The sequence below is a fragment of the Papaver somniferum genome, chromosome 3 (assembly GCF_003573695.1).
Source record: "Papaver somniferum cultivar HN1 chromosome 3, ASM357369v1, whole genome shotgun sequence".
Classification (NCBI taxonomy): Eukaryota; Viridiplantae; Streptophyta; class Magnoliopsida; order Ranunculales; family Papaveraceae; genus Papaver; species Papaver somniferum.
In genome coordinates this window covers 95,982,201-96,054,289 of record NC_039360.1, presented here as the reverse complement: position 1 = coordinate 96,054,289, position 72,089 = coordinate 95,982,201, and the positions used below count along the sequence as shown (strand labels likewise).

Below are 72,089 nucleotides of genomic sequence, written 5' to 3'. Positions count from 1 at the left end.
CACAAGTTTTATACTTGTGAGGTGAATAATAATCTAGGCCGCTCTTCGGGAAGCGTAAGTCCGGATTTTGAGGTTAGCTAGACTTTGTCTATTGCTATCGATTTCCATTCTCACCTTGATCTACATCTATGATCAAAAACGAAATCACACATATAGGCTTATCTTTGGGAGGCAGATTGGTTCAAAGTCTTCAATTGAGTTGAAGAAACTCTGAGGTTGTAAAGAACGTCAACTAAGGGAATCAAATGCACGGAGTCCTGGTGGGATTCAAGAGGCTTAAGGAGCGCGACTGTAACTGAATTGTTGTTAGGGTTTAAATCGGTATCAACTACATTACAATCCGAAGTTAATTGGTAGTAGGCTACTGTCTGTAGCGGTTTGATACAGTTTGGTGTTCAAACTGGACTAGGTCCCGGGATTTTTCTGCATTTGTCATTTCCTCGTTAACAATTGTTTTGGTGTCTGCATTATTTCGTGTCCGGATTATACTGTTTATCTTTATAATTGAAATATCACAGATTTTATGTAAATCAATCAAAGTAGATACATCCATCCTTGTTTGTTGGATACGACTTGATTGATTCTTGGATATTGATCTTTGAAATCATCCAAAAACTCTCACACGTAAATCAGGTTCACGGACTAGTCTCTATAAACTTTCTGATTGTGAGAGAAAGAGATAAAACTCTAAATATTATTCGTTGATTGAGATTCATTAAGTTGAACTCTCGGAATTGTATTTAAGTTTGTTCATACATGTTGCCTAAGAAAAAGTTGGTGGTGTACCCCCGCGTTTTCAGAAAGAGCCAATGCTTTCTAAAAAAACAAATCAAGATTAAGTTAGTATAATATATTATTCAAAACTTATATCATGAAATATTTTTGCACATACTCACTCTTCTGAAAAAGTACATTTCGGACTCTTCACCTTCACCTTTCCAATTTCCCCTTAAAAATTCAAATTTTAGGTAGATCTCCTCGAATGTTTCGTTTATTTGGTTCATTGATATTTCATTTTTATTACCATCTATGGCCACAAAGACCATAAATACACGGTTCCATTGAGAATTATTATTTTCGTCCACGTTAATGCCTTAATATTCGCCATGCTTTCTGACCGTGAGCGACGTTCTAATGATTGCAACATCTTCGGTAGTGTAGCGAGTAATGATAAGTGCATATTTTACATATATTTAGTGTTAATTTGATACTAGTAATTGTTTGTATTTTTGCAAATTATTGTACATTACGCTTGTTTTCTCTTATTTGTGTTTTATTAGGCAAATCATCTGAAAGAAGTGAATTGACACTTAATTGTGCAATAAAAGAAGCTAGATACAAGTGAAGAAGGGCCAAAGACTAGTGGAACTCGTTTAAATGGAGGATTTCTAGCCATCATTTTGTAGAGGACAGGAAGATGAAGTCAACGACGAAAGAACGAAGTCTTTCTGAGTTCGTATGAAGAAGTTACGAACAAAACAAGAACTTGGAAGATTATAAGGGTAATATGGTCATTTTAAAGGGAAGTGCTATTAAAATCCCATTGTACGTTAAGGGGAAGTCATCCTGTTAAGGGGTGACTGTTTCAAAGGCACTGCTAAAGGAAGTCATATCATTTACTGAGGGGAAGTTAGAATTCAAATAGTGTTAAGGACACCAGGCCATTCAGTTTAGGGATGCCACCATCATCTTCTTTCCCTCAACAGAACACGATGAGTTTGCCAGCCAATCTCATGTTTCCGTACTGAAGATTAACAGGGAAGTGGTCATCGATGGAGTTGATCAGAGACTAAAGGATATGGGTTCGGAGTTCGAGAAGATCATTGGGTTGCTGTTAGATGAGATGGGTCGATGACTGATTCTCGAGTTGCCTGTGATGATAAACTTGAGGTTGCTATTGCTTCCAACCACGACACTTGAGCTCGAAACAGAATGCTGTCTTGCTGTAGAAGCTCATGGTGATTGAGATGAAACAGAAAGGATGGGGCTTGTGCCGGTGCTGGCCTTTGTTCGTGATGATTCTGATGTTGTTGGGAATGAGTTGATGGTGCTGTAAAGAGATGAAAGAGTAGTTGTTTCCATTGGTAGTGGTAAGAAGGAGTTGTTGATGGAGTTTGAGCATCACCGGAGATTGAAGAACAGAGAAGCAGTGATGCTCGGGCTTTGCTGTGATGGATAAGAGATGAGCAGAAGATGATAACTCATTGGCAGTGATCATCATAATGGTAACGAGAAGGCGATGCTGCTCCCATTCACGATGAAATAAGGTCAAGATGGATCAGAACTCGAGCTGGAATTCAAATCAGTTATGACTCGGGTTTTGCTGCTGCCGTTGGCAATAAAAAAATGAAGAAGCGGGACATCAGTGTTGTTGTTCATGATAAGTTGATCAGAAAGAATTGGTTGCTAGAGCTTGGAAGATTTGGACCTCGAGCTGGACAAGGAACAGATAAGCACGGACCTGAGGAGTTTGATATGTTGTTAGCAAGATATTCGACCTAGAATACAGGATGGAACTGATGTTGCTGCCGTGATTATTGTGGACTCTGTAGGATATTTCCGCGTCCAAGATAAACAAGGAATCATCGATACGCGTTTTTGGAGGTTGGATAATCTTTGGAAGTAAAGACTTGAGCGACAATTCAGTCAGAGAATGGTTTTGGATTGATACTACAGCTGCAAAACAGCCACCGAGTGATGCTTTTACCGTTGAATTTCAATATGAATGGTGAAGATTAAAGCGTGTTTGATTGTTCGTGGCGGTTTAGAATTGTTGTGTGGTTATCAGATTCGAATTTTCAGGGTTCGATTGCTATAAATAGAGGTCCAAATTGCAACCAAAAGATATCTCCTCACCCTCACTTTCACGCCCACAAACTGCTCGATAAAATTCTCCAGAGAAGAAAAGAAGCATAAAGACTTCACATATGCACTAGTAGCAGAAAGGTTATAGCAACAAGGAGACAGTGGTTGATCTCCTGCAACAGAGGCAGTAGTAGCTAAAGTTTTCTTGCAACAAGGCGACAGTGGCTGATCTCCTGCAACAGAAGCAGAAGTAGCTAGAGTTCTTCTACAACTACAGTTTGCTTTTTATAAACTCCATTATGTCTAGCTAATTTACTTATTTGATTGAGGATGAATTCTAAGTACTATATATGATTTGATTTAGTATATGAATCTGTTCTGATTTCTTCGTATGATTATTGTTTGTGTTTATCATTAAAAATGAATATGATTGATTGATAGATTGTTTAGGTGGCCAACTGAATATATTTTTTAACTCAATCTAAAGCTAATAAGGTTTAGGATATCCGTAATTGTTGAATAATTTCTTACACAAGTAGAGAACGTGAGACCTTGCGGATGGATTCCGTAAAGCAATCGCGTGTAAACACAACACTAGAAAGTAGACCGAGCGTACTGAGTCTAACTACTAGGATTAAACCTAAATTCACAGACCATAAAGCATTCGACTGAATTACATCTTGTAAGCGTACCTCAAGGTGGTTCAGACGGATAGACTCTGGCGACTAAGTGTACCTGTTGTCTAGTGGCTTAAGGGATTTTGGAGATAGCTAAGCGTATATGTTATCTTACGGTTAGTAATAATTTATGATTAATGATGAATGGATGAATATACTACTTTGATGAATATTTAGTTACGAAGAAGGATTCCTCGATCATCTCACTCCATTTTGCTTGCAATCTTAATTACTTCTCATTGCTTTATTATTTATTTATCTTTTGAATCTAAAACAAAAAACCCCATTCGTGACATTTTTGACAAATAAACTCCCTGCTCTTCGTGGGAACGATCCTTGCTTCCATTATATTACCAACTAATTGTATGGAAATAAGATTATTAATTTGTTGAGCTTACGACACCCATCAAATTTTGGCGCCGCTACCGGGGAGCAGTCGGTAGCTTTAGTTGTTTCTTTTAGTTTTGTTTTTGTTTCTTTTTTTTTTGTTTCTTTTAGATTTTCTTTTTAGTTTTTAACTTTGTTTTCTAGATTTTTGTTTTAGGTACTTAATCTCCGGCATCAAAGGATTGGGATTACCCCAGCTGCGGAATTCAAACTCGAAAGGGAACGGTACTAAAAGCACGTCCAAAGTTGCAACAAGAACCTTCTGCAGTAAAGATGGTTAATACAGACGACGGGGGAAATCCTCCACCACCTCCACCCGTGGAGAGGAAGTTAGGAGAGTTGACATCTCCATGCTTAGATTCGCAACCACTGTGCATTACAATCACTAACCCAATGGAGCTGAAGTCGAATCTACTTCATCATATACCAAATTTCAAGGGACATCCAGGTGAAAATCCAAATCGACACCTTCAACAGTTCCAGAACACAATGACAAGTCTGAGGCATGCAACCGCAGACAGAGATATGGCTATGCTACAAGCCTTCCCGTTCTCATTGACAGACTTAGCAGAAGAATGGTTGTATTGTCTTCATCCAGGGAGTGTTACAACATGGAATGAGATGAAAAAGTTATTTCTGGAGAAATATTTACCTGCTTCGAAAGCAGCATCCGTTCGTAAGGAGATTAGTGGCATTCTACAGATGTCTGGGGAGTCTCTATATGAATACTGGGAGAGGTATAAGAAGTTGTTGGCAAGTTTCCCACACTATAATATATCCTCAATACTTATCATTCAATACTTCTACGAAGGATTACTTCCAGAACAGAGGAATTTGATTGATGCGGCTGCCGGTGGTTCACTTACTGAGAAGACAATCTCGTAGGCAACCAGTTTGATTGAGAGTATGGCTTCCAATGCTCAACAATTCTACACCAGAAACACTCTAATGTCAGAAGAGTTAGAGAGATAGGAGAGTCTGCACAGTCAGAGCAACGGATGAACAACATAGAGAAGGTAGTACAACGAATGGCGGAAGCGATTATTCCTACTTATGAAGAAGAGTCTGAACAGGTGAATGTTATGTTCCCTAATCAGAGGCCAAAGTATGATCCCTACTCTAATACTTATAATCCAGGTTGGAAAGATCATCCAAATTTTAGTTATGCAAATCAGCAAGCTGCAGCTCCTAATCCGTATGGGCGACAAAACGGTTTTCAACAACCACAGTTCCGACCACAACCTCCACCTCAACAGCAAACTCAGAATTCTAGTTTAGAGGAGATGATGAAAATGATGATGCAAAAGCAATATGAAAATGCTCAGCGTCAAGATACAATTCTGCAGAAGCAAGATATGGATATAAAGGACTTGCAAACTCAAATTGGACAATTGGCTACAGACATGAATGAAATAAAAGCACAAAATTCGGCAAAGTTGCCATCACAGCCTTTCGTGAATCCAAGAGCGAACGTTAATGCTGTAACTCTAAGAAGTGGGAAGCAAACAGAAGAGCCAAAACAACAAGAAAAGTTTAGTCACGACTTGGAAGAGGAAGTAGAAGTGGAAACCGTCCAAGGAAAAGCCAACCTCAACTGGCCAACCTAAGGACAAAGTTCATACCTTTACCACACCACCTCCTTTTCCTAGTCGTTTTTCCAAGTCAAAGAAGCAAGCTCTAGACAAGGAGATTATGGATATTTTCAGCAAGGTGCATATCAACATTCCATTTATTGAGGCCATCAGAACGGTACCCAGGTATGCCAAGGTTCTGAAGGATTTGTGCACAAGGAAGGAGAGGTTAATTGCTAACGAGATCACTCAGGTGGGAGAAAGTGCTTCAGCTATGTTGTTGAAGAAGATGCCTGCAAAGTGTAAAGATCCTGGTGGTTTTACAGTGCCAATTACTATTGGTGAAAAACGGTTTGAGCGTGCTTTGCTTGATTTGGGAGCTTCCATAAGTGTGATGTCAGCCGATGTTTATGATTCATTGAATCTTGGGCCTTTAAAGGAGACAGGGATTATCATTCAATTGGCTAATAAGTCTAACATATATCCTAAGGGACTCGTGGAAGACGTGTTGGTGCAAGTGAATGAACTAATCTTTCCGGTTGATTTCTTTGTTGTGGATATGCAAAATGGGGACAATTGTTCGTCTACTTCATTACTTCTTGGGAGACCATTTATGAAGACTGCTAAGACGAAGATTGATTGTGATACTGGGACACTCACTATGGAGTTTGACAAAGAGGTTATACGCTTCAATATTTTTGAAGCCATGCGTTATCCAAGTGATATCCATTCCGCATTTTCTGTTGATGTTATTGGTTCATTAGCACAACAGATGTTTGATTTGCACAACGAAGATGAACTTGAATCTGTGCTACAAAAAGCATAGATATGGACGTCCATGGCATGCCTAACTTGGATGTTGATATTCCCAAAGAGTTTGTTGAAACATGTGGTGCTTTAACGGCATCACAAGAAGTTACCAGAGGTAATATTTCATATATCTCCTTACCTGTAACTGATGAAGTTCCTTTACCTTCTGTTGTGCAGGCACCTAAATTAGAGCTGAAACCTCTACCAGATCACTTAAAGTACGCTTACTTGGGTGATGGGGAAGAGCTTCCAGTCATTATTGCAAAGAATCTCACAGCAGTACAGGAAGAACGCCTTCTTCGGGTTCTGAAAGAGCACAAAACGGCTATTGGTTGGACAATTGCTGATATCAAAGGAATTAGTCCAGCCATGTGCATGCATAGAATCCTAATGGAAGATGATGTAAAGCCAGTACGTGATGCTCAGCGTAGGCTTAACCCCCCAATGATGGAGGTCGTGAAGAAAGAGATCCTCAAATTACTAAGTGTGGGGTGATTTACCCAATTTCTGACAGCAAATGGGTTAGTCCGGTGCAAGTGGTGCCTAAGAAATCAGGTGTCACTGTTGTTAGAAATCAAGATGATGAACTTATTCCAACAAGAGTTCAAACAGGATGGCGAGTGTGCATAGACTACAGAAAGCTCAATTCGGCTACACGCAAGGATCACTTTCCTTTGCCTTTCATTGATCAGATGTTAGAGAGGTTAGCGGGACATTCTCATTATTGCTTTTTGGATGGTTATTCGGGCTACAATCAAATTGTTATTGCACCGGAGGATCAAGAGAAGACTACCTTTACTTGTCCTTTCGGTACATTTGCATACAGAAGAATGCCATTTGGTCTTTGCAATGCGCCTGCCACTTTTCAAAGATGTATGGTTAGTATATTTTCTGATTACGTGGAAAACATCATTGAGGTGTTTATGGACGACTTTAGTGTTTATGGCGATTCATTTGATATTTGTTTAAATAATCTTGAACTTGTGCTTAAAAGATGCATAGACACTAATTTGGTTTTAAACTGGGAGAAATGCCACTTTATGGTAAACCATGGAATTGTACTTGGCCACATCGTTTCCTCTCAAGGGCTCGAGGTAGACAAGGCAAAGATAGACTTGATTAGGAACTTACAATACCCCACTTCGGTGAGGGAAATTCGCTCGTTTCTTGGTCATGCAGGTTTTTATAGGAGGTTTATCAAAGATTTCTCCAAAATCTCAATGCCGATGTGCAAATTGTTGCAAAAGGAGGTTGCCTTTAACTTCAACCAGGAGTGCAAGGATTCCTTTAATAAATTGAAGGAATTGTTGACTACTGCACCAATTATTAAGTCACCTGACTGGAGTTTGCCGTTCGAGTTAATGTGTGATGCAAGTGATTATGCAGTCGGAGCTGTTTTGGGTCAGAAAGTAGACAAGAGGTCACATGTGATTTATTATGCATCAAGGACCCTAAACGATGCTCAAATCAACTATTCTACTACTGAGAAGGAGTTGTTGGCTATAGTATTTGCATTAGAAAAATTTAGAGCTTATTTGGTGGGTACCAATGTGATTGTATATTCTGATCATGCAGCACTACGGTACCTATTAAAAAAGAAGGAGGCCAAGCCAAGACTCATACGTTGGATTCTTTTGCTGCAAGAATTCAATATGGAAATCAGAGATAAGAAAGGTGTTGAGAATACAGTTGCCGATCATCTTAGTAGACTTGTTGTTTCCGAAGAAGCACTTCCTTTACAAGATCGTTTTCCAGACGAACAACTTTTCTCAATTGAAGAATCAACACCTTGGTATGCTGATATAGTAAACTATTTGGTTACAAGGCAAGTACCTAGTACGATGTCTAACTTTCAAAAGTTAAAGCTTAAGAAAATAGCCAAGCAGTATGTGTGGGATGAGCCCTACTTGTGGAAATATGGTGCTGATCAGATTATTCGCAGGTGCGTACCTAACTCTGAATTTCAATCTATTTTATCTTTTTGTCATTCTTATGCTTGTGGTGGTCACTTTGGTGCAAAACGTACCGCTCTCAAAGTCCTTGAGAGTGGCTTTTATTGGCCTACCCTATTTGAGGATGCATATGCTTTTTGCAAATCTTGTGATAGATGTCAACGAACATGCAATCTAGGTGCTCGAAATCAAATGCCCCTCAATCCTATTCTCACTATCGAGATTTTTGATGTGTGGGGCATTGATTTTATGGGTCCTTTTGTTAATTCGAATGGAAAATTTTATATACTTCTTGCTGTGGATTATGTTTCTAAATGGGTGGAAGCAAAAGCCACCCCTACTAATGATTCTCAAGTTGTATGTGAGTTTGTGAAGGAATATATTTTCTCTATACATGGTACACCAAGAGTGGTTATCAGTGATGGAGGCTCGCACTTCAAGAAATCCTTTCACGCTCTCCTCAAGAAGTACAACATTACACACAAGATTGGTACGCCGTATCACCCACAAACTAATGGGCAAGCTGAAATTTCAAATCGTGAGATTAAGTCCATCCTTGAGAAAACCGTTAACACCACACGAAAGGATTGGAGTTTTAGACTAAACGATGCATTATGGGCGTATAGAACAACATACAAGACACCGATTGGTATGTCTCTGATAGACACATTTTTGTGTCTAATTTGTCCTCAATGTCAGTATTGTTGGAACTCTATTTTTGTACTAATATTGTGTTTTTATGTATTTTTAGGAAATAAACATTTTTGGAAAATTCGGCTCGAAAAGTTGATTTTGGCACCCGGAGGACACGTGTTATTCGGACTCCGAAGTTTGGATAAGGGGTAACCTAATTACTAAGGGGCACCCCCAGGTCACCCCCAAGGCATCTGCTATTCGCACCCCAGTCCAGGATAAGGGGCACCTTCTTCAACAATTCAAATTCTCAAAATTGGCGGGAAAAAATTGTCTTGAACTGCCGTGACTAGGGTTGATGATTCTAAGGTGTTCCAGTGAGATTCAATGGCCCAAATTAAATGGGTTTGTTCCTAGGTCCTAGACATAGCTGGTATGGGTGTTGGATTCGGTCAAATTTGGTTAGATAATCGGTGGGAATCAAAACAGGGAAGATATTCTCAAATAGGGAAGATATTCTATTAATTGTTGGATGGAAGAGACGTGCATGGGTTAACTCTATTGGCTGGAAACTTCTCCTACAACTCAGAGATGATGCGTGAAAGAGATAAACCAGGAAACAATCCGTAACGAATCAGAGAAATAAAGAAAAAAAATATCGGAAAATATTCTTTTATGGCCGGATATTCTTGGAGTTATTACAAGGATTGGAGTGACCGTTGTGTATAAATAGGTCCCTAGTGTCGAGAAGAAGGGGCTGTCGAGAGTTTGGGGAGGTTTGGAGGCGAGCAGAGAGGCGCAAGAGGAGTTGCAGAGAAGTTACCTGCTGCTGCTGCTGCTGCCATTAACACGCCTGAAAAACACGAAGAACGGACTCACAGCATCAGTCGTTTATCAACAGAAACATCGACTGTCCCTTGCGGGTCGTAGTTCTTCAACGACAACAGCACCTCAGCTCTGTCGTTGATTTTGGACGCCTCTTGTGGGTCGCAGAGTTCTGTTTTACATCAATTTCTTGTACTTCTCTTCATTGTAAAACACTTTTGAGCATCAATGAAATATTTTGAGAGGTTTTTCACCATGATGAGCTAAACCCCAACACTGGGGTGATGGAGGAAGCCTTATTTCACACTTGGGTAATTATATTTAATTCTTCTCATGACTTTTGCACTAATTTTAATTGAAATTATGATTTGAAAAAATTAGTTGTCATTTGATTTGATGCGGCATGCTTAGCTTAGATGATTTGATGCCTCATGCTTAACATTTACAACTAATATTTGGAGAATTTATCTTGGCAAAAATAAGAGTCAATATATTTTATATATTTACTGAGCTATAATTGTTAAAAGAATCATTATTTGAACCTTAATAAATGAATTCGGTGGAATCCTAAACCCCAGTACCTCTTGCACCATTGTTAATATTTTTGTGTATATAATTTTTATTAAATCTAAAAAAATCTGCTTTCACAAGTCTGAAAAGAACCCTATTTTATAACCACTATTACTACAACCCCAGAAAATAAATAATCAGTCTCCGTATCGATTGGTTTATGGAAAAGCGTGCCCTCTCCCAGTTGAACTTGAGCACAGGGCTTTATGGGCATTAAATATGTGCCACATGGAGTATGACAAAGCGGGGAAACAAAGGCAACTACAAATCAATGATCTAGAGGAGATACGTAACGATGCTTACGAGAGTGCTCGTATATACAAGGAAAAGACTAAGCTTTTCCATGTCAAGATGATTTCTCGAAAGAATTTTGTTGTGGGACAAAAAGTTCTTTTATTTAATTCTCGTCTTCATTTATTTCCTGGTAAGCTAAGGTCCCCATGGATTGGACCTTTTATTGTTAGTAATGTTTTTCCTCATGGTGCAGTTGAGATTACTAGTAGTAAAACCGGGATAACATCCAAGGTCAACGGCCATAGATTGAAGCCATATTAAGAAAACTTCTCTACTGAGAAGGTGGACGCAATTAGACTTCAAGATTTACTCCCTCTGGAGGAGTAGTAAGGAGACTTCCCAGTCGGGCTGACGACTTTAAACTAAGCGCTAATGGGAGGCAACCCATAGGTTTTGTATCTTAAACCCTTTTATTCTTTGTTTTTATTATTTTCATATCATATTTTCATCCCCATGTTTAATTTCATTGAATCCGGAATCTATCTTAGAAGAGAATTATGACGAATACCTTTTCGTCAGAAATATTCAGACTGCGCGTAGTTCAGTCCAGAGACCATAACTGTCAGACTGTTTATCGAAACACTGTGCCCTTTTGACACTTTGTAGAAAACACTTATATGAACAACTTTTGTGAAACGTAGTTTTTCCAAATTCCTCATCAATTTGCACAGTTTTTTCGTTTTATCTGCTGCAGAATTTTCGGTTTTACACATTGAGGACAGTGTGAAGTTTAAGTGTGGGGGAGTATTTTGCATATAGATTTTTCATTTTTTTTTTTGCATAAAACTTTCAACTTGTAGAGATTTTAGAGTCACTAGCATACTTCTAGGTATGTTTACATAGAGAATTCTGACCGACATAACTGAATTTGGAAGTGTTAGGGAACTACGTTCGGATTTCTTACGAATTGGAGTGTTAAATAATGGATTTAATCATGCCGGTGATGCAAATGAGGTGTAGGGAGAAATGCATTATTAGAATTGCTGATCAATAATTAGTGGAGACTACCCATTTTCATATCAACCGAGGCACCAGACCAGATTTCTTTTTTATAAATGACTAAAGAGCTTTCTTCTGAGTGTGTGTCACCGCACGTTAATTCCGGGTAGAATGGTGAGATACCCAACCTCCCACCAATAGAATCACTACTTTTGATCTCTTGAGTGCTAATTTTTTCAATCATGAGGGTGACGTCTATAGATGAAAACCACCTTCTTGTAGTTTGATTTGCAGTTAGCACCATTCTCTCTCGCCAAGGACAGCTCCATAGAAACACACCATCATCATCAACAAGTGGAGCGACATCAGAATCTACAAGGGAAGTTGAAGACGTTTGAGGTTTACAAGCAACAATTCAAGGAAGAGCAAAAATTTCATATCCAAGTAAAAACAACATATAATGAGCGGACTTTTATATACATGTTGAAGACTTATTACAAGAGCAAAGAAAATCAAAAGATGAGAATTATTGAAGTTTATGATACAAAGACATTACAAGTTGTGAAGATCAAAGTGGTAACATACTTCTCACATGGCCATGTTAATTGTATTTCATATTTATTGTTTTAGTTGCAATCTCTTCTCAAAAAAATAAAATAAAATAAAAATAATAAAAATAATAATAATACAAAGAGATTTGCATTTAGGTTGTTATTTCATCAATAAGGACATGTGGAAGAAAAACATATAAAGAAGTTTCAAACAACAAGGAAATTGAGGAAAAAAGTTACAAATTGTCAAAGTTCTGCGAAGTTCAAGAGTTTATCAGCAACAGTTGAAGCCGAAGACGAAGACCGAGAAGATGAAGAAGACGAGCTGAAGACTACGTTTCTATTGGATGCTGTGAGAGTGATGCTTTCGACACTGCCGATCGGATGTGAAGGTGGTAAGTACTCCCATCCTTGCTATAGTGGTTGATTTCCTTTCTTAGAGAACATCAGAAAATATTTTTATTTCCCTCGATCTTGTGGGGTCTCCAGAAATAATTCGGAAGGTTTCCTTCCCACTATTCAACGTGTGTAGGATTCTCTCTTCATTCCTACCTGCACACATGTGAGACCCATAAAAAGCTATCTTATTGAGTGCAATTATCATAAAATCCTTTTAAGTGAGGCAGAAGTCGAGGCGAAATGCTTATTGATCGCTCTCAAACACGCATTCTCTCATTATGGTGTGGTTATTTATCACTCAAGATTTAAGAATGAATATGTCCTTTGGTATTTCTAACTTCTTATTACTAGCATGCAGAAACTTTATGTCCTCATAGCTCTTTGGATGCTTGGGACGCTGGAGCGCTTAGAAGTTGGAGTAGGTTTTGTGGGTATACCTCTCATAAGCCCTCACAAGACTATAACTCGTCCACTATGGACACCTAGGGGTTTAAAGGCTTGTTTCACATGCTAAGTGTAACCGTATCCTCGGCGAAATGGAGTTGTTGTATTTTGTTTTAAGTTAGGTAGTTTGCTCGAGGACTAGCAAAAGCCAAGTGTGGGGGAATTTGATAAGTCCATATTTTACATATATTTAGTGTTAATTCCATGCTAGTAATTGTTTGTATTCTTGCAAATTATTGTACATTACACTTGTTTTCTCTTATTTGTGTTTTATTAGGTTAATCATCTGAAAGAAGTGAATTGACACTTAATTGTGCAATAAAAGAAGCTAGCTACAAGTGAAGAAGGGCCAAAGACTAGTGGAACTCGTTCAAATGGAGGATTTCTAGCCATCATTTTGTAGAAGACAGGAAGATGAAGTCAACGACGAAAGAACGAAGTCTTTCTGAGTTCGTATGAAGAAGTTACGAACAAAACAAGAACTCGGAAGATTATAAGGGTAATATGGTCATTTTAAAGGGCAGTGCTATTAACATCCCATTGTACGTTAAGGGGCAGTCATCCTGTTAAGGGGTGACTGTTTCAAAGGAACTGCTAAAGGAAGTCATGTCATTTACTGATGGTAAGTTAGAATTCAAATAGTGTTAAGGACACCAGGCCATTCAGTTCAGGGATGCCACCATCATCTTCTTTCCCTCAACAGAACACGATGAGTTTTCCGGCCAATCTCATGTTGTCGTACTGAAGATTAACAGGGAAGTGGTGATCGATGGAGTTGATCAGAGACTAAAGGATATGGGTTCGGAGTTCGAGAAGATCATTGGGTTGCTGTTAGATGAGATGGGTCGATGACTGATTCTCGAGTTGCCTGTGATGATAAACTTGAGGTTGCTGTTGCTGCCAACCATGACACTTGAGCTCGAAACAGAACGCTGTCTTGATGTAGAAGCTCATGGTGATTGAGATGAAACAGAAAGGATGGGGCTTGTGCCGGTGCTGGCCTTTGTTCGTGATGATTCTGATGCTGCTGGGAATGAGTTGATGGTGCTGTGAAGAGATGAAAGAGTAGTTGTTGCCATTGGCAGTGGTAAGAAGAAGTTGTTGATAGAGTTTGAGAATCACCGGCGATTGAAAAACAGAGAAGCAGTGATGCTTGGGCTTTGGTGTGACAGATAAGAGATGAGCATAAGATGATAACTTATTGGAAGTGATCATCATAATGGTGATGAGAAGGCGATGCTGCTCCCATTAACGATGAAATAAGGTCAAGATGGAGCAGAACTCGAGCTGGGATTCAAATCAGTTATGACTCAGGTTTTGCTGCTGCCGTTGGCAATAAAGAAATGAAGAAGCGGGACATCGGTGTTGTTGTTCATGATAAGTTGATCAGAAAGAATTGGTTGCTCGAGCTTGGAAGATTTGGACCTCGAGCTGGACAAGGAACAGATAAGCACGAACCTGAGGAGTTTGATATGTTGTTAGCAAGATATTCGACCAAGAATACAGGATGGAACTGATGCTGCTGCCGTGATTATTGTGGACTCTGTAGGATATTTCTGCGTCCAAGATAAACAAGGAATCATCGATACGCGTTTGTGGAGGTTGGATAATCTTTGGAAGTCAAGACTTGAGCGACAATTCAGTCAGAGAATGGTTTTGGATTGATACTGCAGCTGCAAAACAGCCGCCGAGTGATGCTTTTACCGTTGAATTTCAAGATGAATGGTGAAGATTAAAGCGCGTTTGATTGTTCGTGGCGGTTTAGAATTGTTGTGTGGTTATCAGATTCGAATTTTCAGGGTTCGATTGCTATAAATAGAGGTCCAAATTGCAACCAAAAGATATCTCCTCACCCTCACTTTCACGCCCACAAACTGCTCGATAAAATTCTCCAGAGAAGAACAGAAGCATAAAGACTTCACATATGCACTAGTAGCAGAAAGGTTATAGCAACAAGGAGATAGTGGCTGATCTCCTGCAACAGAGGCAGTAGTAGCTAAAGTTTTCTTGCAACAAGGCGACAGTGGCTGATCTCCTGCAACAGAAGCAGCAGTATCTAGAGTTCTTCTACAACTACAGTTTGCTTTCTATAAACTCCATTATGTCTAGCTAATTTACTTATTTGATTGAGGATGAATTCTAAGTACTATATATGATTTGATTTAGTATATGAATTTGTTCTGATTTCTTCATATGATTATTGTTTGTGTTTATTATTAAAAATGAATATGATTGATTGATAGATTGTTTAGGTGGCCAACTGAATATATTTGTTAACTCAATTTAATGCTAATAAAGGTTAAGATATCCGTAATTGTTGAATAATTTCTTACACAAGTAGAGAACGTGAGACCTTGCGGAGGGATTCCGTAAAGCAATCGCGTGTAAACACAACACTAGAAAGTAGACCGAGCGTACTGAGTCTAACTACTAGGATTAAACCTAAATTCACAGACCATAAAACATTCGTCTAAATTACATCTTGTAAGCGTACCTCAAGGTGGTTCAGACAGATAGACTCTGGCGACTAAGCGTACCTGTTGTCTAGTGGCTTAAGGGATTTTGGAGATAGCTAAGCGTATATGTTATCTTACGGTTAGTAATAATTTATGATTAATGATGAATGGATGAATATACTACTTTGATGAATATTTAGTTACGAAGAAGGATTCCTCGATCATCTCACTCCATTTTGCTTGCAATCTTAATTACTTCTCATTGCTTTATTATTTATTTAGCTTTTGAATCTAAAACAAAAACCCCCACTTGTGACATTTTTAACAACTAAACTCCCTGCTCTTCGTGGGAACGATCCTTGCTTCCATTATATTACCAGCTAATTGTGTGGAAATAACATTATTAATTTTTTGAGCTTACGACACCCATCAAGTAACCACGTTCCATCTTTTCTGTTGCAACAATTTGGGAGTTTGAAGAAATTTGAGCGTTTGTGCTCAATTTCTTTGTTGGAGAAGGGTTATTTTATAGCAGAGAATGACCCAACGGCTAGTTTTTTGCCGTTTCTCGAAAAATTCAATGCAATAACTTAATATAATCCCAGATTTACGTCCAGGATTTATAGAAGAGACCAGGCCGTATAAGCATTTACGGTTGGGACGTGTATAAAATGACTGGGAAAATTCATATTTACGGCTTGGTAAGGTTAAAACTTATCTGTAAATGCTTATACAACTCGTTTTCTTCTATGTATCATGTCCGTAAATCTGGGATTGCATATGAATTGACTTGTAAAGTTCATACTTACGGCTTGGTAAAAGTTAAAAACCAGTTGATTGAGCTTTTATGGCCTAGTCTTTCTATGTATCATGGCCGTAGACCTTGGATTCATTGAGTTTTTCGAGGAACGGCTAGTTTTTTTGTTAAACCTAGCTGTTGGGTCATTGTTTGCTATAAAATGACCCTTCTCCAACAAAGAAATTGTGCAAAAACTCTCAAATTTCTTCTTTTCCCTATAATTTTCTCTAACAAAAAAGAAGAAACATGGTTACTCGCTACACTACCGAGGAGGATGTTGCAATCGTTAGAGCGTGGCTGACGGTAGCGAAGCATTACTAAGATGTAAAAATTTACCCATATGAATCTTCCGATTCTTTTTGAAACCGTGTGTGCATTGTTTTTGTGGCGTTAGACGGAAATCATAGTGGAAGATCGTTGAGACTCGTTAAGAAAATATTCGAGAAGCTCTTTCCACAATCAGAAGCTTTCAAAGAGGAAATGAAAATCTGAAAGGAAAAAAATCTCAATATGCCACATGCTCAAAGAGTAAGTTTATCAATAATTCGTCCATCAAAAATTATTTTTGAGAATACTAACTTATAATTGATATGTTTTCCAGTTGGAGATGGCCGAAACCGATTATGAGGATATCCATGGTAAGAAGTTTGACCTTAATGGTTGCTATCATGTCTTAGAAGAAAGTACTTGATTTTGATCACTATTATTAAAACCCATGTTTGCAATGTAATGATCTATCCTCTAATTTTTATACTATGAAAATGTATGCCTTTTCGTTTCAATGAAGTGTTATGAAGTATGTATATATGCCTTTTTACTTTTCCCGGTTCCTAAAAATGATACAATTATATAAGAATAAAGAAACAATTGACTTTCACTCAGATGTTTACAGTTATGAAACAATAAAAGACCCGATTGTGAATAACATTAACGGTTGGAAGGTGCTTTTAAACCCAAGCGCCTAAAATGTACACGGATAGAAAAACTACAAGATTTAACCGCTAAAAGCTCATATGGCCTGGAAACTAGTGTCACGGCTGGGATACTACGGTTACGGTGAGGAATTCCTAGCCGAGCACAAGGAAAATTTTCAGTTTTCTACAAATACAGAACAACTAACGGGTAGGAAAGTCCCAACACCTCACAGCTGGGAGTTCTTAGAGTCCCAATCGTAACTAACCTTTCACGGCTAGGTCGACAAGAACTCCTAGCAGTAATCAACCCAGAAGCATATTTCCTAAACCCTAAATTCATCAATCTTACTTATTAAACCAATCTAAAGGTAAAATAAATTGTGGGTTTTTTGATTCTTAACATTCTGGAGGATTTACTGGTGTTTGGACATAATTTGTGGTTCAACACCTTCATAAACATTAGAATCATAACCAATTGATGGTGGATTCAATTGAAATCATCCTGATCTTGTCATCTTCAGAATCAACCTTCATAAAAAAAATCAGAAATCGATGAATATTTGAACAAAAAAAAATCAAAAATTTGATCATAGGTTTTGTTTTGTTGTTTGTTTTTGAGAAGAAGAAGAGATAAAGAGGTTAGTGATTAATTTTGGTTTTTCAGCTTTAAAATAATTTTGATTTCAGGTAATAAGAATAATTAAATGGTAAATCTGACTTTTAACACGAATTAGGTCTCCCCCTAACAAATTTTAGGATACTAGAATCCTATAAAGCCCCTAAAACCCAAATGGGTGCAGCCCAATAAGAGGATTCTTTCATAATTGCATGTTGCATTTTGAACAACCCTTGTGATTGAAAAAGATTCTCTTGGATCATGATTTTGGGCATGCTGAAATCTTATTAGGCATACAAAACAATAATCCTAACTTGGATGACCTTATAAGGGGTACCCTATGGGTAGTTCAATTACCTTTATACCCTTAATACAAAAATCAAAAATCAGTTTTCTAAAATATCAAAATCAGTTTCCCTTAACATCTCTTCTTCTTCCTCCTCTAGCCGAACTCTTCCCCTCCCGCGAAAAAGAAAATTCATCACCGTGATTAATTGTCGATTCGTAAAAATTTGATCGTCGATTAAACTCAACTACATAATGACTCGTACAAAGAAAAACAGGGACTAGGCAAACCAAATCGTCTTCTAATCCATTAATTGAAGAATAAGAACCAATTGAAGATGAAGGTGTAGAAACTGAAAATCAACCACCAATTGAACCAGAAATTGAACCAACTGCATCTCCAACTCCGGAAATGAGGATAAAAAAGTAAGTTTTACAAACCCAATCTCCTATTTGTTGTTTTTCATCGATTAAATGACGGTTACGGTGTTCGGTTCGGCTCAAAATTGAGCTGCGTTTTTAGCCGAACTGTTCTTCACAGAAGCTTCCTGTAAGTGTATATGAACAGTTCGGCATGAAATTTCATGAAATTTCAAGCCGAACCTAGTCACAGATAGAGATGCATAGGGGTTCGGCGTATTCGAAAATCATAATATGTGCCGAACCTAGCACATTTACGAGGTTCGGCTATTACGATATTCACATTATGTGCCGAACCAATACAAAATTCTTACCCCAACAATTATCACATTTACGAGGTTCGGCTTATGTAAATAGCCGAATCATGTACTACCAAAAGGTTCAGCGCTTACGATTTTCTCAATATAAGCCGAACCTCACGTAATTTTTCTTCCAGATCACACAGGATTAGGTTCGGCTCATTGTGACATTTTTAAACAAGCCGAACTAGTTGGTTCGGCTCATAATAATAACACTTTCAGCTTGCCGAACTGTTCATTAGTTGTCAATATCCAGGTGGGTTCGGCTGATATATTAAGCCGAACATATTCCAGACTCGCCGAACCTTAGTGAAAAACACAAACTTTTTATGATTTTAAGCTACAAAAGTGAGATTAAACATAAGATAGAAGTGTACCCTCCTCATCCATTGAATCAAATACAAGCTTTTTTCTCATTTTTCCCTTCTCCTTCTCAAAAAAAAAACTAACTTTTTTTTCTTACTCAAAAATTTTCATCTACACAAATTTATAACTAAATAATCTTAAAACTAATCACTAATCACTAATTAGAATTATTTTAACTAATCATTAGTATTAACACTAATCCTAAAAGGGCAGATTTGTCATTAAAAAAAATTGGTTAAGGGAGTTTCTGATTTTTTTATTTCACATCTTTTTTGTCTTTATTAAAATGCCTAATAAGATTTATGTATGCCCAAAATCATGATTCATTCTCTTGGGGGTATTGACCGCACCATTACTGTGTTAGCTATTGCTAGAAAAAATTAGTGTCCACATAAATATCTTCCCTTTCTGGCTGCAATAACTGAGAACTGAGTTCTTATTGCAAAACAGAAAAGCTAAAAAGAAGATCAAATGGTTGTTCTCACCCACCAATTTATACACCCTTTCCGTCTTCCTCTTTCTCCACCACCATTATCAAGAATCTCAAAAACTAAACATAACTCCATTATCATCACTTCCTCAGCCTCACCCATGGACACACCACAAACCAACCATCCAAAATTCATGGATTTTCCTCATCTTTCAATCTCAAACAAAAATCTCATGGTAGACTTAGTTTCAAAAATGGAGAATACCCTTTCACCTGATCTTCTCCCTTCTTCTCTCCCCCCTGAAGTTCAATACTTCCAGAACAGCTCAGCTACTTCTCAAGGTACTCTTCTTATCAGGTCCGGCACTAACAATTCACTGGTATGTTCACAAATTCCACCATCTTTTCTTACATTAAACCAGTAATTACAACCCTTCGATTAGATTTTCATTTTTATTTTTATAAATAATTGCAGGTGGATTGTATACTTGGAAGTTGGATTCATTGTGGACTTCCAAATGGAGGAGCATTGGATATTTCAACACTCACTGCTTATCTCAACAGCAAAACAGATGCACCACGTTTTCTCATCGAATTCCTTCAAAACTCTCCGAAATCACTCATTTTGATTCTCGATTTACCACCTCGGAAGGATCTAGTGATCAGTGCTGAGTACCTAAAAACATTTTACGAAGAAACCCATTTGGATGAACTTAGGAAGAAACTGCTGGAAATATCAGAAATCCGACCTTACATTTCTTCTTCATTATACATTCGAGCTCTCTCATCTCCTACAGCTATATCCGTTACTATTGACTGTGAATCAGGTGGAGCTGCACGTCTGCAAGAGATTATTCAGGATCATGTTGGACCAATTGCTAAGGATATGTTGGAGGTTTGGTTAAATCAGTGTGTTCGTATAGAAAGAGGAGTAGATGAATCGGAGAAGGTTGAATTGAAGAAAAGAGATGTTTTGGTTAAGAAAAAGACAGTTGAGATGGATCTTGCTTCTAGTTTACCAAGATTGTTTGGTCAGGATGTAGCTGATCTTGTCATCAAAGCAATTGAGAAGGCTTTTGATATCTTGTAATAATAACCGTGTAATGCTACATCATTAGTCTCCATACATGTTCCATTTTAACAAACGCAGGCGCTCATTAGCCTCCATACATGTACATTTCAACAAATTCAGAAGCTCAAATGTAGCAGCAGCACTAGCGGTAAATTTCGAAGCAGAGTTCCTCACGGCCTTAAAATTAGTGAGGGAAAAATTGGGAAAAAAAAGGCTCTTGGCACTCTAGAACTGGAAGTCATCGTGGTGGGCTGGTGGCCTATCAATCTTTGATAACGGCATTTACCCCAGTAGAGTGCACGTCGCATGCAGCCATTATGGCCATTGTTAAATCTCTGAATGAACCAAATCAAACTGCATATACACCCCAACTACAAAAACCTCTCCCTCAATTACTTTTTATTTATTTATTTATCCATACCTTCAAATTTCCCATAGTATATATTCTCGTTAGCATTACCAGAATGTGTAGGGAATTTCTAGGTGGTGCGACGTGCTTGACAAATTCAAAGGACGAAAAGATGAATAGGTAAAGTCATCATAAACATCAACTGGAGAAAACAAAACTCATGGTAGAATCTAAAGGTTGCAACACTGCTGCGTAGGCCCTTCTTGGTAGGAATAGGAATACCTGTTACAGCAGGGAATCAGAAATATAGTAGCTTTACTTTCAGTATTTTGGTTATCTAGGATTCTTGAGAGGTTTTTCACTCTTTTTAGTAAGGGTTTTTCCTACTCAAAAGTCTAATTACAAAAGGAATAGGTTTTAAGAGTTCTAATAGGATTCTTTATGATCTTTGCCTATTTAAAAGATGTTGTCAGGTCTTATTTGAGATATAGAAATTACAGTTATACTTATTTGGTTCATTGTCTTGTTTACTGCATACAATCGTTTCGGCTGGCCGTGATAGTACTCGGTTTTAATCACATCATCATCAACATTGCCGCAATTAGGTACGAATAATATCATGAACGGTTCGTTTCTTGTGTACGTAGAAAAAAACATATATGAGCTCCCATTGTTTTATCTTTCTTTTCCATTGGTTCGGAAACTACTAGAAACATATGGGAAAGACTTGACAAGCATATCAAAAGGATGTTCTGTAGATATCAACTGCACGGTCGAACAGTTTGAAAGTATAGTTCCACGGGGAAAGTTAACAAAAGCAGACATCTGTAGAGAACTAAGATATGATGAGCGATTGGGGATTGCATTGCTTTCTGGAGTGACACGGATCTAAAGAATACAGTATCATGCAAGATCATTTCATATTATGACTGCATGTTTTGTACTCGTTACTTCTTTTTATGGGAGATTACAATATTTTCCTCCTTTTCCTTGTATTCCAGGAGGTCTTATTGTTTGTACTTTTACTTATACGATTATCAGTTGAGAGATGTTGATATTCCTTAAGATTAAAGTAAATCACTTTACCATACTGGTGTTTATATGAATGAACTGTTGTATTATCTGGCTCACGCACGATACACTGGTTTTCCTGGTTGAGATAGAGTTTCATCATTCTAGTGTTTGCTTTAACATACACTGCAAATACATATCATACTCATGCATGCTGTGTCAATTGCTATGGAAGAGTGGTTATATGAGTTTCATTTGGTTAGAAATATCACACCTAAAATTGAGGAATTCTGACAAAAAGTTACATCCATACTTCATGGGCAACATAACACTGCAATATGAAGACACTACACCACGGAATGAGAGACAAATGCACCTTTTCCTGCGATAAGTTCTTAGGTAGCGTAGGTTCTTTTTTCACACCCAAAATCAGTACATGAATAAGAATGCACGGAAATAACTTACATGTATTTACTCTTAACAAGTAGTCTCGGTATCATACATAAGAACCTCACCATTAATCAATCGCTAGAGGCAGATTGGAAAATAAATATTGCTGTTAGAACTCCCACCAAAGCTGTAACCCCCAATGCTACTGTCGGTAATGGTGTCAGAAGTCCAAAATTCTGCACAATCAGTTTAAATGGTTTCTTATGTTCAAACAGTATTCCTCCAAAACGAAAACACTCTTGTAAACAGAAATCCAATCACCAAAATTTATCCACTCTTACGAATAAAAATCAAGGACTTGAATATCATACAACAGATATAAAAGAGTACCAAACTTTGCAAATTAATAACTTAAAAAAGAACAACTTACGAAGCTCCTTAATACCTCTAAAAGTCCTTTGCCTGTTGATATTTCGACTGTGAGAGCAACTGCAAACCCAATCATTGCAAACCGTCCAAGCCATACAGCCAAACCATTGTCATCTTTTGCACTTTGTTCACTTCTAATAGAAACTGATTTTGATCTTAATTCAGGCTTCCTTTGACATGAAACCTTCCATACCACTGGAATAAAAAAAAATTATACAATTCGCCTGTTAATCAACGAGTCAAACTAGTATCCAAAACGTGAATTTGAGCAAGAACAGTTAGCAAACAGAAACAGTGAATCTATTTATGGAACAACAAATTTATTAATTGTCTCCAAACACACCCATTACATTCCTATGTTCATAGTCCCTGGGTGGAATCTTCTTATTCACATATAGCTAGAAACACGTCAAACTCTTATCATGCCCAGCTAGAAACACGACTAATTGTAATGCAATTAAGTATAACATTCACAATGGTCTTAACAAACTAAGCCATTGTCATTTATGTGATTACATCGCTCAAATTTTCGAGAATCAAGCACGAATGAAGTTTAATAATTAAAATTTCAGTCTAAACTGAATCCACTGACCTAAGCAAGCAAATTGACATAAAAAGGGGAAAATTATATCCATTACACCTGCTCTTAACTACATAACTTCATTATTTATCAGCTTACAAACAATTTAATAAGTAAAAATCCATTCTACCAGATTGACAACTTCGGTGGTAGGAAAAAATACATTGGGAAAAGGCTGAGTGAGCTTGAAAAAACACTGTAATGGTGGGAGCAGAAAAATGGAGAAATTAGAAGAAAGTTACCAACAATACTTACAAAGAGGAGAGCATCCTTGGGTGAAAGAACCCGCACCGCTTGCTAAACTGGATAATGGAATTCGTGTTACAGCAGCTCGTGTTTGGGTTGTCGATTTCAGAGCATTAACATCTGCAAAAGAAGAAATTAAGGACAGGGTATTCTCAAATTACAAAACTGGAGAGAGCGAGGGAGGGATAGAGAATTACAGTAGAGAGAGGGTGAGACGACCTGAGCTTGTGCCATTGTTGGTGCAGAAAGAGAATTCAGCAAATGCGAACACACCTCTGAATTCCTATCTAATACCAAACGACTAATTGTAATGCAAACGTGTCGTTATCTCCTTCTCAGAAAAAGCGTTACAGCATTCGCACCATCCTGTTTCATCAAGTCTTACACTCCCTTGACACCAGATACCGATACATCTATGAAGCGATCTCATAGGTACCTGGGAAACAGCTGGAGTTTACCTGGGATACATCAAGGTAATGTACCAGGTATGGAGATCGCCATAATCTTAATTACACATGGTAAGGAGATTATCTTTTTCAAAACAAAAAAAAAATGATAAGGAGATTATGCAAATGTAATGTGGCGCAATTTAGGTGGCAAGCAAGGTTTTCCAATGATTAATGAATAACGAAGAACGAGTGCACAAATGCAAGAAAGAGGAAAAGAACTAGAGAGTATGGCAGCACATCTCAAGCCAGCTATGTAGATCAGAATGAAGATCAAGAAGCCAGCAACACCGTAGAAGATAATGAAGCATACTACAAGCAAATGTACAACAATGAGCAAGGAGATTGGGACATCCACATTGCTCAAAATCAGGAAAATCATGGATGGCAGAATGATCAGGTATACATCACTTTCAAAAAATCTCTTTTAACTCAAAATAAAAAAAAAAAATTCTATAAAATAGTCAAACAAATTTCCTTTAATTTCTCTGCTCGGAATTTCTTGTTTTGCCAATTAGACTTGTGCATTATTAGACACTTCTCAAGACACAAAAAAATGAAAGTGCTAGCCTGGAATGTCCAGGATATTGGAAATAAAATAACCAGACATCATTTAAATGATTGCATCTTTAATTATAACCCTGACATTGTCTTTTTATCTGAAACCAAAAATAAGCCAGAAAAAGTTATAAAATTTCTAGCTCATTTAGGTTATCCAAACATAAAATGTCAGGAGAACATAGGAAAATCTGGAGGTCTTGCACTTTTGTGGAAAGATGGATTAGGTGTAAATATTTTACATACTTCCAAAAACATGATGCATCTAACTGTATGTTCTCAAATTCAAGACAAGAAATTGATGCTATCTTGCAAATATGGTTCCCATCACAATAGAGAAAGAGAAGAACAATGGCATTTCATTCAAGATTTGGGAGAAAATCTCTCAATACCATGGTTTATATTGGGAGACCTTAACATCACATTACATTCTTCAGAAAAGCAGAGCTTCAGCACAAACCCATCTCCTTCTTATAAAGTTGTTCATGACACAATAGATAAACATGGGCTTAGAGACATTCCTTTCACAGGTTCACCCTTTACATGGACAAATCAGAGAAACCTAGAAAAAAATGTTAAAACCAGAATTGACAGAGCCCTAGCCAACAACAACTGGTTTCTCTCTTATCCCAACTCAGTCATAAACAACCTGGTACCACATGGATCTGATCATGCTCCTATCCTTCTTCACACCCAAACAATAGTCAAAACAAATCCAAAAGTTCACAGATTCTATCAAGTTTGGTTATCTCATCCCAACTGTAAAGAAGTAATTGAAGAAAGCTGGAATGCAGAAGAAAACAAGGACATGAATATCACAGGAAAACTTCAAGCTACTACAAAAGCTCTGGGAAAACGGAACCACAATGTTTTTGGGCATGTCAACACAGAAATTAAGAAAGCTCAGAAGAAAATCCAAGAAGAAAACAGTAAAAGCTCTCCAGATAAATGCAAAATTAAGGCACTTGAAACTGCTTTAAATTCTTGGTATGACAAAAGAGCAGCTATTCAGTATCAACAGTCTAGAGAGAATCTCATAAAGAAAGAAGATAGAAACAACAAGATCTTCCATTCTAAGGCTAACTTCAGAAGGAAAAGGAATCACATTGATACTTTATTAAATGAAGATGGTTAATGGGTTTCTAACAAAGAAGAAATTGAGTCCTTACTCACTCATCACTTCAATAGCATATATTGCTCCACAAGTCACAGTATAGATTCAGAAATTCTTCAGCTCATAAATCATTGTGTTACAGAAGAAGAAAACAGCAAGCTAACTCAAGTTCCAATTGAAGATGAGGTAAAGAAAGCAATGTTTGGCATCAATGCTTGGGCTGCACCAGGACCAGATGGATACCAGGCAGGTTTTTATCAACACACTTGGAGCATAGTAGGAAAGGAGGTAACATAAATGATTCAAAAAAATTTCAGACATGGTTTCTTTCCCAGCACAATAGATGAAACATTTCAAGTCCTTATCCAAAAAAAAAGAAATAGTCATAAAGCCAAATGAGCTAAGACCCATAAACCTGTTTAACATTACTTATAAAACCATCACAAAAATCCTAGCAGTCAGATTAAAACCAATTCTTCACAAAATCATCTCACCATGGCAGACAACTTATGTACCAGGAAGGAATATCCATGATAATGTGATCATTGCACATGAGATGATGCAATATATGAAGACTACTAAAGCTAACTTGGGAGTGGTAGGAATTAAGTTGGATATGGCCAAAGCATTTGACAGAATTGAATGGGACTTCTTGCAAGCAATCATGAGTCATTTGGGTTTTTCTCAGAAATGGTGTCAACTGATTCATCACTGCATCGGCACAACAAAAATCTCAATTTGGTTAATGGAACTCCTATGGATTTCTTCTCTCCTTCAAGAGGGATCAGACAATGTAATGCAATATCTCCATATCTTTTCATTCTTTGTATGGAAGGATTTAACAGGCTTCTCAACATAGAATATCATTGAACCAGTCATCCCAGCAAAAACAGGACCAGCTATCTCCCACTTATTGTTTGCAGATGACTGCATTCTGTTCACTAAAGCCACAAAAAGATCTATCAACAACTTGAAGATTTTAATTCAGAAATTTACTTCTTCTTCAGGTCAGATGGTCAACTTAGATAAGTCTAGTGTATTTTTCAGCAAAAACATGAGCAAAGAGGAATGTTCTGACTTCATAGAAATGCTGCAGATGAAGCAATGGAAGACAAAGAAAAGTATTTGGGAACTACTCTGCAAACTCCAAGAAGCAAAGACAAATTCTTTGATCCAGCTGTGGATAAAATGGGAAGTAGATTACATACATGGCAAGGAAAGTTAACTTCTCAAGCTGGCAGAACTACACAAATTCAAGCCTCTCTTAGTTCTACAGCTAATTATCAAATGGATCTTTTTGAGGTACCAAACAAAACAATCACAAGAATGGAAAGAATTCAAAGAAATTATTTCTGGAGTAAGAATAATAATAAAGGTGGAAATAGCATCTCTTGGAAAAAAATAAACAGACCAAAAAGATATGGAGGATTGGGTATTAAAAACCTGAGAGCTGTGAATTTATCTCTTATAGCTAAATTTTAGCATGGAGATTACTTCATGAAAAAGATGTTATGTGGTACAAGATTTTGGAAGCAAGATACTTCAAAGGAAAGGACTTATTATCAGATGATACTTCAAAAAAGAGAAGCTCCTGGATTTGGCAGAGTATTCAACAAGGTCTCAAAATTATAAAGGCTCATTACAGATGGGAAATAGGTGATGGTAATTCAGTTAGTGCTTACAATCACATATGGTTTAACACAAGAGAAGATCCACATTCAACTCACAACTATCAGCACAGGGAAAACATCTTAGTGTCAAATCTCATTGACAAAGATACAAAGAGTTGGAATATAAACAAGTTACAAGATCAATTCTCACATGAGCAGATTCAAGAAATACTTCTCATCAGAATTCCCAGTGATGGCAAAGATAAGTTGAGGTGGCCTCTGAACAAGTGTGGCAGATTTACTTCAAATTCTATCTACAGAGAAATTATGAAAACTGAAAATCAAAACCAACATCAACAAATAAACCCAATGCAAGAATCTCAGTGGTTAAAGTTATGGCACTTGGAGGTCTCATACAAATTACAACAGTTCTAATGGAAATGTTGTTATGACATACTTCCAGTGAACATAAAAGTCAGCAAATACAAGAAGGGTGTCAGCAGTCTATGTAGTTTCTGTAATGAGGATGAAGAAACTAGCACACACCTTCTTTGCAGTTGCAGATTTTCAGATGCAGTCTGGTTTGGCATTTCGGAAGCTCTTCATCATTCTAAAAATTTGCATGCCTCAACCAAGGATTGGGTTATTTCTTGGTTTGCTGATAATCAATCTCTAGAAGCTAACCACAGATATCTTGCGTGCTTAGCTGCTTGCACTTTATGGCATCTATGGAAGGTCAGATGTGAAAAGTGCATGAAAACAAGTCCTATCACCCTAGGAATATAGTGCATAAAATAATAACTTATATCAATAGCATAAACATGCACTTCTCTGAAAATCAGCATAATAACATTGATAGAACTTGCATCAGTCATCAAGAGACATGGAGGAAACCTCCTGAAAACTGGATAAAAATCGACATTGATGCTTCTTTTATATCTCATAATACTAATGCAGGGTTTGCTTTAATTGCTCGTGATTCCACAGAAAAGTTCTTGGCAGCAATGGGCTACTCATCAAGAGTCAGAGATGTGAATCAAGCTGAAACCTTGGTGCTGCTCAGAGCTCTTCTTTGGATCAAAGAAATGCAGTTCCAAAATGTAATCATTGAAGGGGATAATAGGTCAGTTATTAATAGCTGTAATGGTAGTGTTGAAAGCTTTATGTGGGAGGATCAAAATATTATCTGAGATTGCCAAGAGATCCTGCACAAGCTAGAGTCATGTAAAGTTACTTTCAAGAAAAGATCTTGCAACAATGCAGCAGATAAACTAGCAAAACATGCTAGAACTAGTATCAAATCTCAAATTTGGCTAGAAGAGCCTCCAAATGTAATTGCTAGTATATTAGCAGATGAAGGCAGGATTTCGTGTTAGCTCTAGTTTTTTTTCTTTGTTGTGTTTCAGTCAGTTGTTCTTGGTTTGGTTATTAGTCCTGCTGGTCTGTTTGTACCTGTTTCTCTTTCAATAAAATCCCCTTCTTTGCTCAAAAAAAAAAAAGAAAAAAAAAAAGAAAAGGTTCACAAGTGCTAAAACATAATTGCAGGGGTCATATTAATCTTTAGTTGATGGCAGTGCTATAAAAACTTGACCCCAAATCTCTTTACTTGATAGCTAGTACTTTTATCTACTTCAAAACACTACTACTACTACTCCACAACACTACTTTATCTTGAACGTTTTTGAAACAACTCCAAAATTGAGCAATTAATCAAGAACCAAATGACAACACTGCAAAAATTTAAACCATCTATAACTTGAGGTAAACAAATTCTTCAATAGCTGGGATGTCGCCGATTTTCTTTAGGGTTTCCTTGCTAGGTTGATCATCAACACCAATAGCCATTACGGCATGTTTTCGGGGTGCAACCCTACCAACACTCATGAAACTGACGTTGACGTTTGAATCCCCAAGGATGCTCCCAACAGTTCCGATCATACCTGGTTGATCAACTTGCCTGCAAAGTATAAGACTTCCTTCCATACTCACATCGACTTCGAATGATCCCACCTTGGTGAAATGTGGTATCCCATCTTTCACCATTCCTTCAACTTTAATTTCTCCACTATCTGACATGGCACTCGCAAATTTCGACTCCACGTTGGCAATCTGAACCTGGATGTATTCGAGTGGATTTTCAGGTGAACCATCAAGAAGGATTCGCTCTTCTGTGATTCTCAAGCCTCTCTGTTTGGCGGTGAAATCAGCATTCACTAAATTCACAAACACACTCGAGATAGGCTCAATCACTCCCTTGATGATCATGGCACGAAGTAGTCTAGTGTCTAGATCATCAGGAGCTCTGGCGGAGGCGTAAGTCACCTTCACCGATTTAACACCACTTCCACCTGCAACCAACTGCACAGCGAGACGGCCAAGCTTCTCTGCCAGCACAACATATGGTGCAAGCTCTGAAAGAACCTGTTATTCATGGCACAATTGTGAGACAAACAGTTTTCTTCTGAAAATAATGGTAAATATACATAAATATGATAACAGAACTGGATTCAAGTTGAAGACCTAAGCGTAGAAAATGAATATCGTATCAAGTGATCCAAAGTGGTGTTCTGTCACACTCAGTCATAATTCTTCATAAAATGAGTTCAACTAACCAATGATTATGTTTCAAGATTACAAGGAATGGTACCCGAAAAGGTTGTTCAACAACTTGGCATGTCTCCTTGACTAGGATATTAGGTACAAAGAGGAAATTAACTATACCAGGAGGGAAAGCAGAATTGAAACTACAGGAAAGTTACTGCTGTCGATTTTATCAAGGTCAATATGCGCTTCAAGTGAATAACTGCAATTAAAATCAAGGGTCCAGGAAAGACACCATCAGTAGTAAGCAAAGTGTAACCTACCTCAGCGGGAACCATGGGAGCATTGACTGCAGTGGCGGCAAGTTCTCCTTTCAAAGCTCCAACTACAGCTTCAGCAATTTCAATGGCCACACCTTCCTGCAGAATAGGTGTAAGCAGTTTAAAAAATGCACTAGAAAATAGATGAGTGTAAAAATGAGCATTGACAATGTCACTTGTTGTTGTATACATACTTGGGCTTCCATGGTACTGGCTCCAAGATGTGGAGTTGCGGTTACATTTTCATGTTGTATCAGTGGGCTGTCTTTTGAAGGTGGCTCGACGGTGAAGACATCAAGTGCTGCCTGACTCAGCAAAAATAAGTAAAGATATTAGTTACTGTTCCTTTACAGTTATGTAATTTGGGAATTACGGGCCAGGAGAATGGTTGAGAATAACCTGTGCAACAATTCCAGCATTGAGTGCCCTGACAAGAGCTTCTTCATCAATAACACCACCACGGGCAACATTTATGATTCGAACTCCTTTCTTCATTTTTGCAAAAGTTTCGTCATTCAGGACCTTAGATGTAGCAGGGGTAAGAGGCATGTGCAGGGAGATGAAATCTGCAGTTGCTAGGGCTTCATCAAAAGAAACCAAGTCTACACCTACTGCACGAGCACGGTCAGCAGGGGCATATGGATCGTGAGCAATCACATGCATACCAAGACCCTTGGCACGACGCGCAACTTCTGAACCAACCTTCCCAAATCCCATCACAGCAAGTGTTTTCCCAACAAGTGACACTCCAACATACTTGTTCCTTAGCCACTTCCCTGATTTCCACAATCACATGAAATAAGTACACATATGAATGTTATTATACAAACTGCTTTGATGGTGTTCCAAAATACAACAAACTTTAAAAAGTTAAATTTATACACCATATCAGATCAATGGTTAAGCAAATGCACCACCAACTGAGTAGATGATATGCATGTCTGGAAAAAATTAGTCATGTCAAATGATTAATGCAGCCGGTCTAGATCAATGCTTTGGAGCACCTCTTGGGTGGGCCTAAGCAAAGTGGAATATGCCCTAGAACAACATGGATAGCGTGATGTTCGCATTCATTTCCATTCCAACCACTTAAGGAGATTAAGCCACAGGGGAAATTAGGGTTTTCAAGCACCCTAGAAATAATCCGAGCCCACATTTTTAATTCAGATAAAGACAGTACATAATACTTATTAGTCCTCTTGCAAACTTTAAATCCACGAAATCAAACACAGACAGCTCTAGAATCCAGTCTTTAACAATTCAATTCCACGTTAATAACTAATTCATTTTTTCTTGAAAGATCAAATCAAATAGACTTTACAGAAAACACAAGAAGGGTTTTAAAAGACAAGATTCGTAGAATAAAAGGTAGGTACACAATCTGTTTGAAAAAATGCCTACAAAATTTCAAAAGTATACCTGCTTTGACAGAAGCATCAGCTTGAGCAACATTCCTAGCCATGGATGTAAGAAGAGCAATCCCATGTTCAGCAGCCGCAACAGTATTAGCAGTAGGTGCGTTAACAACTAAACAACCATGTTCAGTCGCAGCAGATAAATCAACATTATCAATACCTACACCGGCTCTTCCAACAACCTTTAATCTACCACCAGATGATTCAAAAACTTCACGACTAACTTTAGTACCACTACGAACAATTAGGGCATCACAAAGAGATATCTTAGTACAAAGTTCTTCTTGAGTCAGGTTATATGAACAATCAACATTAGCAAAATCTTTCAATAGTTCAAGCCCTGCTGCACCCAACTTTTCTGCAACAAGAACTGTTGGTTTTGCATCCATAGCCATTACAACAAACATTTTTTCTAACTTTCTTGTTCTTTGTTGTGGAAGAAAAGATGTAAAAGCTGATGGGGTAGACACCTTCCATGAGAGTGATGGGTTTTTCTTTAGATTTGGTGTTGATAATAGACTTGATATTGAAGTAGCCGCCATGGTGCAGTTTCTTTCTCTCGGAAAATTTTTTAGAGAGAGAGTGGGGAAGATGATAGAAAACAATGAGATCTGGAATCCCTTTTGAGTATATTTGGTTTTTATAATGAGTCGGGATTGGAGGAGTCAGAATCTGTTTTACGCTTCAGTGGTAAAATGGTACGGTGATTAAATGAACCCGGGCCATACATGAGTCAGATCCATTCAGCGGAATTCATTTTAGGTTTTCCCAGAATTAAATCCCACCAAAACGAGTATTAACGTAAGTACGAAACCGGATTTGGTGGAGAGGTTACATTTGGCAGGTGAGATATTCTGTCCCATATTTTTACGCGTCGAGTCATGTTCATGTTTTTATGGAAAATGGAGCCAAATTTTGTCAAGCAATGTACTGGCACGAGAGGATTCGTTCCCCGTTATCGAAATGTTCTATTGTTCGTGTGTGACTCATATGACATGCCTCACAGTGGCGCACAATCACTGCGCAACACTGAGGTGATAGCCTGGTAGATGGAGCTGCACAGTCCGATGATGTTACGTGGCTGAGACAAGAAAGGCTACTTAGTACATGCAATACTATGTGATAGTGTTGCATATCCTTATTCAGAGTTAGTCCAGTTCAAGAAAGGAATAAATGATGAAATGTAAGTCTGGAATGACTTTGGCATCGTTCCAAGCATTGGCCAAGGCTTGGACAATGCATATGCAACAGTGGCGTTGCCAAATGCGCCACTGGTGATTATTGCTCGCCAAAAAGGATGCAAGTGATGTATATGAAGTATGAAGTTGAACTAAGCAAGTTGAGCCTCAATTGGCATGATATTCGGGTGTTGTCATCCAAATAAGTTAAGTGCATGATCGGGATGAAAGAAGCGCAACCATTGTCGAATACTTGGCAGAAGTGCAAGTTGAACGAAGCGCAACCATTGCCGGACACTTGACGTAGGCCAAGAATGAGTAAAGCAAAATCATTGTCGAACATTGGCATGGGCCAAAGCTCAGTGCAGCACAATGATTGTCGGATTTGAGTTCAAGTTGTCATTACGGGTGTGTGTGTGCATCACGCGCATGCCAAAGTAAAAGAGCAAGTTAGAGACGGTTATAAAGTGGCTTTATAACAGAGTTTTCAATAGCCTAATCTTTCGGGACAAGTGTGGCGCCACGCCATTCTGCAAGCCAGCACCAAAGTTGGCAGTTACAAAGGAACTGTGGCGGTTAGGGAACTGCCTATAGACAGATGGTTGTCTATATGGCGTGCAACAGAGTTGCATACGGATTGGCCTGGTTCTTTGAATTATAAATAGCCAGAGAACCTTTGCAAATGCAAGTCTTCAAGTGTTGAGGAACCACACTGCAGTAGAGAGTAATTCTGTGTTAGGCTTATAGAATATAAGCTTGTAAGTCCATTGGTTGGACGAGTTTTGTATCTTCCCTTAATCTAATAAAAGAGAGTTTGTTGGCTTATATATTTGCCTTAGTATCCCGTTGATTTGAAACTACTCCCCCGATTCTGTGAAGCATAAACATGGCAGAAACCCCTTTGCAGTATGGGCTACATTGCTGGTAGAGAAAATCTAAGTTAAGTCTTATGTTGCATAACTCAGTGAAGTTGGATATTTGCATAAGTGCAAACTTATAAGGCTGAAATACGAGTGGGTGATACGAGATCACTGAACCACTATATTGTCGGGTTATACTTTCGCGAAAAATTGCTTGGGGCCTTTGAAGGTATGACAATTCGCATCAAGCACTTTCTGGCTTCACATGTGACTTGAGATCGGAAACATAACGTGGAAGTAGTGTTTGTTTTGTTGTTTACTTAGAAAAAGGGCTATGGGTAGTCCAAATGGAGGTTAACTCTTTCATATGAAGGAGGACTAGTTCATGTGAGGGAGGGAAGCTACTATGCTCAAATTTTGGTTTTGGTAAAATATGAGACTAGACGGGGGATTGTCCCCCGTCCAAATCGATTTTTTTTAAAGATGGAGGACTGTCCCCTTCTAAAAAAAAATTCCATATAGACGCGGGGGACAGTCTCCCATATGATCCAAAATTTCCATATACACGGTGGACAGTCTCCTGCGTACTCCTATTTTTATGTCCACACAGGGGACAGTCTCCCATTTATGATGATCTTTATACACGGGAGATAGTCTCCCAGCTAATGTGACACTAACAACCACTCGTTCTACAGAACGAGTGTATGAACGAACTGGGGATGGAAATGGAGTGGTAGTCACCCATAGTAGCCTTTAATAGAGCAAATTGGTGGTTCACTCCTTCAAATAAAGAAGTGACACTACTCATAGCCCTTGCTCTTAAAAAGTCCTGAAAACTCGTGAAAACTCCTACAATTTGGTTAAGTTGGATTTCTCTGGGTTATTTATTTTTTCTTGAAAATGTTGCCTAGGGTCAGTGTTGGAACTAGGTTTCCATTTTAGGGGGATAATTATTTTCTTTTAGTACTAAATTTTGAATACTCAAGTAAAAAGATTCTCGTAATTTTTGGGGATTTTGAAATAATAAATCCCCCGGCTCTGATAGATTCGTCATGAAGTTTCTCAAGAGGGCATAAAAAATTGTCAAACCAGAGCTATTGGATTTCATAAACGAATTTAAATTGCATGGTAATTTAGATTGGTTGTTGAACCGCACCAATATTATTTTAATATGTAAGTATATTGGATTTATTGTCATGAACATCTTTAGACCATTATCCTTACTGGAGATGTCTACAAGATTACTTCAAAGTTACTTGCTGAGAGATTGAAATGGTTTGCCTACTATTATTTCCGAGTTTCATGGTGCATTTGTGGATGAAAGGTAGATTACCAACGGAATTCTCATAGTGTATGAATTAATAAATTCAAGAGAAAGATCAAATGTTCATGGCTTTGAGGTGGATGTTAACTTCGAAAAGGCCTTTGATAATATCAATCGGAACTGTTTGGATTATGTAATGGATAGATTTGGTTTTGAAAATGTTTGGAGAAACCGTATCAGATGGTGCTTGTCAACTGTGAGGTTTTTAATGGTTGTCATTGGACATTCTAAGTTTTTTAAAATTGGTAAGGGGTTAAAAATGGTCAATGGACATGCTTTCATGGTGGTGGAAGTTCTTTCATTAGTGAACAAAAAGGCTGCTTAATTGGATCTTATTATTGGTTTTAAGCCAGTTAATGTTGGAACTATTATTAATCATCTACGATTTGCATATTAATGAAATTATTGATCAGATAGCTAATGTTAAGAATATTATTCACGCGTTAGAACTTGTTTCTAGACTCAAAGTTAACTTCAAGAAGAGAGCAGTTATAGCAGCGGGATTATCTAAAAATACAATGGCTTGTGCTGATCTCTTTGGATGCTCAGAAGTGGGCTTTCCTGTAAACTACATAGGGATCCCTTCAGGTTGCAAATAAAAGGCTATGGGGTTTGGGGTACCATCCTTCAAAAGTTTATGGATAGAGTTAGCACTTGATGGACGAAATATATTCCAAAAGGGAGTAGGTTGATATTAATAAAGCATGTTCTTGTTTGCTTGTCTATTTACTATTTTTTGTCTTTTTCAACTTATTGTGTTTGTGGAGAAACAAATGGAGAGAATAATGTGACATTTAATACGGGGTTTTCCCAATACTTTTTAGAAGAAAAGTTTGTTCGAATAGAGCAAGATGCGTTTGCTTAAAGAAATAAGAGATGTTAGGATGAGAAAGATGAGATTGGTTAAATGCGAAGTGTATTTGGAGATGCAGTAAGAAGGAAAAAGCGTTATGGAGATCCGTCATCCAACAAAAACTTGATGGTAATGAAATGGCTTTGCCCCTTAACTCTACTAATAAGTCTGTTAGCAAGAGTTTATGGGCTTGTATCCTAAGATCTAAAGATCTGGTAATGCATAATTTTATTTTACAACTTAAAAATGAATGCATATGTTTATTTTGGAAAGATATAATAAGAAATCTTTGCATGGTACTTGTCCAGATTTTCTCAAAATTGCAAGCACGGAGGATGCTACTATTCGTGAGTGACGGTGTATATGGAAATGAAATAGGTTGGAACTTTAATTTCGCAAGACTTGTTAGGAATGCAGTAGGGGAAAGTGTTTTCAATTGATATAAGTATTGCAAGGGATTCAACTGAATGAGTTTGTTGACGATTGCATTTGACATGTAGGTAACTCCTTTTTTGTTGCAAGTGTTACTTACAACTTGAAGAGGGGGGTTTTATTTCTTTTCTTCACAAAATATTATGGAACCACAAAGTGTCCATAAAATTTATTTTATTTTCTTAGACTATGTTTTACTAAGCGGCTGCAACTCTAGACTCTTTAAAGAATATTATTTTCGTTAATGGTTACATAATGTGCAAGAGGGATGTTGAATCCAATCCTCTTTCGTTTCTTCGCTGTCAAACAACAAAACATATCTGGAACTTATTTCTGGATTGCTTTGGTTATAAATGGGTATTTTATGATCCTGTTAAAAGTGACCCATCAGATTGGAGAAAGAAAAGGAAATTTCAGAAAGAGAAATAAGTGTTGCTTATTCCTTTGCCGTACGGTAGACTATTTGGCTAGGGAGAAATATAAGACTTTTTAAAGGAAAGTACATGAACCTCGACATGCCATATTGGTGATTTTTAAGATTCAGATTTATAATTGGACTTCAAATTTCAAAATTTTCACTTGTATTCCTCTAGATTTGGTGATAACAAACTGGAAAGCGGCTATATTTGTAATATTGTGTTGTTAAATACTTCGAGTTTTCTTTTTTTGTGTGTTTTTGGGTTTTTTAGCTTGTTTTGTTTTGTGTATTCTATTCATTTTTGCTCCTGGTTCACATTCTCTGTATATCAATAGTAGTTTCTCTAATAAAATTTGCCATTTTGAAGATGGTGTACCTAACTTCAATGATATTTAGATTCTTTTAGAAAATAATTCGACATTTCTCAAATAATTAGCGAGTACAAAAGGTCAACGAATTATGCCTTCAGGATCCGAAAAATCCCTAACGCCATAATCGAATTCAAAGAAAGTACAGGAACCTCGACATGCCATATTGATGATGTTAAGATTCTGATCCATAATTGGGTTTCAAATTCCAAAAATATTAGTGGTATTCCTCTAGATTTGGTGATTCTGAACTGGAAAGCAGTTATATTTGTAATATTGTGTTGTTAGATTCTTCGAGTTTCTTCTTTTTTGGATTTCTTAGCTTGTGTTGTTTTGTTTTGTATTTTCTTTTCATTTTTGCTTCTGGTTCAAATTCTCTGTGTACAACTAGCTTCTATAATAAAATTTGTCTTTTTTGAGTAAAAAACATTTGGTGTACTATGACTTCAAGGATCTTTCGATTATTTTAGACAATAATTCGACCTTTCCCAAATAATTTGCGAGTACAACAGGTCAACGAGTTATGCTTTCAGGATTGAGTGAAGAGCTAACACCATAATCGAATTCAAGGAAAGTACAGAAACCTCGACATGCCATATTGATGATGTTAAAATTATGATCTATAATTGGGCTTCAAATCTCAAAAAAATTGATGGTATTCTTCTAGATATGGTGATTACGAACTAGAAAGCAGCTATATTTGTATTGTTGTGCTACTAAATCCTTCGAGTTTCTTCTTTTTTGAATTTCTTAGCTTGTTATGTTTTGTGCTTTCTTTTCAGTTTTGCTCCTGGTTCACATTCTCTGGTATCATTAGCTTCTCTAATAAATTTTTTCGTTTTTGAGTAAAAAAAAATGGTGTACCCTGACTTTAAGGATCTATCGATTCTTCTAGACAATAATTCGACCTTTCCCAAATAATTCGCGAGTTCACCGGGTTAACAAATTATGCTGAAAAGACGAGGGTGCCCAAATACACCACAATCTTTTTGTTTCAACCTTTAAGTCCTCTTAGCAAGTGTCATAGTCTATGGACAAAGTCGAGACAATACAACAACTTCGGTATTCACACTTTGCGTGATTGTATATGGATACGAGATCGAGACAATACGATTACCAAAGTGTGATTACTTGATAATAAGTTCGGACTTAACCAAACTCTATAGGATCACTATCAAGTAACGCAGAGTTAACGTAAAGTGCAATTTACTTTAATTATAATAAAACAATTATAATGCGAAAAGATAAAGTAAATGGCACAACAAGATTTTGTTAACGAGGAAACTGCAGATGCAGAAAAACCCCCGGACGTAGTCAAGAATTGAATACTCTCAGAATTAAGCCGCTATAAAAAATCTACACCAACTTCAAGCAACTACACCTAGTTCACTTAGTTTTCTCAGTATCCCTGCGCTCCCGACTTCGAAGGTCACGCACTGGTATAATTCCTTTGGATCGTTTTCCAGACAGTAAAGGAACAAAAAATTCTTTTGATTCTTTCAAGATAAAGATATATCAAGTCATACGCAAAGGCTCTTCCGTTTAATCTAATAAACTCCTTTGACTGGTTAGATCAATCTATCCAATAACTACTAAAGCAATTAAGTTTAGATTCGCAATCAAACAGTACAGATCTCAACGAGAAACTATAAAGTGATGCCGATCTCACGCAACTAATCAATCGAATAAATCTGATTCTAATTGGGTCCCAGCCGATTAAGGTTTGTGCACACACAAAGATATGAGAACTAGTAAGAAATCTTCTTCTTCTTCAAATCTTCTTTAATCTTCAATAATAACCTGCACAACACCACTTGAATTATCACAAGATGTCTCTAGATCTAACAATAGTTCTAAAGATCCCGTCGATACTTCGATCTAGTTTGAGTGAATCTTAATATCAAAAGAGAAGATTCTCAAGAATAAATAAACTATGTGCAATCAAAGTTTCAACAATTTTTAGTGAATCAAATCAATCAAAAACTAATAACACTGCAATTATCTAGTTTACCACCAATGGTACTCGTGGAGCTTCTTGATCCCACTGAAGTCTTTAAACGAGTTTTCGCAAGAGATTTCACCTAATTAGGATACTTTCCTCTCCGAATAGACGGCTCCACCAGAAACAACAAGAAATGAAGTTTGTATGGATCTTAGGATAGTTTGCTAGAAATGCAAACTTAGGTATTTATAGACCAAGGATGTTTGGACATCAAGGAATTTCCAAAACCAAAAATATTCTCAAGATATGCAATGAATGACAAGATTCGGTTTTCCTAATTCCAATAAATGCTTGTCCAATATTTCCGAAATCTCTCAATATAAAATCTCCAATTAGTAAATGCACATTGCTAATTTTTAATCTCTAGAGATATGCATTTAATTGCTGGTAATTAAAGTATATAAAACTAAAAACGTTAATTAAAAGATTCTCAATTTATTTCGGCACAGGATCTCCTTGAGTACTAAGGAATATCTTTAAACAATAAATGATAAGAGTTACTGTACGTGTTCAAAGTATGTTGACATCTCTTCACTGTAAATCCTTATTTATATTCATATGGATTTACATTCTCGGAATCGGTTATACCACACTTCCAAACAAGTTTAGAATTGGTTGACATGTATTCCAATATAACTATGTGATTGATCAAATACCAAATCACATACATGGGTTCAATCGGTTCTACCAATCACTAGGATCGGTTATACCTTAATATAGAAATACTTGTGATCGGTCACACAAGTTACTAGGACCGGTTACATCGGTTATTAGGATCGGTTCCATATTCCCACGATATTGCTTGTGACCGGTCATACCAGTTACAAGGACCGGTTACACCAGTTACAAGGACCGGTTACCAATTACAAGGATCGATTAAACAACACTCGTGATCGGTCACACCAATTACTAGGATCGGTCGCACCAATTTAAAGGATCAATCATACCAACACATGGTGATTACTTAGGATCAGTTACACCAATTAATAAAAACCAGTCATACCAAATCATAAGTCAGGCATTGTGATTAGTTATACCAAGATACATAACCAATGTTAAGATCGGTTCCACCATCTCACACATATTGGTCATCCAAAGATTTGCAATGAATTGCCGAACCAATAAGCCTAATGATTTCCCTTTCGATTCACGAAACAAGTTCATGAATATACTTCCTTTAAACAAATGTAAAACATTGTTTCCTAGGATGAAATCTTCACCATAACCCACACATAATCATAACAATACATACAAGATTATGTCGATGTCATATCTACGAAGTTCAAAAGATAAGTGTTATACTTCGTAGTTTAATTCCCTAATACTATGATCATACAATTATGACCATGTCACATCACTAGAGTATTATACAATATGTATAATATATACAGCTTCAAAGTTATGTTTTCAATATAGCACGACTTGAAAGATACGTTAGAATGAAACAATTCAAGTCAATATTACTAACCTCAAGTGGAAGGATGATGTCGTCATTGTAGCTCGCTACTTCTTCACATTCTTCAGGTCTTCAGAGTAATACTTGTATGTCTCAACATTCCTAGACTTTCTAGCCTAACCTAAACGAAGTTGACTCTAGTATATAATCAAACGACTTTAGATGAGTTTTGACACACTAAAATATGACAATCAATTTGACATACCAACGCTTGGTGAGTTCAACCGAGCTATGCTCTAACATATGCCTTCAGGATTCAATGAAGTCTTAACACTGTAATCGAATTCGAGGAAAGTACATGAACCTCGACATGCCATATTGACGATGTTAAGATTCTGGTTTATAATTGGGCTGCAAATTTCAAAAATTCCAATGGTATTCTTCTAGATTTGGTGATTACGAAATGGAAGGCAGCTATATTTGTAATGGTGTGCTTCTAATCCCTTCGAGTTTCTTCTTTTTTGGATTTCTTAGTTTATTTTGTTTTGTTTTGTGTTTTCTTTTCATTTTTGCTCTTGGTTCACATTCTCTTTTTATCATAAGCTTCTCTAATAAAATTTGTCATTTTTGAATTAGAAAAAAATATTTACCATGACTTCAAGGATTGAAAGTTTCTTTTATACAATAATTCAACTTTTTCCTAATAATTGACGAGTATAACAACAGGTCAACAAATTATGCCCTCAGGATTGCACTTCCTCAACCCGGCGAAGGACACATTATTTTAAGATTTCCGACGATATTATTGGATATATCTTTATTTATAAGGGGTTTGCATTTGTTTGAGATGCTTGGTCATCACCAATACACACCCTCCAGAGGTATCAATGCCAGCTATCGGTTACCAAACAAAAATAATATAGTACAATGTTGCATTTGAGTTAGCTCTAAATTTCATAGAAAAAGAGATTATGCCCAAAGTAATGAAATCGTAAAGATTTATACAAGATGTGTTGCATTCAATTTCATACATGGAGTGGGATGCAATATGATGGCGGGACCGGTGGAGTTGTTGGATGCAAAATCCGTGTGCGGTAGGTGACTCTCGTATCTTGAGTCTGGAGTTTCCTTCGTTTCTTCTTTTCGTTGGGTTGTTTACTACTGCGCCCCATGACCAAAAGTGAATGAGGGTACTCTGTCAATCCCGTCACAATTATAAGCATTTTCGCTAGCTAATATGTCCGTTTCGCAGGTATTTGACAAAACTATCTTCCATGTTTAACGAAAGGACAAGTTAATATGACACGCTGAGTCATTTACGTAGGTATGCACGTGGAGGGGTGTACGTTATGAGTCGGCCAAAACTATAGTGTCCATGAGTGGAACCTAACTCGCGTGGGCCGCGTGGCTGCCGACTTAGATCATCATGCATATGAAACTTGGAAAAGCTTTTTCACAGGATCATCTTTTTAAGAGGCGATGTCATCAAGTTCTTTAGAGGAGGACAGAAGAAGACCCCAAAAATATCGGCATGTAGGAGTGTTTTCAAAGGCCAAACACCACCACCGAACAGTTATATGAGCAAGTGACGACCTTGCATTAATAGCTTCCTTAAAAGTAATAAGCGCAAATCTCGGCTAACATAAATGTTATTGTCCATTATTCGTTGAGATTCTTGAGAAATGAAAACCCAGATCAAGGTTGAAATTCTGGTTCGTCCCATTAAACCTAGTTGACAATTAATTTAGTATCCGAAAAGCATTAGAATTTAGCAAGTGGATTGAATCTTAAAGAGTTAACGGAGGCACCGGGCACATGTATTAGGGACCATTAAGCTGAATATAGAAATGTGCATACCTCTTGACACTCTCTAGGAACTGTCATCACCAAAATGTAACAAACGATACACCGTAAACAGTACATGACGCATTAACTAAAATGCTTTTTACTTATTCGAATATCCGAAATTTCAAACCCAACTCAAAAAAAACAAACGTTACAGAAATTTGGTACTACCATGTGGTAACGAAATTTGGAATTCAACAAGGAGATGATGATACAAAGTTCTTGAGATAGGCATCAGCCAACATGCTTCCAAGTTTCACCTGGGCCTCGGTCGTCAGATGGAGATCATCTTCTTTCAATTCCAACCCTTTAGCATCCACACAAACGACATTTGGCATGTCAATTCCCAATTGCGATTCTCTCACTTTCTCTAGCCATGCCTTATCCCCTGATATTATTGCAACCTGCGATCATCAAAACAATGACCCAGTGAGTCAACTCACTGTACCACATATCATTGACTCAATTAACAAAAACATAACAACAGAAAGTCAGAAACAAACTGACCTGAATAATTGGGAGCGTAGGCAAACAAAGATCGGAACGGACGTTGTGGATGAATCTCTCCATATTGGCCTTATATGTGTCGGCGTCGTGTTGAGTTGATGTATCACTCTCACCTTGGTACCAAAGAATGACTTTGATCTCTCCACCGCATCTGATTGATGCTTTAGCTCTCTTCACCATGTTTTCATATAGATGAGCACCTTTCTCCCACTCTTTAATGGCGGTTCCACCAACAGCACAAGAAACCAAACCCACCACATCAATACTAGGATCCTGGGATCGGACCGCTTTGGTAAATGGCATGCCCGGTCCAATCCCACACGTATTCTTGTTGTCGATATCGGCATGGAGAGGTTCATGAGCTTCAACCCATCTCAGGTGGGCATCTAATCTCAAGATTTTAGGATCGGGTTGACATTCTGGTGGGAGAATTCCGTCAATTTTTTTGTGGGAATTCACTCCTCGTCCCGCCATGTTGCTTTGACCCGATAAGATGAAGATCTGTTTGTCGATCTTCGCGATTCTATTCTCTTCATTTTCCTGAGAATTAAACTGTTTCTCCATTCTCTATGTTTGCCGACAGATGAATTAGTAGTTCAATAGGAGTATTACTTTTTATATTTGGGAGCTTTGGAAGGAACTTTATATCATTTTCATTAAAGAAGACGTAAATTTACAGCTAAATTATTATTCCTCTCGGATAGCGATTAGTGACAAGCCAAAATTGAGGCCACGAGACAAAATTGAGGCCACAACCCAGTGTTACGATCAGTCAAATCTATGCCTAATCCTTGACAATTAGCGAATTAGGCAACCAGTGCTGTTTTGTCAGACAACTTCCGCTTCCCTCCCTGTTTTTCCTGTGCACTGAATCACTCTTTCTAGTGTTACGCCTCTTGGCAGAACCAAAGTATAAAAAATAAAAAAATAGTGATGGAAGATGTTAAACAACACCAACTAAACTGAATGAAAATCCACATAAAAGTTGAGCACATCTGTAGAATAGGGCATTCTCAAGATCAACAAGATGATGTTCAAAGAAGCCCAATCAGTCTCCAAACAATGAAAAAGAAAACTATACCCCCAGTGACTTAGGAGTAGTGCCTTTGTTTCCCCAACAGCAAGTAACTAATCATCCTGATAAGAAGTCGTTTCTCCACACAGGGAGTAAAGAAACACTAACTCTATTATAATGCAGTTCTTAGGTCCTCTAGAACTGATTTTACGATCATGTTATAACAAAATCTTAAAACCATGGGAAATTTTTATCAGCAACTAACCAGTGGAGATCCACTGCTATGGACATCAGAGGCATCAGAGATTCTTCTCTTCGGTGACAATGTTGAATCTGCAGCAACATTAACCTCAATATTCAAGATGCTCTTTCTCTTTTGGCTTTCCAACTTGGGTACTTTGTCTGCTTCAACTTCTTCCTTTTCTTCTTCGACCACAGATTGATTCTGGTACTTCCGTGTTATCATAGCTTGGGCTTCTTCGAGCAGTGATGCATTGTCATCTGTAGCATACAGTATTTTGTGTATCGCACCAACAACCTACACAAAACAAAGGATAAAAGAACCAGATGAATTAACAAAGCCAACCATCGTTATTTGTTTGTAAATAAACATAACAAATTCCAAAAACAAATGAAGATGAACATACAGCTGAGCTTTCTATCTCAGGAGTTTGGCACAAGATTTCAATATCCCTCAACTTTGCGAAGTAGAAATCTCTCTCTTTCTCAAGGGTATCAACTGACAGCTTTAGCTCAGTAATCTGCATTTTTTTAGTAAAACTGTTAAGCTACCTAGTTAAAACTCTTAGGAAAAAACAGCAAGCAGTAGCATTTTACTTGCAGTTACCTGTTTTTCATAAGCAGGTTCTACACTGGGAGCAGGTCCTCCGCTAGAAGCCGGTCTTGTGGGCTTAGCTGATGGATTTAGCGGGTGTGAAGAAGATGACTCAGTTCGGCGGTTGTTCTGCGACTGGTGAGTTCTCGAACCAGCAGTTGAAGACTTTACTGGAGCTTGATTGGATGAAGTTCGCTTGGGATCCTTTCCTCCCTTACAAGCCTCTCTTCTTTCCGAAGGATTGTAACTGGAGTTCAAATCCAAAAGTACATGAGAAACTGTGAAATGACTAACAGTTTGTAGTTTAACCAATTAGGTTGTAATTATAACGAATCATATGAGAATAACTGTTACAAATAGAGCAATCAAGGAAAAGTTTCTCAATGATGCATTCACATATACAAATATGAAAGAGCTTACAATCTTCGGCGGCCTATTAGTGTGCATAACTACAGAGTAAGACAAAATTCGAGGACTAAAAATTGTTTTGGTCGAACCAGATTATCTCTGATGAAGGTAGATTTTAGGACGATCTACTTGTGGTTTTAGTCAGTAACTGCGGTTATAACAAATTAAAGAACCCCCTAGATATTTAGGTAAACTGATTGTGCAAAATAAAAAGATAAACTTCAAGGCATACAGATAAACAAATTAACTTATTCTACATAACACAGGACCAATAAAATAACATGACCAGTTAGTTGGAAAAGAAACAAATAGAAATAAGTGTTAAAAAAACAAATGAGATTTTTAGAAAAGGAAAAGGGGGAAATGAAATTGCCTGTTCATCTGACCACCATTAATGGAGTCACAGTATTTCTTCATCCACTGCATAAACTCGAGATTGTCAAGAGGCCTTCCTTTAACAAGCTTACTGACCTCAATATGCTACAAAACCACAAAAGTAAAATCTTAAGAAGAAACCCTAAACTCTTGTCAATCTTTATGGAAAAACCCTAAACGATTAACATTCTCTAGAAAATTGAATTAAAATTGTAAACAAAACTCAGATCTATACATAAGTTATGCCATTAAGATAGAGAAGCTAGGGCAACCAAAAAAAACTACGGGGAAAAGGACACAAACCTTGGTAATCTTAAGTTTATTGAAGACATCTTGAAGAACTTTGTAGTTCTGAATCATATCATATTCACTTTTAGCATCGAAATTAACCCTATGCATTGGTACCATACCAGGATGAACAGCATCCATTAATTGACATTGAATCGCTCCTGATGCAGCCTGTGTGTGATTAAATAACACCGGAAATTAGAATCTAAATCCTAATTACTTCAACAAATCAATTAAAAAAACGAAAACAAAAAACTCAAAAAATGAAAAGCTTAGGGTTTCACCTCTTCAACTTTGGCGATATTTAGATGGAGAGTAGAGTTAATCCACGATAGTATCTCTGTTCTACCGACGAAATATGCAGGATCCATCATTCCAATGTTGGTCGCCATTTCTCGGTTTCTCTTTTCTGCTGAGATTTTCTATGAAGAGAGAGGGGGATGACCGGATGAGGAGCGAAGATGAACGTTAGGTTTTCTCTTATAAAGAGTGAGAGGAGCGGTATTATTATTTTCTTTTCGGATTCAAATTTTAAATGACAGTGTGGCGATATTTGTTAAGAGCACCTGTTTTGAGATTAAGGCGAGTCTTCGACTCCTGCCAGTTGTCACCACCATAGCGACTCATATTAGGTTGGGCCTGTTGGCCTCCTTCAAAAGGCTTTTGCCATGTTAACAAAGTTCTCTTTTGAACGGTTTTTTTTGGGACCAGCCTTTTTTTTTTGGGATCATTGGTTATTTTGGGTAAGACATTAAAAGTAATTCTAGGTCACCCCTTATCTAAATATTTATATTAATATCAAAATTATCCTCATGATTATTTTTGTATAATGATTAGTCAGTGTGATTAATCATTGATTAAGGTTAAATTAATAGATTGTTTTTTTTAAAAGTAGAATTATTGGGTGACTAAAGTGATAGAAGAAGAAGAAGATGGAGAAAAGAATTATTTTGAGATGGGTGAATATGGAGAAAAAACATCCTCTGGGTACCGAAGTATGCTTGTAACTTAGTGAATGTTGTTATAAATGGCCTAAAATATCTTCAAAATCAAAATTGTAACAAAAAAATTTCAACCAGGTCAACAAAGTTCGGTTAGATTATATGAAGAACATGTAACCGAACTTTCTGCAAATGCAGTTCGGTTAATAAATCCAAAATCATAGGCAACCGAACCAGAGCTTTAATGGAGTTTTTGTTTGTTCGGCTAGCTGATGAAAAATCAAATGTAACCGAACTACTATGCTTGAGTTTACAGAGTTTGTTCGGTTCAGTCGACTCGACCACGTTGTAACCGAATTTTAAACAACAGAGTTCGGTAAGTTCGTAAAAAAATTTTTTTTTGCGATTAAACCGAACTCAACATTTGGCTATACAGAAGAGTTCGGTTTTGAAATTATTTTTGCGAGTTAACCGAACTCATTATATAGGTTTTCTGAGTAAAGTTCGGTTAGGATTTTTTTTGGCGATTAAATCGAACTCAACATTTGGCTATATAGAGAAGAGTTCGGTTTTGAAATTATTTTTGCGACTCAACCGAACTCAGGTGTTCGGTTAGGCAAAAAAAAATTCTTATCCGAAGTGTTCTTCGTGTTCTTCATTTTTAAAAGTTCGGTTGTAAAACTAGGGTTTTTTTCAAAATTATCCTAACCGAACTTACTACTGTAACCTCCAAATTCAACATATTTTGATGACTACGGCTCAAAATTTCAATCAAAAACGAATTAGAAGTAATGGGTTTGTGGGAAAATATTTATGGATAGGTTTGTTTATAAAAGATTGATTAATCGACGATGAAAACTCAATGAATCGACGACGATGAAAATTTGATGATTTTGATTAGATTTGTATACGATCAGGTTTAGATGATCATATATTGATGAAGAAGAGAAGAAGAAAATTGTAGAATATAGGAAGAAAAAATTGTAGATTAGTTATAATTTTAATTAGGTAAAAGGGTAAACTAGTCATCTCCACCTTTTAGGACACCCCTTATAATTATAGGGAAGGTGTCCTAATCAAATCATGGTCCTCTCAAAAAACCCATGGTCCCCAAAAAATCGTTCTTTCTTTTTGTTGCTGTTTTGATCAGAACTGGGTTGCACGGACACTCCGTTTAAAGCATTTTTTTTTCATTTTCATTTAAACTTCTTCCTTTATTTTTACTATTATTAACTAAATGAAGAAAGACAAACATTTAGATCAATCATTTAAGTTTTTATTAGGGTTTTGTAATTGGAAATGACATCACATATACCTTTGGTTTGGCATGTGTTGTTCTAAAAATGCATTTTGATTGTGCCATGTGTTTAATAGTGATTGATTGCTTGACCTTCGACGTGTATTAACAAACGATTTCTCATTTGCTTTTGAAATTTATAACATGTAGAATTATTTTCTAATTTTTAGGATCAAAACTCTTGACTTTGCTGTATAAATACATAATTGTATATATAAATAATATATAAATAAAATATGTATATACGTTTCCGCGTCTTAGTTTTTTAAGAATTTTGTAGTGTCCGCGTCGCGTCTTGTCGTGTCCGCGTCTGTGCAACCCCGAATCAGAATGTTAACAAAGTTGTTTTTATTATTTTATTTTCTTTTGTTTTTGTCGATTGACTATGATTGAAAAATCGGTGTTGACGAGTTTTAAAGTTAGGTCACTAGTCTCGCAACTTAATGACTTTAACACTATAATACATCTACTAATATACCGAAATCGTAAACCAGTTTTTCATTAAGGGAGTTGAATGCAGGATCAACTTATTAAAGAAATTACAGTTGGGGGTTCGATTTTGTCGATCTGATTTGTAAGGATTTTTTTTTTTTAGCACAAAGTCAAGTAAAAATGTATCACATCTTAAATTTAGTTAATCATTCCAAATATTGTAATATTCATTCACAATTCATGAAAAGACTATTTGTTCAAAGAAAACGAAAAATCTTAAACCATTGATCAACCCATACTCTTGACTTATCATTAGTCAACTAAAGGTTCCCGATTTTAAGTAAATTCATGATTACCATAACGACTTGTAAGAATGTTATTATTCCCAATGACTAGGGTGTCAACAGAACCTATCGAAAAGGTAACTGCCTCCACCGGTACCGATACCCATAATTTCTATCGGAATTGTGTTACCGATAATTTCTATCGGAATTCCGATACCGATAATTTCCGACGGAAATCTCAAAATTCTATCCGCTACCGTTTCGTTAAGGTTACTGGATATCGGTAAAATTACCGATAAATACCGTTATTTGAACAGATTTACATAACTTGTTTTTAAGACCCAAATTCAGTTTAAAATAAGAAGTTTTTAGTTCAAAATTCATGCGAAACACAGAGTAAACACATATAAATGTTCCAAATTTGCTTAGTTACATGTTCTTGCAAAAGAAAACACAAAGAAATTCAAAAAAGTTGCATCCTTGGACTGAAATATGAGTTTTACCGATACCGGTAGACAATAATTACCGGTACCGGTAGGTGCCTCATCCGATACTGTTTCGTTAAGACAACAATTACCGATAAATTTCCGTTACCGACTTCCGATAACCGTTATGTCGGAAAATTACCTATATGAACTCGGATTATCGGTTATGAAATTCGGTATCCCATTGACAGCCCTACCAATGACACATCAAAAAAGAAAAAAACACGCTTAGCATGTATCTAACAATGGACATGGAAATATTATTTGGTTCCAACATATAACCTAAAAAGCCTAATTATACTTAGATCTTTCTTCTTCTTTTTTTATCCCTGAGAAAGAGGAAGAACTTCTCATTCATATATTGATCAGACATTCAGACCTTCAATAAAATGAAGGTTGGATTAATTACATTGTTCGTCCAAAACAGATAGTTTAAATTGTTTAACATAGTTCTAATAGTTTCATCGTTCCAATACATGGTTACTGTATTTAGGTTACCAAAAGAAAAAATATGTGATGTCTCTATAACATCTTATCTGCTTATTAACACAAATTCATTAACCTAACCTTAAAATATATTCAAGTACTAGCTTGAATCTCAAAACCCTCAGAAATTAAGTATATTTCCTCTTGAGCTTTGAGAATGCATCGAAATAGTTTGACATCAAACATATCACAAAGATTAGGTTGGTTATTATAGCTACTGGGAATGAATGTTTGAATGGTAATGATTTTGACAAGATAATAAATGAATTTATAACTAGAATCCCGAGGAGGGCAATGTTCGAGGGATAATGTTTTTTCTTTTGAGGTATATTTGCTAGTACACTGTAGATATTTTGATCCTTTATACATGTACTTTTTACAAGTAAACTTTTAATTATTTTATAACTCTTGTTAGACTTTATACATGCGTTGTTAGAGCATCGCTCGGTCGAACTCATAAGCTTTGCTATCTCAAATTTGTTGTCAATGTTAGATGTAAAATAACTATATTTTGATTTATAGTCTATTAAAGTCAAGTCTCATACTAAAATTAGATCATGGTAGTTCAGTATCAGATATCACCGAATACACTCAAAGATTGAAAACTAAAGGACAAAAAAAAACATTTGCGAGAATTTCGTCAACAAAGGTGTGTAAAGACTGACTTATCCTATTTACTCAAAGTATCTACAGTTCTATCTTATGAGACCATGTCGTGTGATTTTAATAGATTTCATATTGCAATAAAAAAAATCGAGTTCAAGTTTGTCTTTCTTAACCTCTCGAAGTATGATTTAATCAATGAAAGTTCACATATGTTTAGAAATCTTAGTGAAGAGCAATTTATTGTCCAAAAACTATTTGTATTGGATCGGTCTTTGAGATATTGCATAGTAAAATAGTTCACGAACTGTTTGAGTTTGCATACTGTGTGTATACCTTAACTATTGGAAATGTTTCTAAACTTTATATGAGAGAAAAAAGTTCACGAACTGTTTGGGATATGCGTACCATGTCATCATATTTGACATAGTTCCGTAGCCTTTATTTTTACGGGTTAAGTTCATAAACTTCCAAGGAATATGTATACACCATTCGGGAACTTTAGGTTTGAAGTTTCGATTCACGTATCATGTTAAGAAACTCCTTCTTGGACTTGGTGTTGTTTTTAAAAGAAATTATTTGGTTTGAGTCCAAACTACTTCATCATCTTGGGTATGAAAAGTTATATAAAAGATAACATCTCCTCTTGTATATATACATACAAGGATGAGCAACTCTAAGAGTTCTCATAAAACAATTATTCTTGATGAAGAAGAGATAATCAAAGAAGAATAAGTACTTGCTACCCCTCAAGGAAAAAGGAGTTATGAGTGTCAAAAAAGCAAAACGCTTGGTATGCAGAAACCGTAAACAATCTAGTTCAAAGTTATATAGTTCAAAAACTTAAATAACAAATCTCTTATTGTTATTAGCTAAGATACTTGAACAACATAGAATCATACTTCTAAATTAAAATAAGCATATCTTTAGAAGTAAGAAGAATAAGGAGTTTGTTCGTACCGTTGACCAAAAAATGATTGTTTTAACTAATGAGCATAATCAATATGCTGCCAAGCGAGTTAGAGATATTGATGGAACCTTCAGTGATGGAATTCTTGAAAGGATCACTAAGATTTAATTTATTTTTCCTTTCTAGTTTACTTCTTGTAAGGATTTCTTCTTAATTATTAAGGAAGAAAAAATAGTATCTGAAGTACGCTATTAATGTTTTTATGTTACAATAACTACTTTATATTTATCATCTATCATATTGAAATTTATGTGGTTAAAATTTATTTTGATGATGATTGCAATACCTAATCTTCATCGATTACTATATTGCTTATTTCGTGAGATTTGTTTTGTACTATCATAATTCTGATAATTAGGATGTATATCTTATATGTTCTCATAAGTTATGCTTTTAATATTTTGTTCGTAACTGGCTAAAAGAGGACTAAACTATTATGAAAATTGCAATATTGATCTTTCCACGATTAACCTTTGTGAATGTATTACAGGGATTCCATAAGATGGTCTTAGTCAATGTTTTAACTCCCCCAATCTGTAACTGGCAGAGAATAAAATTGAGACTTTAATCTCTACGTCCTTCCATGTTTGAAAATAATTTAATCTTTGTGAGTCGTATCATAAAAATTACACTATTTGTTTGTAACTGGCCTGCAAAGTAATTTTTGTTGATGATATTTTTCTCATGAAGGTAACTAACCTTGACGCCTGTTAGAGCACTGCTCGGTCGAACTCGCAAGCATTATTATCTCAAGCTTGTTCGTCAAGTTTAGGTGATCAAAAGTATAAGTCTTGATTTCTGGTCTACTTATATCTATGTCTCAGATTAGGATAGAATGTGTAGTTGATCTTTAGACTTCACGGCGTTCATCGATTGAAGACGAAGATCTACTGAGGAGAGCTTGGAGGAACTTCATCAACAAAAGGTATGTGGAGACTAAAACTTATATATCACTCAGAAGTCTATTCTATTCTATCTCCAAATGAGACTAAGTCGTACAATTACATATACTTTTACATTATACACATTTGATATTTCGAGCTGAGTTTAACTCGCTTATATCTTTCTCGAAACATTTGTTGGGAGCTTTTTCTTTAGCTACGTTCATCATTATTCTTGACAAGTTTAGTTAGAAACAATTTATTTGTTGGAAACTAAATAACAAGTCAAAAGATGATCATGTGAAAATTGCCTTGAAACATCTTACATGATTTGTGTGAGACAGTCATTTGATGTCGACTCGGAATGTTTCGTATTGATCATTCAACCACTTGAAAATTACTTATAAGCTAATGGTTTGTGTGAGACAACCATTGTCGTCTTCTAAGGATGTTTCAATGATTCAAATGGGTGTTTAGAACAATTAACCATTGTCTGGATATAACACAATATGGATACTAGTATGCAAACTGTTGTTGTATGATTCAGGTACGGAGACCAAGTTTGCATACCAGTATGCGAACGATTTTAATTGTTAAAGTCCGGGAACCAGGTTTGCATATTAGTATGTGAACGGTTTTACCCTGAGTTACGGTCCGGGACAGCAGTATGCGTACCCGTTTGCGAACTGCTGGACAAGACCAAAGTCCGGAACTTAAGTTTGCGTACCCGTTTGCAAACTTAGTTGGTTAAAGTTCTAAAATCGGTTAATTATGATTTCATACCCATGAATTAATACATTTATATATTAAGGAATGCAATCTTTGCAAACAATGGCTTAATGTTCATGAAATGATTCTTGAATAAGTACTTTGTACAATCATGAATCAAATCCGATTTTGTTTCAATTGTGTCTTGTATACTTCTATGAGAATATAAACAATTGAACAACTCCATGAGTGACACAATTAGATTCATTTGATTATCTTTCATGTTTGATTGATCATCATATTTGATCTAGAAGTGTTAGATGAATGCGGTTAATACAAAGGTGTTCATATGGATAACTTCGGTTAATTGTTATTGAGCCATCTCAATATACACGTTTAGGTACGGTTACACATATCTAAATAAAGGTATATTTCACTTGTGTGTCACAAGCTAAGACCATCTAACGACGGAGAGAAATTGTTTTGGTTTTAAGCAAACTTAGCTTGAATCTTAAATCAGAATTTCATCTAACGGTGAATATTGATTGTTTGTTTCTCAGCTATCAAACCCTGATTTGAAGACTATATAAGGGAAAACTCTAGTAACTGGAAAACCTAATCCCCACATCTTCTGTGTGATACTAGTTGCGACTAGAGTCGATTATCCTTTAACCTAGGTTTTTCCTAAAACCATTATAGGTTAAGACTTAAAGACTTCATTGAGATTTTGAAGCTAGACCCAACTATTTTTTTTGTAGTTGCGTGTTCTGATCTTACTTGTTCTATCGTATTGAGTACTATAGTCTCTAATATTTGCTCGAGATTTATCTCCGATAGGTAAGATATAGAAAGTAGATATAAAGGTTTTCGTCTCATTCTTTGGGATTCCACAATAACTTCTTCTACTACCATATAGTTGATATTTCTAGGTTGTTCTTCGGGAATATAAGACCGAATTATCAATTGGTTCATGTTCACCTTGATTTATCAAAAGACATAACAAAATTTCATAGGTATTTATGTGGGAAACAAATTTATCTATCAGAATAGACTTTTCTGTGGGAGACAAATTTGTTTATAAGTTTTCGACTTTGGGCCGTAGCAACTCTTAATTATGGGTAAGATCAGCTAAGGGAATCAAGTACGTAAAGTCCTGTTGGGATTCAGAGGCGTAAAGAACGTGATTGTACCTTAATCAGTGTGAGACTTGGTTAGGGCTCAACTACATTCCAGTCCGAAGTTAACTTGTAGTAGGCTAGTGTCTGTAGAGGCTTAATACAGTGTGGTGTTCAAATATGGACTAGGTACGGTGGTTTTCTGCATTTTTGGTTTTCTCGTTAACAAAACTTCTGGTGTCTGTGTTATTTTTTTTCCGCATTATATTTGTTTATATAATTGCAATATCACAGGTTGTGCGTAGTTCAATCAATTGGTAAATCCGACCTTTGGTTGTTGATTGAAATTGATCGACACTTGAACATTGATCTTTGGTACCGTTTAAGTTATTTCTAATATTAATGAGGCTCACAGATTTCTATTCGATTGCAGATTGTATTGAGAAATTGAGATATAACTCTTGGATATTTTTCCTTGACTGAGTCTGACTTCCTAGTTGATTCTCTTGGAATTATATTGGAGTTAGTCTATACATATTGTCGAAAAATATTGGGTGTGGTTGTTAGACCCTCGTTTTTTCGATTGGTATCAGAGCAGGCAAACATGCTAAGACCTCATAATTCTGTGTGTACAACAATCTGACTCTATGGACGTAAGTGTTATCTCTATAAACGTACTGCCAGTCTTCGATGGCTCGAATTACTCGTGGTGGAAGATTTCTATGCGTGCCTTTCTTTGAGCGCATGATTTTCAATCACGGATTCGTGTTGTTAATGGCTATGATCCTCCAATGGTTACAGTAGACGGTGTAACTATTGCAAAGGATATTGGTGAATATGAAGATCATGAGATTCCTGCTGCAAAGGAAAATTCTGACGGTTTAAATGTTATCATCCATGCCATTACTCCAGATCTTCAGCACCATGTGACCACGTCCAATAAGTCTAAAGATGCTTGGGATATCTTAGAAACCGTATTTGAAGGGAATACATCTGAAAAGGAAGCTAGGATTCAAAACCTAAATTCTGATTGGGAAAATCTTTGTATGGATGATGAAGATTCATTTGATGAGTTTAATCACAAAGTGTCTGAAATTGTTAATCCATCTTTTGCATTAGGTAAGACTATTCCTGAAAAGGACATTATGATGAAAATTCTCAGATCGTTGCCAGCTAGATACGATTCTAAGAAATCGGCCATCGTTGAAGGAAATAACCTTGAAACTCTTTCCAGAAACTCACTCGTTGGAAAGTTAAATATTCTTGATCATGATCAGAACACAGTCAGAACATCCGCGTTAAACGACCAACACAAGTGGTTCTCCTAACTTGTCTTGGGCTGATGAATGTTGTCCAAATCATATTGATCTTGACAGGTCATTGATTATACAAAAGATCAAGGATATTGTGAAAAAAAACAAAATATTTGAGGAACAACTCTCCTTCTCTGATGATTCAGATGATTCAATACAAGAAAAATCACTTCAGTTGGTCAATTCGCGTACTTCCGAAATTTGCACAGAAATTTGAACTCTCACAGCAGAAACTTCTACCAACTCAAATTCTGATTTAGAATACGATTTTAACACTGAGATTTTGGAATTATTGGATAAAAATGAAGAAATTCACCAAGAAAATCTTCAACTAAAGAAATGTTGGAGAAACTTGAATCATCACTTCAGGTGAAAAATCTTGAGATTGACTGTCTTAATGATGAATTCTCCAGAACCCTGTCTCTGAAAGAAAAAGAGATCAATACTCTTAAGTGTGACCTGCAAAGGTTATCTGGAAGTTCTAACAAGATTTCAGCAATGTTATTCGGTCAGAAGTCTTTTGGAAACACAAATGGTTTAGGGTTCAAAAGCAAGACTGTGAGAACAAATAATTCCTTTGTTCCGGACGGTTCTGGAATAATGGGTGTTAAAAGTTGTGATAAACAGGAGTCAACTCTGCAAAACTAAATTCATCTCTGAAGTGTTTGTTTTGTGGAAATGCAAATCATGTTCAAAGTAAGTGTTGGAAATTCAAGAGGAACAACAAATGAATTGACAAACTTCAGAATGACATGCAAAGAATGAATCTGGTTTTAGGTAACCAATAGGGAACTTCTGAAGACAAGAAAAAGTCTAAGAGAACCAGAGTCAGGCAAGGTAAGAAGTCTGCCTATACAACAAACCTTGATAAGTCACCATGTGACACAAGATGTGAGCATTCTGCTCACTTCATCACTATCTAATCACAGTGATGTTTGCATCCTCATTATTAACTTGAGAATATGAGAATTGCATCAAGGTTGCTCAAGTCTTGTATAGTTGTTAATTCCTTTCTTTGAATTGTTAAGGTTATATAAGTTAAGAGTTGCAATTGAATATTTTCTTATCAAAAATAGATAATGGATCGTGAACTGTGAGGACTTTTTCAAAGTTCTTGTTAAGGGTTTACTTATCCGGTGCTCTATTTATATTCATTTGTGATCAAAATGCCCTTCACTCTTTTTTCTTTGAAAGATACAATATCATTGAAAAAGCGGGGGTCTAACAACCACACCCAATATTTCGTTTAGGCAGTCTGTATGAACTAACTCCAATATATTTCCAAGAGAATCAACTAGACAGTCATACTTAATCAAGGAAAATACATCCAAGAGTTATATCTCAGTTTCCCAATGTAATCAGCAAATCAAACAGATAGAAATCCGCGACCCTGATTATTATGAGAAACAACTTGAACGGTACCAAAGACCAATGTTCAAGTGTCAATCAATTTATATCAACAACCAAATGTTGGATTATATAATTGATTGAACTACACACAACCTGTGATATTTCAATTATATAGAAAATATAATACGGAAAAGTAATAACACATACACCAGAAATTTTGTTAACAAGGAAACCTCAAATACAGAAAAAACCAGGGACCTAGTCCAGATTTGAACACCACACTGTATTAAGCCGCTACAGACTCTAGCCTACTACAAGTTAACTTCGGACTGGAATGTAGTTGAGCTCTAACCAATCTCACACTGATCAAGGTACAGTCGCGTTCCTTACGCCTCTAAATCCAAGCAGGACTCTACGCACTTGATTCCCTTAGATGATCTCACCCACAACTAAGAGTTGCTACGACCCAAAGTCGAAGACTTGATAAACAAATCCGTCTCACACAGAAAAGTCTATTGAGATAAATCTTTCTCCCACAGAAATACCTACGAGTTTTTGTTCCGTCTTTTGATAAATCAAGGTGAGCAGGAACCAATTGATACACCAAACTTATATTCCCGAAGAACATCCTAGAAATATCAATCACCTCATAATAATCTTAACTGTATGGTAGCAGAACAAGATATTGTGGAATCACAAAGAATGAGACGAAGAGATTTGTGATTACTTTTTATCTTACCTATCAGAGATTGAATCTCGAGCAAATCTTAGAGAAGATAGTACTCAATACGATAGAACAAAGTAATATCAAAACACACAACTATAGAGAAAATAGTTGGGTCTGGCTTCATAATCCCAATGAAGTCTTTAAGTCGTTAACCTATAATGGTTTTAGAAAAACCTAGGTTAAAGAAGAATCGACTCTATTCGTAACTAGTATCACATAGGAGGTGTGGGGATTAGGTTTCCCAGTTTCTAGAGTTCTCCCTTATATAGTTTTCAAATCAGGGTTTGCAGTCAATGTTACCTTGGTAACAAATCATCCAGTATTCACCGTTAGATGAAAACCTGATTAGATTCAAGCTAATATCTTTCAACCGTTAGATTGTCTTAGCTTGTTACACACAAAAGAAATGTGACTTCATTTAGATATAGGTAACCGTACCTTCAATTCATGAACATTATAGTCACGGTTCGCAAAGATTGTATTCCTCATTATATAAATGTATTTGTTCATGAATAACCGATTTTAGAAATTAACCACTCAAGCATGCAAACGCGTACGCATACCTAGAGTTCCGGACTTGGTATGTTCACCAGTATGCAAACGGGTAAGCATACTGTCGTTCACGACCGAACTCAGTTGAAATTAGTACGCATATCTCAGTTGAAATTAGTACGCATACGGATATGCATACTATAGTTCCCGGACTTCAACTGTTGAATAAGTATGCATACGGGTATGCATACTAACTTCCCGGATTTGGAATATACTTGCAACAGTTAGCATACAAGTATGCATACTGTGCTATATCCAATCAATGATTAGTGGTTGTAAACTCCCATTTTAATCATTGAAACATTCTTAGAAGACGGGAATAGATGTGTCACACAAACTATTAGCTTCAAAGCAATTTTCAGGTGATCAAATGATAAATGCGAAACATTTCGAGTCTACATCAAATGACTGTCTCACACAAATCATATAAGATGTTACCAGGCGATTTTCACATGATCATCTTTTGACTTTCGTTAAGAATAAAAGATGAACTTGGTTAAAGCGAAAGTTTACCAATACATATTTCGAGAAATATGTAAGCGAGTTAAACTCAGCTCGAAATATCAAATCTTACTATAATAAATAAAAGGTCTCTTTTCAACGGACCGCCGGGAATTTACCACTACACCCCTCCGTATTTTTTTCTTCTTCAGTTGCGTCTTCGTTTGCTTCCTAAATAATTGGTGTCTTTCGTTCTACCTCTTCTTTCTTCCCCAATCCTCAAATCGGAGGAACACAAAACAATCCGAATCCAACCACGATTACTATTTTTAGGATTTCGATTGAAGTTTCCGGTTTCGATTTTTTCAGAAACACCATTTCAATTCTTTAGATTCCCGTTTGCTTCCGGAGAGACCCAATTCAATTCTTAGTATTAAATTGAAATATCGCTTTGGTAAAAAAGTTTAGATGTCTCAGGATTTGATTTATCAACGCACATGATGATATTAATTTACATGCTACAGGTACTCGGTAAAAAATGTTGCACATTTTTCATCTTTTCACCATATAAAAGTTTATGACTTTACTGTTTGTTGAAATGTCAAACGAGGTTATTAATCTTTTCAATTTACAAAGCCTGATCTACGATGGATTGTAACATATTGACGCCATTAAAGCTTTAACGGAAAAGCTTTTAGAAAATCTTACAGAGAGAATGAGAGCTTACTTTGTAATCGTCGATCTTCATGGTCCATTTTATCTTTGACCATTTCTTTTTTTGCTATGTGAAAATGTTATTAGATACAATTCCATTTCTGCCTATCGATGTGCATGTATCGTTTTATAGACATAAAAATTAGGTGACTAAGAGACTAAATGTCATTTGTGCACACTACTTCAATTTCAAAGCAACAAACAACAATTCAGAGCACCATCAAAGTTGCCCAAGTATAATTTTGGTTCTGCATAGTTATATACCGCGGTCCTCTCAAGAGGTGTTTCGAGTAATAATAGTAAGGGATTTTCTATTTGTATACAGTTAAAACAATGCAGCAGAAAACGTCTTATTTGTGTATAATCAAGAGATTGTTAGATGCATGATATGTTTCCTACAAATTTAGAGTGAAATGGTAGGCGCATTCTGTGATCTTTGTTAAGATATATGTTCGACTATATACCAGCTGGATCCAGAAGTGTTTTCTCGCAGTTGGATGCTTAATGTTGTTACTAGCTTAACCAGATCAAGATTGCGCATATCGCATGTGCTTGCAGCTTTTTAACCGGAAGGTAGCGCCTGTGTTTTTGCATCAGTTTTGGCTACTCAAACACCGGTTCAAGTTGCAGGCGCATCGCGCGTACGATTTCGCTTCAAATGTGATGTATAAGTGATTGATGCAGGTGTGTGTACAACCTATTAGTGAACCCAAACCAAATGCAGTTCGAAAACGTGTCAATATTTTCAATAATCAAGTACTCAAATTCGGTTATTTGAATTTTACTGCAACATATTTTGTAGGTCTAGCTTGAAAAAAAACATAAGTATTTGGATATCGTTTATTTGAGTTTATTGCTATGTTGCAGGTATTGAAAAAAATGGCACACGCATCGCGCATGCGGCTTTACTAGTGTATAAAGTAAAGTCTATATAGCTATACGACTTTTGTCTCAATAGGAGATAAAATAGAAATAGACTTCTGAGTGATAGATGAGTTCAAATCTCCACATACATTTTGTTGATGAAGTTCCACAAGCTCCCCTTAGTAGTTCTTCATCTTCAATCGATGAACGCCGTGAAGTCTAAAGCTCAACTACACATTCTATCCTAATCCGAGACATAGCTATAAGTAGACTGGAAATCAAGACTTATAGTTTTGACAAAAAAGCTTGAGATAGAAACGCTTGCGAGTTCGACCGAGCAGTGCTCTAACAATCAACTAGAGGTACCACAAAAAGGGATGCAGTAGAAGAAGTTAATGTGTGAAAATACGAGGGTACCCAAATATACCTCAATCTAAAACTTTTCCACCTATAAGTCCTTTCTCCGAAAGTGATTGTCTATAGACTGAGTCGAGATAATACAACTAATCGGTCCACACCTCGTGTGCTCGTCTATGGATACGAGATCGAGACAATACGACAACAATATAACTTGTGTGATTGACTATGGATACAAGGTCGAGAAAATACAACAACGAAGTATGTTTACTTGATAAATGGTTCGGACTTAACCAAACACAATAGGATTACTATCAAGTAAATAGGAATTAACGTTTGTGTATTCTACTTCTAATTATAATAAAAACAATTATAATTGTGGAAATAGAAAAGTAAAATACACAACAAGATTTTGTTAACGAGGAAACTGCAAATGCAGAAAAATCCCGGGACCTTGTCCAGAATTGAATACTCTCGTGATTAAGCCGTTATACAGAATCAAACCAACTTCGTATAATTGAGACCAAGCAACTAAACCTATATTTCATCTAGTTCCGTCTGTATTCCCACGCCTCCAAGTTGTAATGAGTCATGTACTTGGAACAATTCCTTTGGTTCGTATTCCAAACAGTAAAGGAACAACAAATCTGTTTGGTAACAACACTTTTCAACCAAGTGATGTGAGTTCGACAAAAGGCACTTCCGTTTATCCCAATAAACTCCTTTTTCAGGTCCTTAGATCTATCTAATAACAACTACCAAAGTAATTGTCAAGATTTTGCAATCAATACTTTGAATCACAAAGAATTGTATTGATGCCGATCTACTCAACTAATCAATCCAATCTATCACAAGGATAAACCGATTATAGTTGGATCCTCTTTAACCGAAACAAGTATTGTGCACACCAAAGATTATGAACCCAAATCAGAAATCGTCTTCGTCTTCAAATCTTCTTAGATCTTCAGTAAACACCTGCACACAATCAACTTGAATCTCTTGTGATCAATCACGCATGAAACAGACTATGTTAACAATGGATTATCACAAGATGTTTTTAGATCTACAAACAATCTAAAGATCCCCGTCGAAACTTCGATCTAGTTTGAGTGAATCTTATATCAGAAGAGAGGATTCTCAAGCACAAACAAACTAGGTGCAATCAAAGTTCAATAACCGTTAGTCAATCAAATCAATCGAAAACTAATAATAAACCGCAATTATCTAGTTTTCCACCAACGGTACTAATAGTGAAAAAGCGGGGGTACAACAACCACACCCAACAATTCAATTAGCAATCTGTATGGACAAACTCCAAAATACTTTCTAGAGAATCAACTAGACAGTCAGACTCAATCTAGATAAAAAGTATATCAAAGAGTTTATATCTCAATCTCTCGATTTGATCTTTACTCAAGCAAATAGAAATCTGCGAGTCTTTATCAAAGAGAGATAACTTGGATAGTACCAAAGACCAATATCCAAGTGTCAATCAATTTAAATCAACAACCAAAAGTTAGGATATTCTAATTGATTGAACAACGCACAACCTGTGATATTTCAATTATATAATAAAATATAATGCGGAAAAGAAATAACACAGACACCAGAATTTTGTTAACGAGCAAACCGCAAATGCATAAAAACCCCAGGACCTAGTCCAGATTGAACACACACTGTATTAAGCAGCTACAGACACTAGCCTACTCCAAACTAACTTCGATGTGGACTGTAGTTGAACCCCAATCAGTCTCACACTGATCCAAGGTACAGTTATGCTCCTACATCTCTGATCCCAGCAGGATGCTACGTACTTGATTCCCTTGGCTGATCTCACCCACAACTAAGAGTTGCTACGACCCAAAGTCGAAGACTTTGATAAACAAATCTGTATCACACAGAAAAGTCTACGGTAATAGATAAATCCGTCTCCCACGAATATACCTATGAGTTTTGTTCCGTCTTTTGATAAATCAAGATGAACAGGAACCAATTGATAAACCAGACTTATATTCCCGAAGAACAACCTAGTATTATCAATCACCTCACAATAATCCTAATCGACGCAGCGAAAAAAGATATTGTGGTATCACAAACGATGAGACGAAGTGTTTGTGATTACTTTTCTATATTGCCAATCAGAGATATAAATCTCAAGCCAATTATTACAATTGTCCTCAAAACGATAGAAACAGCAAGATCAGATCACCCAACTACAAGAAAAGTAGTATCGGTCTGGCTTCACAATCCCAATGAAGTCTTTAAGTCGTTAACCGGGTTTAGAAGAAGAAACTAAAGGTTAAAGTAGAATCGATTCTAGATTATGCAACTAGTATCACACGTAGGGTATGGGAATTAGGTTTCCCAGTTGCTAGAGTTCTCCCTTATATAGTCTTTCAAATCAGGGTTTGCAATCAATGTTAGCTTGGTAACAAAGCATTCAATATTCACCGTTAGATGAAAACCTGATTAGATTCAAGCTAATATTTCTCAACCGTTGGATCGAAACCTTAGCTTGTTACACACAAATGAAATGTCCAATTTTGGGTTAATGTAACCGTTCCCAAACATTAACATTTGTTGGTTCAACAATAGTCAACCAAATGGTTAGCCATATGATCACTTTCATATCCACCATATTCTTCTTCACCATAACTAGTCCAAATGACTCAAATGAACTAATTAGAGAGTTGTTCAATTACTTAGATCTTATGTAACTACACAAGACACAATCGAAGCAAAAACGGTTTGATTCACTTGATTCGGTTCATGAACTTTATAGTCACGGTTTGCAAAAGCATTCCTTAGTTTATATAAACATGAGTTCAAGAACAACCGATTTTAGATATAACCTACTCAAGTTCGCGGACGGACTTAAGCTCACGGAAGGGGTTCACAAATTCCAGCAGAAATTCTCGGGTCGAGAACTTTCGCCAGTTCGCGGACTGAGTTCGCGGACTTGGCTCACGCCACATTCCGTTTCTCTTGATCAACAAAGTTCGCAAACTTTGGTTCAATGAATAAGGACTTATACATATATGTGTTTCCACGACAATGCTTGTATCCTACCAATGGTTATGTAATCTAAACTCTCATTTCAATCATTGAAACATTCTCAGAGGACGTTATATAGTCGTCATTCACAGACCATTTTTCATCAGAGCAATTTCCAAAGTGATTGAAACATAACATGACATTCGTCACTAGGTAAAGATGAATTTGGCTAATGCGAAAGCTTACCAACACAAATTTCGAGAAATTGATAGGCGAGTTAAACTCGGCTCGAAATAGAAAATGTGATAGTGAAAGTCTATATATCAAAACGACTTTTGTCTCAAGAATATGAGATAGAGTAAATAGACTTTTGAGTGACAGATAAGTTCAAGTCTCCACATACCTTTTAGTCGATGAAGTTCCACCAGTTCCTTGAGTAGTCCTTCCTTTTGTATGATGATTGCCATGGAGTCTTGAGCTCAACTACACTTTCTATCCTAGTCCGAGACCTTTAGCTATATAGGCTAGAAATAAAGACTTATAGTTTTGATCACTAACATTGACAATAGCAACGCATGCGAGTTCGAACGAGCAAAGCTCTAACAAATAGAGCTTCTAAAATCCCAAAGAAGTCTTTAAAATGAGAGGCCGTAAGATATTTCGCCTAATTAGGTTACTTTCCTCTCCGAATAGGCAGATCCACTAGTAACAACACAACTAGGTAGTTTTGCTGGCTTTGAGGATTAGTTTGCTCCAAATGCAAACTTTGATATTTTTAGACCAAGGAAGTTTGGATACCAATGAATTTCCAAAACCGAAAATATTCTCAAGATATGCAATATATTCCAAATTCGGTTTCCATAATTCCTGGAAATGCTTTGTCCAAACATTGACCGAAAATCTCTTAGAAAATATCCAACTAGTAAATGCACATTACTAATTTTCATTTTCCAAAAATAAAATTAAAAACCTTAATTAAAAGAATCTCAACTTATTTTTCGATCCGGGATTTTTTCCTTTAGCTATTAAGGAATATATTTGAACAATAAAAGATAGGCGTTACAGCACATGTTCAAAGTTGTAGATGGGGAAAAACGATTTGTTGTTTTTTACGGAATTGAGGAGATGACCGTGCAGAGGATATTCCTTGAACCAAGCAAATGCTCAACCTCACACAGATGCAGTGCAATAAGGGAGTGCTTTAAGTTCGAGAGATCAATCTGTAGGACTCCGGCCTAAACCAAGACAATGGTAGTTCCAGAGTCAATTCGGTCACAAGAGAGGATGGGCTGATCTGTAGGAGGAAAGCTGAGAAATGTGTGAGATCAATGGTGATCGAGATTGTAGGTGTATTTTGTATTCTGCGTAAGAAAGTTCTGAATGATTGAATTTACCCAGTTGAGAGTGATTGGTCGAACGATGAGTTCGTGTAGACGAAAGATAGTTTGTATGAACTTGTCGAGAAATTCTTGTCTGTTTCAATCAGGATTCAGAGGACTTTTATCTTGCTGAATTGAAGACACCATGATCCCATGAAGTGTGACAGTTGCTGGAGTCAGAGAGTGGATAAGTGGAAATCATGTCAAAACCAGTTGCTCATCGTGCGGAGACTTGGTTAATTTACCACCCACTACTTTGCCAGCTCCTCCAACTGATTGCACGACTTGATCACATTCTCATCATGGATGTACACACGTGCCGTAGACCGTCAGACCAAAACCCTAGTTAATATCCCCCATGTGACACGATTGATGTCTCGTGATTGTGGAGTCAGTTGCTGACTTTATTGGACGATGAGTCCTTGTATTGCTGAGTCGAACATAATTAAGTGTTCTGAGACTCATGAATTGAACATGTCTGCCGAGACAAAATATAATGCTGATAACTTGAGCAAACTGTGTTTCTGAATTGTTGAATATTGATAGTCGAACCAATATTCCTTAATTGAGCAAATATCGCTGGTTCGAGCAAATATCGCTGGTTCGAGCAAATATTGCTCGTTTGTGCAAATATTGCTCGTTTGATGAATTGTTGGTAGCATGACCAAATAATATTAATTTAAGACACTGACTGCTGGGTCGAGCATAATAAACAAAAGTGTTGATCACGGGATCAACATAAAATTATAGTATGAATCTGCTCAGAATCATGTTTTTGCAGAGTTCTGGATTCAAAACCCTAACTTTAATAAATTGATGATTTATTGAAAATCAACTGCAGTGTGAAGCAGGGACCGGCCATATGGGATGATGAGTCCACCATGTAACGCCCAGATGCTCGAATGAGCAAAATACCAAAGTCTCTTGAGGACCAGTTGGTGAAGGAATGATTAAATGTTGGTTTAATCATTTATTAAAATAATGCTCGTGTGAGCGATAGATAATAAAACCTAGCCATGAAAAGATGATGGACCGACCAAGAGATCATGACACCGGCACTTGGTGGTCATGGGACCAATTGATGGTCGTTTGAGCGAACCCCTGATTGTTTGAAAAGAGTTCGAACCTAATACGAGCAATTGAGAAAATTAGGTTAAAACAACTAAAATACGTGGAACCGGCCATTTGCAAGCCTTAGGTTCACCCTTGGTCGGTAAAGGGGATGTGCCTGTGTCACCATGATGTTCGTGTCTCAGTCCTTAGGGTTTCGATATTTTCTGGTGTGCGTTCGAGCATCATTTTGAGAAAATATGCAGAATCTAGGGTTTTGCTGAAACTAGGAAAAATACATGAGATGATGAAAAATAATAAATAAAACAGGGAATTGCAAGGTATGGGACCGGCCACGGCTAGGGCATGGCCGGCCGACTGACAAGCACGGTCCCACACTTTCCCAGTTTTGTGTAATTTTATGTATTTTCTCTGAATTGAGGGAAATTCCATGAAACTGGAGAGTTTTATAAAATTAGGGAACTTCCATGAGATGAGAGAAATAAAATAATAATATAATAGGGAATGATGGAGTGTGGGACCGGCAATGGTTAAGGCATGGCCGGCCGGCCAACGGGCACGGTCCCAGGGAACTCTTCCCAATTTTATGTAATTTTCATGATTTTAGGGAATTTTCATAAAATCAAAGAGATTTGTTGAAACCAAGGTATTTTGTTGAAATCAGGGAGTTTTCATGGAATGAGGAAAGCAAAACAAATAATAATAATAAAATAAGAGGTTTGTGGAACCGGCTAGGGCATGACCGGCCGGCTAGGGCCCGATCCCACGAGTTTTCTTGATTTTATAATATTTTTCGTGGGTTTAGGGAAAATTCATGAAATCAGGGAATTTTCATGGTTTTAGGGAAAATTCATGAAATCAGAGAATTTTCATGGATTGAGGGAAATAATAAAATAATGGGGAACCGTGAGGTGTGGGACCGGCCACGGCTAGGGCATGGCCGGCCGACTGGTGCTCGGTCCCATGACACCTTTCCCTAATTTTATTATTTTCCTTGACATAAAGAAATATCATGAAATTAGAGAATTTCCTTGAAACGAAGGAGATTTGCTCGAATGAGAGAATTTCATGAGATCAGGGAAAAATAATAAAATATGATAAAATATAAAATTGGGCGTGAGGCTGGTCACGACATGACCGGACGGCTGGTGATCCCAGTCCCCTGGCGCCTTTGCTAATATTTTATTATTATTATTTTTCCTTCCTATTTTTGCATAGGCTCCTCATTCATTCATATTTTTGAGATGCACGTTTGCGCATTCAAATGCTGGTCTGTGCATTATTGCTAAGTACACTTGCACCATTTTAGTCAGGGCTTATTCGGTGTTCAGATGCATGTGCGCTGAATATTTATCACTAACCCGTGGAATTCTGCTGGGAAGAACCACGAATTGAAGTGACGAAATATTACGAAGAATCGTAGAATATTGCTGGATATTCAGACGATTAGATATAATTAACTTGATGGCTCTATACTAGCAGTCATGCTGTCTAGGAGCATTAATTATTTGAGGGTGGAGTAATATGAGCTTGCTGGAGCTTCATATTTCTTTTATATAGTCAGGGAAAACCAGGTTGCATCCTGAAGACGTTATGGCTCTATACTAGCAGGCAATCTGTCTAGGAGTCGTCCAATCTTTCGATTCTATATAAAACAATTACTGAAATTTCTCAGTATTTATGAGATGTGTCGTGGTCTCAGCTGAGAGACTACACATCTACATACACTCTGAGAGACATCCTTCTCAGTCAGAGATTTTATGGCATGAGCTTTCATGCGAGACATGAATCTCCATACTCGTCCGATTGCCGGATCAGGAGCATGTATAATTACTGAAATTTCTCAGTATTCATGAGATGTGCCGTGGTCTCAGCTGGGAGACTACACATCTACATATACTCTGAGAGACAGCCTTCTCAGTCAGAGATTTATGGCATGAGCTTTCATGCTTTAAATAAGAGACATGAGTCTCAATACTCATCCGATTGTCGGATCTGGAGTGTGGTCTTACAATTTTACCTTTGTTGAAAATACACCATCTACATTAAGTCCCCTGCTTAGTGAGGGATAGTTATGTTCCTCAGTCAGCATTAAATGGTGATTCTCCAGGTACAGACAAAAATAAGTAATTGAACTTATAAGATAAAATGTTACCGGATTTAGACTGAATGAGCAAACCATGGTTTGAGCGCAAACCCCAGTGGCATAATAGAGCGTCATCCAGCGAGCATAAATTGGTGTAGAACCGTTGATTTGATGGTGGAACCTTGGTCGGTTTAGGATTCACGGATCCAGGCCCAAGAAAGGAATTCGTTTTAGCGTGGACGTTCGTTCGTCCGTTCGTTAGTTTAAGAAACAAACAAAATAGACCTGAGTCTAATGATAAAAATTTTGTCTATGAGCTTTCACGAAAAACAAAATTTTATATTTTTAAATATGTGAGATTTCACAAAGTGGAATAAACTCTCATTTCAAAGGTGGATGCTCGTACGAGAGAATTTTTTTGAACAAACGTGCGTCTGTTAGTAATAAAATTTTATTTATGAGCTTTCATGAAAATTTTATTTTGGACCTTTCAGAAATATTTGAAAATATACTCTCGCTTCAAAGACAGATGCTCGCGCGAGGGAGTAAATATATATATATATATATATATATATATTTTCAAACTTACCTGAGTTTCGCGTTAAATATATATATTTTGTAAAACCAATGTTTTGATTTTGGACAACTGTTGAAAGTAGACAATTATACATGGTGCAATAATGTCTGTATGTAAGTTTTCACAATTGTAGAATGGACGTCTGTCCAATTTTTGAAAAACCAGTGGATGTTAAAATTCACGTGAGTTGTTCACGGTTTTATGAACATCAAGTCATGATCTTAAATAATGAATTTTGCTCGTCTTTGCAGGTTTGAAGGAACGAGCAAGTTTTCGAAATTCTGACGTTATAAAAACAACATCTAGTGAAATCATAAATAGGTAAGAGTTGGATTGTTACCATTTTGTTACACGTTTGTTATTGGTATATCCATGACTCCATGTCTTTCTCCTCAGATAGTGGTGACTTCTGGTTACAACCACTCTTCTGGCCCTTCCGGGGAACGCTCCAGAAATATCAAGTCAAAGATGAAGACTTCTGCAGATGTTCATGCCGAGGTGAATCAACCATTCAGAGACACTGTAAAGATGATGCATTGTATGTATTTCGATCATCTGGGAGTCGTCCGTGGTGGAATCAACGCTTTCTTAGCCTTAGCGGATGCATAAGAGAAGCAGGGACGAGATGAGTTATTACTGAAAAGCAAAGCTGAAGATGAAAGGCTTGCATCTTATCAACAAGCCGGCTTCAGCAAATGAGACTAGCGACTGAAGATGAAGTCTAATCTCGTGCGGAAGGCTTAGCTTCTGATTCAGATGTAGATGAATGAAGAATTTCGTCATAATTCGTCATTAGAAAATTCAGAAGTCATGTCTTCATTGAAAATGTTGTAGAATCTTCGTCCGATGTCGGATTTTCATGATCTACCATGTTTCTTCATCCTCAGAAAATTTCCAACCTTTAACAGAGAAGAATTTTGAGTTTTGAGCATGTTTAGGGCATGAAAAAGGCGAAGCAATAAACTTCCAGGAGATTTTCAGAACTTTTTCAGATTGTATGCTGTCCAATGTTTTGGCCACATCTCCTTGATCGTTTCTTCAAATGCTGTGAATTTTGGATATGTTGTAGAGGACATCCATACGAAAAGAATGGTATATGACCCATCCCTAGATTATTCACCAATTTCTCCCAGCTCATCGGTTTGTACATGACAGTGTAAAATCATCTCAGACGAGCTTGCTGTAAAACACCCATGTTGTGTCTTTAGACCATTCACTTGTGTCCTGAATGGTTAATGAAGGATTTTGATGTCATTGATTCAATTTAGATCATGAATCCTTAATTGATACATGAGCATGGTGCTTGAAGTGCCATCTTGTTTCTGTCAGTCGTAGAAACATCACTTCCGAAACCCTGGTCACGGGACCACTACTAAGGTTGCTCTCAACAGGGGGTGATGTAATGACCTTGATTACATGTCTCGGTGGCATCATTCCTTTTATGATGAAGGACCAGAACATGAGAGTTGGTTTCACGAGTCTTGGACTGTGAAACTGATAGTCATGATCAGTGGACCGTCAGTCCCCAGTATCTTGTTAAATCTCTCTTTTTGTTTTCCCTTCTTCTGGCAAGACCTAGATAGAGGACCCAGGTAGAAAAATAAATGTAAAGACCTAGGTGGTCGAATTTGGAGGTACCTTGATGGAGGACTTAGCGAAATGACCTGGTGGACACCGATCGACTGTGGGAGTTATGAATCCCGTCTAACAATTGCTGCTTGCATGTTGTATGCTCTGGAAACTGTGGGAACCTCATACGACGTCGGAATTCGATAATTGATCCCAAATTTTGAATCTAAGAGACTGAGTTATCACATGAGAAAAGAATCACTCAATTTGGAGTTGTAGAGGTCAGCCAATGAAGCGTGCACATTTGTAATTTGTAATCCCGTACAAATTTTTCAGATTTCGTAGACCTGACGGTAAAGGTCGTATCTTTCAGCTCGTATGTACGATTGATGCGCCCTTTTGTTATGTCATAGCAGAGACATAGACGAACATCTTTTGTTGAGGAAGCATTGTCACATTCCTCACCCATTGGTACTTTTTTGTAAACCCATGGCCTGAAATGTGTTGTATCTATTTTGTGGAGGCGAAGAGAACATCTTGTAGAAGACTTTGGTTTGTGCCTGTCTGTCGTGTAAGCTTTGGAAAGGCGTTCATGTTTTCATGTATAAACATTTTGACATGAATCATTAGGGCTTGAAGAAGTACGATCCATAGAGTAACGCTTCAGAGAATGGATAGTTGATGAAGCTGGATGTTGCGTCTGAGACTGATGAGATCACAATTGAATTTCCTCCAGAAATTCTTGTTGATGCTGATACCATGAATGGGGTTCTTCCACATGTCCTTGTTGATGTCGATACTATGGTTGGAGTTGCTCCAGAGACCGAAAATGATAGTCTTTGCTCTTCCATCCAGTGAGCCTTTACATGCACGAACTAGTTGGTGAGTTGAGCATTCTTAAGATGAAGATGTTCTAGGATTTCAACCCAAGTTCTCCTGAATATGACTTTACTGTAAAGTGGCTTCGTCAGGAAATCGATGTTGTTGTGGCAGATAACATCGGCAGTCTCCATTCTGGATGTGAGGAGAAAAGTTCCTTGGTCGTGCAAGGCTTGTGATGTAGAGAGGTTCCGTTGATGAAGTTTCATGGAATCACATCAGATTGCAAATTCCAATAAGATCAAGTCCCCTGTGTGTGTTGAAGGAGTTTGTGCCATCCATGAATGAGTGATATTGCATCTGCTTCAGTAGTCTTATCATGGGATAATGAAGAATTAGCGATTGTAATTTAGTTACACTTTGATTGCGCTGGTGTTGAATCAGTGTGTCATCGTCGAGATATTTGCGCTGAAGTTATATGCTCCGCTATAGGAGGTGTAATCTTTCATTGGGAGTACAATTTGAAGGCTTCTTAGATGCTTGAGCGTTGAAGTGTCATATCCCTTGAGCATGTCTTAGGTTTGATCGTTTGGGTCCCAACTATCTTCTGTTGATGCAACATTCCTTTAGTCGCGATAGTGGTATTCAACACTTGTGCAGACATCAAAGCTTTTTGATTTCGTGGCACACATGAACACTCCTGCAAGGCTATGGGGAAATTCCCAAATTGTTCTTTGTCGTTCTTGAATATCATCTCGGTAATGAATGTCTCAGTGAGATGCTCGATTCGGATAAATGTCAGATTCTACCACTTGGTAAAATATCGCTGAAGTGAGATTACCCACTTATAGCGTCTTGCAATAGCAGAGATGCTAGCAGATTTTAGTCCCCATACTAGAATGGCATGTGAGGAAATAAATGACATAAACATGGGAGGAATGAGATTTGCCTGAGTGCAGGACCTTTTGATGAATGTCTATGCTTCTTTTGCAGGTTCTTGTTTCAACCTTGTCAAAGTTCGAAATTCCCCCAAGTGCTCTGATGATGGAACGTCCGCCAAATCTTCTGGATCGGAACTTTCTTCGTTGGAGAGATGTGTAACCAAAGGCACTTTGTAAGTACCCATTTTTCAGCGTGGATCCACGCTCGTCTGAAGGACATGTCATATCCTGGATCTTCCTGATTATGTGAAACTTGGTCTCTGTCCAGGTTGAACTTATGTTCACCTTGAGAGTGATGTAGCCATAAGTATTTCCGAGCGTTCCTTCAAGGTATCTGATTGATATGGGAGAATGAGTAGCTTCTCGTCGAGTGATGCATGTGGATCCGATGGTATTCAGTAGAATGTTGTTGATGGCGGTGCCAACATCGATCACCATTCTTCCAAATTCGTTTCTTCTGAGATTGACTGTGGTAAGCAGTCCCCAATCGTACATCTCTTGGTCTG

At 37.0% G+C, this 72,089-nt stretch overlaps 5 protein-coding genes across 6 annotated transcripts; 1 reads left to right on the top strand and 4 right to left on the bottom strand.

Annotated features, from left to right (window-relative positions):
• Positions 1-19,351: 19,351 nt before the first annotated feature.
• LOC113356881 (red chlorophyll catabolite reductase-like) lies at positions 19,352-20,667 on the top strand. The gene is made up of 2 exons (XM_026600114.1): positions 19,352-19,822; positions 19,918-20,667. Exons 1-2 carry the CDS (start codon positions 19,484-19,486, stop codon positions 20,530-20,532), a joined length of 954 nt encoding a protein of 317 aa, XP_026455899.1. The 5' UTR covers positions 19,352-19,483; the 3' UTR covers positions 20,533-20,667.
• A 1,498-nt stretch (positions 20,668-22,165) lies between these two features.
• On the bottom strand, positions 22,166-24,036 carry LOC113356880 (stress enhanced protein 1, chloroplastic-like). Of its 2 annotated transcripts, none has more exons than XM_026600112.1 (4): positions 23,717-24,036; positions 23,529-23,639; positions 22,695-22,888; positions 22,166-22,500 (listed from the first exon to the last, which is right to left on the bottom strand). In XM_026600112.1, exons 1-4 carry the CDS (start codon positions 23,751-23,753, stop codon positions 22,396-22,398), a joined length of 447 nt encoding a protein of 148 aa, XP_026455897.1. In that variant the 5' UTR covers positions 23,754-24,036; the 3' UTR covers positions 22,166-22,395. The 2 variants fall into 2 exon arrangements, with proteins under 2 accessions (XP_026455897.1, XP_026455898.1); XM_026600113.1 differs by having other exon boundaries at positions 22,710-22,888; positions 23,717-23,878.
• A 4,737-nt stretch (positions 24,037-28,773) lies between these two features.
• Positions 28,774-32,139, bottom strand: LOC113356879 (D-3-phosphoglycerate dehydrogenase 1, chloroplastic-like). The gene is made up of 5 exons (XM_026600111.1): positions 31,528-32,139; positions 30,508-30,884; positions 30,303-30,413; positions 30,112-30,207; positions 28,774-29,668 (listed from the first exon to the last, which is right to left on the bottom strand). The coding sequence occupies exons 1-5, from the start codon at positions 32,063-32,065 to the stop codon at positions 28,997-28,999; spliced, it is 1,794 nt and encodes a 597-aa protein (XP_026455896.1). The 5' UTR covers positions 32,066-32,139; the 3' UTR covers positions 28,774-28,996.
• Positions 32,140-42,172: 10,033 nt separating this feature from the next.
• Positions 42,173-43,328, bottom strand: LOC113356878 (probable carbohydrate esterase At4g34215). Its single transcript, XM_026600110.1, has 2 exons — positions 42,707-43,328; positions 42,173-42,603 (listed from the first exon to the last, which is right to left on the bottom strand). Exons 1-2 carry the CDS (start codon positions 43,268-43,270, stop codon positions 42,394-42,396), a joined length of 774 nt encoding a protein of 257 aa, XP_026455895.1. The 5' UTR covers positions 43,271-43,328; the 3' UTR covers positions 42,173-42,393.
• Positions 43,329-43,637: 309 nt separating this feature from the next.
• Positions 43,638-46,124, bottom strand: LOC113356877 (microtubule-associated protein RP/EB family member 1C-like). The gene is made up of 6 exons (XM_026600109.1): positions 45,912-46,124; positions 45,643-45,798; positions 45,338-45,444; positions 44,569-44,803; positions 44,369-44,482; positions 43,638-44,259 (listed from the first exon to the last, which is right to left on the bottom strand). Exons 1-6 carry the CDS (start codon positions 46,017-46,019, stop codon positions 43,975-43,977), a joined length of 1,005 nt encoding a protein of 334 aa, XP_026455894.1. The 5' UTR covers positions 46,020-46,124; the 3' UTR covers positions 43,638-43,974.
• Between the last annotated feature and the right edge of the window lie 25,965 nt (positions 46,125-72,089).

Bases quoted from the DNA above. Each gene is read 5' to 3' on its own strand.
- LOC113356881 (XM_026600114.1), top strand. From the start codon at position 19,484: ATGGTTGTTCTCACCCACCAATTTATACACCCTTTCCGTCTTCCTCTT. The intron at 19,823-19,917 runs GTATGTTCACAA...AAATAATTGCAG, and splicing joins CCGGCACTAACAATTCACTG to GTGGATTGTATACTTGGAAG.
- LOC113356880 (XM_026600112.1), bottom strand. From the start codon at position 23,753: ATGGCACAAGCTCAGGTCGTCTCACCCTCTCTCTACT. The intron at 22,889-23,528 runs GTAAGTATTGTT...TTTTTATTCCAG, and splicing joins CCAAGGATGCTCTCCTCTTT to TGGTATGGAAGGTTTCATGT. The intron at 22,501-22,694 runs GTAAGTTGTTCT...CTGATTGTGCAG, and splicing joins TAGAGGTATTAAGGAGCTTC to AATTTTGGACTTCTGACACC.
- LOC113356879 (XM_026600111.1), bottom strand. From the start codon at position 32,065: ATGGCGGCTACTTCAATATCAAGTCTATTATCAACACCAAATCTAAAG. The intron at 30,414-30,507 runs GTTATTCTCAAC...TTGCTGAGTCAG, and splicing joins ATGCTGGAATTGTTGCACAG to GCAGCACTTGATGTCTTCAC. The intron at 29,669-30,111 runs GTAGGTTACACT...CATGAATAACAG, and splicing joins CTCCCATGGTTCCCGCTGAG to GTTCTTTCAGAGCTTGCACC.
- LOC113356878 (XM_026600110.1), bottom strand. From the start codon at position 43,270: ATGGAGAAACAGTTTAATTCTCAGGAAAATGAAGAGAATAGAATCGCG. The intron at 42,604-42,706 runs GTCAGTTTGTTT...TGATGATCGCAG, and splicing joins CTACGCTCCCAATTATTCAG to GTTGCAATAATATCAGGGGA.
- LOC113356877 (XM_026600109.1), bottom strand. From the start codon at position 46,019: ATGGCGACCAACATTGGAATGATGGATCCTGCATATTTCGTCGGTAGA. The intron at 44,483-44,568 runs GTAACTGCAAGT...AAAAAAATGCAG, and splicing joins AACCTGCTTATGAAAAACAG to ATTACTGAGCTAAAGCTGTC. The intron at 44,260-44,368 runs GTATGTTCATCT...TGTTTTGTGTAG, and splicing joins CTGAGATAGAAAGCTCAGCT to GTTGTTGGTGCGATACACAA.